Here is a 72,089-nt window from a genome sequence, read left to right on the forward strand (position 1 = left end):
CTAGATTTTAAATACTACCATAATGGATAAATAGGGCCCATAGAAGTAAAGGATTATTATTTCCAGGCTGTTCTGTTACCCCGACTACATTGCACACATGGATCTGAAGCTTGCGCAGCACGATACGCCATATTTGACATTGCTGATGTCACAAATATGGGACCACCTGTGCGTGATAATATATGTAATATCAGTCCGTGATTGTGAGTGCCATACATTTTAAAGTGCTTTTATCAAATGTGACTTTATATATTTTTCCATATTCAATTTAGTGAACAAATGCATTTGTGTACTTTTATACAGTCATGTAAACTGCATACTTGGCATTTCTAGCTGTGCTCAACACTAGGTAGCAAACGTTTAGTTTTTTATAGGCTCATTAAAGAGGATAAGTTAATTTCATGCATACAATTAGCACACCTTCCTTCCCATGAACATGTATTTTCTTTTCAATAAATATGTACAAACACACACTTCTGCGTCATCTTCGATAGAAAGTTCTCCTTGTTCCACGACCTTTGTTCCCAAACGTTTTCGGAGCGATCCAGACTTCAACTTCCTCTGGCTCCGGTAGTGCAGGCTTATTTTTTGAAGAAGATTTCAGGCCCCTCTTTCTTGGCAGCTTTTCTTGTTCCTGACTTTTAGCCGAAGACTGAAAAACAAAAGGCTGCTCAGAAAGCTTTGGCTTAGCACCTCTGCCAGTCCAATATTCTTCATTTAGCATGCCAATATTGCCCTTGTGTGATTTTCCTCCTGAAAGCTTTTGCGATGCTCTCCTTTCGTCAGGCACTTCGAAGCACCGCTCAGGTTTACCAGTAGGCCTCTTGATGTAACTCCCAGGCGCATAATCTACTTCCTGTTCCTTCTGCTTCGTCCGACGAATTTGTGCGGAGCTCTCAAGGAGTCCTTTCTTCTTCATTCTCACTTTTTCAGAAGATGGCCATCTTATCAACTGAGGAGGCCCAGCACCTTTGGAGTATTTCCACACTACCTTGTGCGGAGGAGCTGCTTTGTATGCCTTGCCATTGCTAATGTTCAATTTCCCTTGTGGGATGTTTTCTTCTAGAAAGTACTCTCCTTCATCAGTCTCATCACCATTGTCTTCACACTCGTTCTCAACAGTTTCTTCCACCACCCAACAGCCCTCAGAGTCCTCTGGCTCGGAAAGAGACATGTTCTTTCTGGGTTTCTTTTTCAGAGAGTAAAGTTTCCGCCGACTAACGTCTCTCAGTGAGACCCCCAATTTCCTACTTCTACCAGAAACTTCAACTTTTTGACTAGAGCCTTTCTTGTCATGGCTCGCGTTGTATTGGGTGCTGGCAGCATTGGTGTCCCTCTGGGTGCATTCACCATCTTCATTCAAGGAGCCACCACTTTTTAGGTCGAGGTACTATCCGGTTCGTCAGAACCGGAAGTAGCGAGATCTTATGTTTCTTAGAGGGGCTCTTCATCCCGCCTCTAATTTTGGCTCTCTCCCATTGGCTGGCTTCCTAAATGGAGGCCAGCCATTGGAGGAGAGAGCCGTCACTCCAAATAGGCTCCGTCCTTTTCGGATTTGGAGGTGTGTTCGGTGGTCGTTCCACTTTTTAGCCACGCCCACCGAACACACCCCCAAATCCGAAAAATGTGGAACCTTCCGTCGGCCATTATTTGGTTTCTCTTCCTATGAGGATGGTCTCGCTGTTCGTGGCTCCCGCTGTCCCCCCTCCCGCCCCCTCCCGTGCTTGTTTAGGTTGAGCAGCGTCTACGAGGACATGAGGTAAGCCTCTGCCCCCCGTTTGTGCCGTTCTTCGTGCCCCTGCCCGTCCCGTTTTTCTTGCCACAATCGTTTCACGTTGCCAACTTTTACAGTACTTTCGTGTTAATGTAGATGCCTGTGTTAATGTTTTACAGAGCCTGCCGTGTTAATGTAGTTCTGCCGTCCCCCGCTGGAGTGGCCAGTCTCATTCTTCTTTCAGATTGCTTCTCTTCCTATCCTGGCTTCCACAAAACCTACGAAGTGTGTGTGCTCCGAAAAAAATGCCTTATCAGCGAATCCAAAATGGTCAGGAAATATGTGCTGGTTGTGTTTCGTAAGTGCGTAACGCTTGCGGTGAGGAATGAAAGGGAAGTGTGGGGAGCGTTACATAATCTCCCGTTCAACTAGGGAAGCAGGGCTCCTTCTAATTCCTGGACCCCACGGGTAAAGCAGGCTCCACCCATCCCCTTGGACACCATATGCCGGCTGGGACTCTAATAATATAACTTCAGCCGGCACCTTATGGAAGTAATGGCTGTGCTGCACTTGTTTGCGTGAACCTAGCATGAGAGGGACGAAGCGCTGAGCGACGGGTGATCACTGTGAAGAGATTGTAGGAATGTGAGAAAAGCTCGGGCTGATACAGAGCAGATCACGGGTGGAGCGCGCGCCCAAACCCTAGCGGAGACGACCACTCAAGCAGGGCCTGCAACAAATCCAGGAGGAGTCATCTTCAGGGCTCCCACCAACAGCTCTAGGCGCTATAAAGAAATCGTTCATTCAACCAAAACCAGTGGATGCCAAATGCAGTCTCCTGCGGAGTGGGACTACCAACGACAGGAGACATACCCGCCGAGCAGGGATGCAGATAACACCGGAGAGTCACAACACACACAGGACAGCTTTCACCGACACCAGAGGAGAAAACATGTAGCACCGCGCTCCTGCCGACACAAGGAGCTACCACAGACCTCTTTGCTCAAAGGAACAAAAGGTGATAACTCACTCGGAGAGGGCTCCTGCTGACACAAGGGGAGGCACTACTGCGTTCACTGCAGGACTGCTGATAACACCAGGGGACCCCCACATTCATAACCGCGGGGAACCCCCCACATTCACACCAGGGCTCCTGCTGCACCAGTCAACAGCTCACTCAGCGCAGAAGGGGAGACATCAAGGCGTTCACTGCAGGACTGCTAACACCAGGGGACCCCATATTCAGAGAGGTGTAAAAAACAGGGGCAACGCATTCATTGCAGCGCTCCGGCTAACACCAAGAACCCCCACATTTATCCCAGGACTCGTTCTAGGACCAGGGGATCCCCACATTCGCCGAAGGGCTCCTGCTAACAATAAAGGACCCCACATGTCTCACAGTGCTCCTGTTAAACATTTGGGGCACCCACATTTTCCGCTGGGGGAGCCTTTTAACCCGAGAGTACCCCCAATCACAGAGCTCCGGCTAACACCAAGAGGCCGGGAAATTACTATAATTATCGCTGCTGCTGACCCGCAACTACATCCTGCTGCTGGGCGGCTCCCTGCAGGAGATGCGGCGTGTCCTGGGCGAGCTCAGCGGGCCCAGGCTGCTGCTGGCCGGGCTGCCCCTCTTCGCAGGCGCCAGGTCCGTGTTCCTGGCCCCAGGAGGCGTGAGCTGCGCAGAGTCCCTGCGCCCCAACAAGTACTTCTCGGTATCCCTGGAGGAGCAGCTGTGCTCGCCCTTCTACCTGCCTGGAGGAGCGGGCTTATGCTCCTGCGCCCTGTGCAAGTTCCCACTGCAGCACTTGATTCCCTCCGGCCTTGGCATTGCTACCTTTCAGACACGGTTTTCCAAGTGATGCCCTCTCTGCTCACTCTGACGACGAACTTGAACCATCCTCCTAAAACAGTTCCCATCTGTTGCGATCTCCCGCTTGGAAAATCGGAACCGACCTTTTACATAATGCATTGACAAAAGCGCTTCAACTACTCCTCAGGGTAGTAAGCGCTATATAAATGCAACTCCCCAAAAAGCTCTTTTGACTCCACGCCCTGATCCCAAACCAGTCGGAACGACCCATGTAAAAGGTGTATCTTATTTTGTGTTAAAAGGATCGTCGTACCAGCAAATTTGCCATCCTAATGCGCAAAACTTTTTTTCCTCTTAATTTCAAAGTGGCCGACCTCCGAAAAACCTATATCCCAAGACCCTATAACTGGAAATTGTTCCTGTTAACTGTCTTCCGTGCCATAGGGGTGCCTGTCTATACACCCCACATCTCCATATACTGCTGCAGTACATTCTCTGAGGGCACCAGTCTTGCCCGCACTCCTGTTAATGACTTTACAAAGCAGAAAGGGACGGGGAGATGTTTGGAGGAAGGCGAACTTACCAACCAACCGAGTGCTGGCTGGCTCACGGACTGGAATGCGTTACCCACAACACCATGTCTAACTTCATTCAGCGAGAAGAAATCAATTAAAATTAAAAGCTACATTTTTGCTAACAAACCCCGCAGAAACGACCGTTTATTATGTAAATCCACCCACCCGCTGCATACCCTACATAAGGTGGTGGTTATAAACGCCACAGCGCCTTCATGCTCTCCAGTGCAGGCTATTTTATTGTTTAGTGAAAACACTTTTAGTGCGCAGTCTGTTCACTAACATCCACATTTTCCTTACTTTCGGAATGAACGAATATTTACTTTCTTTTAGCAAATCACAGTATCGCCAGTAAAATCATGTAATTCAAGATGTGCCTTTGCATAAAATGTTCGCACTTAACAGCGCCAATGTGTTATGTGCTAGCATCTTTGCACCATCACGAACTTAATAGAACGACAGCTGGAAATGTACCACTTTATATTCAGTGTACACGAAGTTTGAATAGACATCCATAACCTCTAATAAACTATGCAGTTATATATATTATTGTTGGTGCCGCAGTTCAAGGATAAACATGTATTTAACACTATCCTGTCAAAGTTTAGAACGCCTTTATTGTGTATAACAACCGTCGCTGTTAGAGCTCAAGCGGTGTTGCTTAAGCGCCTTAAAGACGCTAAAAGATGCAGTCATTTGTGATATGACAGCTGTCCGTGATTCTTGATGTATTTATTCTGAACTTTAGTGGCCACTAGCTTTCGAGCACTTTACCTTTTCTTGTAAAATAATCCTTAACATTTTACTAATTGTATCTGCTTTTGTGTTCCATTTTTGGAACCGTCAATACTAATATTTGGTTCAAATGACATCTTGAAGTAAATGTCTTTGAACAGAGCATAAGTACACAAACCTAAAGCGAGCATTTCACTATCAAATAACTGCTAGAGTGAGTACTGATTTATACTGATTTTCTTACTTCAATGCGCTGTATTTTCAATTACTTTTTTGTTTAAATCGGTAAGGTTCCAGGAACGATTTTTTTCTTTTGTTTATTATGTCCTTCTTTACTTTTTTAGCAAATAAAAATATAAACATGTAACGTGTTTGTGTTTTCTTTTTTCCGCTTTCGATTTATTTTCTTCTGTAAACTAATCACTCCCAACGAGTCCGAACAAATGTATAAAGTACTGCTACTGTGTGATAAATAATATAACAGTTGGCTTTTCTAGGTTTCTGGGACATACATATTTGGGTAGTCCAGTAAAAGGTATCACACTTTGGAGTTTGTAAAAAGTTAGTTCTTTGAACAAGTATGCCCGCCAGTATTCAGTATCCTGTCTGTGCCCTCATGCCTCCTGTCTGTGCCCTCATGCCTCTTGTTGACTTCATTCCTCCTGTCTGTGCCCTCATGCCTCCTGTCTCTTCCCTCATCCTTGAAGCCTCATGTGTGGACACTCACGCCTGATGTCACTGCTGTCACTTGTTACCAGCCCCCCATGTGTTACCTGCACCCCCACCCACCATGTGTGCATCTAGTGTCTCCTGTCTGCATGTCTCGGTGCCCGGGTGCATCGGGACACATGGCACTGCTGCAGCAAGGAGCGGCGCCGATGCACTTCTTGGGCGGACCTGGCCCCCCGAGCGGAGGGTGTGTGTTGGTAGAGCCTGTTACCAGCCAGGACAGCCACGGTCTCCCTTTAATGGTGCCGCTCCCAGTTGCCAATAATGCCCTCTCCGCATCTTCCTGGGGTCTGAGGTGGCAGCATCGGCTGCCCGCGCATCTCCAAGATGACAATGACATCAGCGCTGTGACAGCCCCTCCCGGGGTCCCAGACGCGCCCCTCCCATGTCTCTCCCACCACACTCGCTGCCTTTACCAATGTTTCAGCAGTCACCTTTGTTTGGGAACATTTTTGGATTTTGATTCTTTCGGTTTGGGCCTCCCACGTTCTATTTTATCTGTGGTATAAGTTTATGTTCATTTGTCCTGACCTTTGACCTATGGTTTTACCCTTTAGGCTCCGAGCTTTGAATTTGACTTTGAACTTGTGCTTCTAACCAACCAATGCCATTTGCTTTCTGTTATCTGGTTCTGATTTGTGACAGGCGCCTGTGTTGTCCTAGTCGCGACCGCTCTGTGTGTGTGTGTGTGGGGGGCTCTGTGTGTGTGTGTGGGGCTCTGTGTATGGATCTGTGTCCGTGAATACACTACTACTCTCTAATGCTCACCTATTGCCATTGTAAATGACAATACCATTTATTTATGTTTTAAAAAAAAAAAATGAAAGAAAATGTCATGAGCAATGCCAATAGCTCTACCTTTAATAATGCCGAGACCATTGCATTGTAAATGCTTGTTATCTTCTCTTTTTCAGAGCTGTCAGTACTTTTTCGAAAGGAGTACATACTTTTTCGAAGCAAGTAAACATTCATATAGTAAGAAACAGGTCCATTATCCATAGAAGAAGTCACGCTCAGGACACTGGTCCGTTTCTGCTTTCGATCAGACAAACAGATAATATTAAAAAATGCCCCTTTTATGGCGGATTCTGAAATATGGGGATAGCCCCACTTTCAGAGGTTAAAAGGGGAAATAGGAGCCTCTGGGTATATTGAGGGTGGGCGCCCCATGCTTAGTGACTTGTATGAAGAGGCCTTTTTATAACATGTGAAGTGGACAGACAATTTGCAATAGACACAGGGTAGTTTCAGACTCTCAGTAAACTAAGTTACAAGGCAGATTCTCGGGATACCCCATGGAATCCACTATTACGATGACATCCTGAACTAGTCTCATGCAGGATGCGTGACTCGTATTGTGTATCTATATAACCCTGCTGTGGGACCGGGCATCTCATACACTGAACATTAATGACATTGGGAACAAGACGCTGCCTCACCAGCTGCTCACATTGACGGGGGAAATATACTTCCCGTCGATGAGAGTGTCTAGCAAAGCACAGTTGAAAGTGTTAGGGCTTATCTCACCCAGAATACGCTGCAAAAGGTATATTTGACAGGGAGACTGTCCGCACTGTCATCAGGAAGAAGCAAATATTGAACACACCTTGACTGGTGGCTGTGGACTATTGGATACAGGTGATTGCCGCCTCATGGGAGTGCCCACAAGAACGGTGACATGCACAATAACACGTTTCTACGAAGAAGGCAGAATGGTGGACTCCAGGACGCAGAACAACATATCCGGGAAGAATGACCTCCTGGCACAAGAAACGGGAGCCAGCAGTCGGCGAGAGAGCGAAGCAACACAGTTGCGCTGCTATGCGTACACCAACCAAATTTGAGCACTGATATACGAAATTAACATGAACAGCAAATGATGGAACACCTACACTTAAGCGCCGATTTACCTTTGTGAATCAGGACCTTAATGTGTCCAAAAAACAACATATTTTCCGGCCACACGGTGGCAGTAGATTCCACGAATCCGTCGTTTCCACTAACCGTGTAAATATGGCACAATCAGAACGAGTTAACTAAGATTGTTTCACTTTTTTTGTTGGTCATTTTATGGCGCCTTATGTCCTTTTAACGAGTATATGCCCATCTGGAAGCGTTGACGAAGTAGTGGTGGCCAAGAGTAATGCAAAAAAGGAAAGAGGTGGGGCGTTGAAGAGTGGGGGCAAGATGGAAAGAATGTGGCAGGAGCTCTGGTGAGTGGATGTGTTTAAACCTAAAACAGGAGCACTAAGTCCGTGGAGCTTACGTATATTGTGATTAGACAGGTTTCATATAACGCTAACTCGACCCGAAGGTATCGAAGCGTTTTACATTGAGCATCAGTTTACGCAATCATATTTTTTTAGACACTGAGGGGCAGATTTACACGCCCCTTGCAACACTTTTGCGCCGCCGTTGCATCACTTTTGTGACGTAGCTGCAGCGTAAACAATGCGGCCAATTTACAATGTGACGTATCTAGGGAGATGAGTCACGTTGTAAAGTCCTGTGTCACATTATACCTGCGTCAGGATAAACAGGGTGGGCGTTTCCACGCAAGAAAGCCTCGTAAAAGTGACGCAGTGAAATCTACTACATTTCACTTAGCCACTTCTAGGACGCCACTGCAATAAAACAGGACTGACGCAGTACAATAAGTATAGGCCTCAACATGCATTTCTGGAGTTGCGTCATGCTTGCGTCACGACTCCAGCAATGTGTGACTTTTGGGCCAAAAGATGCGTCAGAATTTCTGACACATCGGTCAATCCATGCGCCATGGTGTGCTATAATGTAAATATGGCGTATCCCTTCCTGGGGCAGATTTACAAGAAACTGGCGCATCTATAGAGATACGTCAGTTTCCCTGTGTCAGCCTGCGAATCCCTTGCGCCACCATGGATGTGCCGTATTTACAATACAGCACACCATGGCGCATGGATTGACGTATGCAAAATTCTGACGCATCTGTTTGCCCAAAAGTCACGCATTGCTGGAGTCGTGTTGCAAGCATGACGCAACTCCAGCAATGCATGTAGAGCCCTCTACTACTTTAAGCAGGTGTAAGGTTTTGACGCAGTGGTGTCCTAAAAGTGGCGCAGTGAAATATTGTAGATTCCATTGCGTCACTTTTACAAGGCTTTCCTGCGTGGGAACGCCCCCCCCTGCATACGTTATACCCGATGCAGGTATAATGTGACGCAGTGCTTTACAACGTGATGCATCTGCCTAGATGTGTCACGTTGTAAATTGGCTCCATTGTTTAGCTGCCGCTTCATCACAAAAGTGACGCAAGGGTGTTGCAAAAGTGTCGCATGGGGCTTGTAAATCTGTCCCTCAGTGATTTGCCCAGAATCACTGGATGTTGAGTCGAGGCAGAACTGGAAAGGAAAATTAGGTTGGTAAGTCGGCAGCTCTGGCCATAGCGCCACGACCTTGGCTATTTATCACCCTTCCTGCCTCCCCTTCACTGAGCTCTTTAAACTTTCACACCACATAACTGGTCGTTTCTTTGCAGACTCACGTCCGCTGAGGACTCCCTGGCACTGTGGCCTTCTGTTTACTGCACTAAAATCCACACACCGTGACTTTTTGTTTGACTATTCTGTTATTCAAATCACCTTCTTTTCTTTAATGGTAGTCTAGTCTCATGCTCACCGGCGCTGCCGCATATTTCAAGCAAATACGAATTAGCATTTGAAAAGTCACACAAGGAGACCGGTGTGCGTGTCTGTGTGTGGGTCAGGGTGGGGGCGAAGGGGCGCTCAGTAATTTAAGGCAAGGTAGGTGACTTTAATGACCTGAGGGGCGTAGTTTGGGGGCGCGCGGGTAGAGGGGGGTTGTTTGGCGGAAGGCGGATGAGTGGGGGTCGCCGAGCAGTGTTCTAACACCCTGGAGTGAAGCAGGAAGAGAGGCTCATTTGTAGGTGGTAGCTGCTTGGTCATTGTGGCTTTATAAACTTGTATTGACTCGGCTGCACGCGAGTCGCAGCTGTTTTCTGTGCTCTTTTCCGGTTGATTTACCGCCGGTCAAACCTGCGTCTGCAGTGGGCAGACAAGCAGGGCCCTTCGGTTTACTGGAGCCCGTCGATGGACAGTTTGAGTTGGATAAGGTATATTATGATTCTTATGTTTCTTATTTAAACCGCATGAAGCCATTGTTTTCACTCCCTATTAGTAAGGTTCACGTTGTCTTAGAAAATATTGAAAAAACGCAAGCGCAGACAAGTTCTTTTAGTTGTTTGGCTGCCTCATGCAATAAAAAATATGATCATTAAAAATTCATACGTATATTCATCAAATGCAAGATCTTTTGGCCAGCCCTCCCCTTGGTCTAGAGATTGCTTTACTTGTTTTGAGCCTCATGTAATACAAAATATGATAGTTCAAAATGCATAAATGTATTCCTCCAACACAAGGTCTTTTGCTCTGCCCTCTCCATCTGGCCCAGAGACTGCTTAATTTGTTTTGAGCCTCATGTAATAAAAATATGATAGTTCAAAATGCATACATATATTCATCTAATACAAGGTCTTTGAGGCAGCTCTCTCCCTCCACTGATCTGTTTGTCATTCTGAGTTTCCTTTTGCCTGCCATAGCCCTCACTATGAGGCAATGCATCAGCCCACTTACATCACATGTACACATCTGCCTAAAAAGAAGTCAGCTTCAGTGCCAGTACTTTACTTAGCTGATTTTTTTTATTTATAATTTTTTAGTCATCTGTCTGCAACAATCATCGGCGTATTTTTACTAGTCCCTTGAGACGCTAGTACATTACTGTTTCCTATATTAAAAGTGACGCAACGGCGGCTCAAGGGGCTTGTAAATAAGCCCCTAAATCTTCAAATTAATGTAGTTCAAAGGCAAAAGTACCTTTTCTTTGAACCAGTAAAAATCATATTTTACTGTGATGTGCATCAAAAGGAATATGGCATCCATACCTGTTCTGAGTACTCCAGCCTACTGTGAAACACCCATAATATTTTATTACAAATATATGCAATAGTACCTTTTGAAACCATAAATAACTACATTCTTTATTGCGAGGTTTACTTATGATCATCACATCTAGGCAGTGTCATGTTTTCTAATTTTTTTCTTTCTTTAGGTCTGGTCTAGAGACAGTTTTAGCTCTACAGGCAACCTCATGCTTTTCTAAAAAAGCATCTATGTATCTATCTATCTGGTGTGTGAATAAAATAAAAAGTTTTTTGAAAAGATCTACCTGCTGCTGTGCTGTGACTTCTGCCGAAAGTGAGTGGTGAGGAGAATCTGGGAAATATATATATATATATATATATATATATATATATATATATATATATATATATATACATATCATGGATTGTGACTCTTACACATTGTAACCTATATTGTCTTATGTAGCACATCCTATACATTGATTTACACACGTATGTTCTTTATTGTCAATGTGTAATGTGTATGTATGATCTAAAGCACTTACGCACTCTAGAATGAGATCAGTAGCGCTATAAAACAAACAAAAAAATGAGGGCTTTTTAAAATTGTTATTTGCGTACCTACTCATATAGACTAATACATATGACATTCCACAGTCCATGCATATCTCTTATATCGGGGGATTAAACAAAGTCAAAAGCTTGCCTCTTAATCATAGTTTCTCTTAAGCACTTGTGAAGCACATGCTGTGCCTTTGATTCCTTCCTTTGCATTGGCATGTAGGTGGGAGATTCAGATAGCTCCAGACAGGATCATACTGGAAGAAAAGCAGAACTAACAACCCCATATTAAGCCTTTGTCTTGGGCCCAGCTGGAGGTGAAAATAAAGTAAAAAGCCTAATCACTGCCTTCGTATTGGCTGTAGGCCGATGGGATTGAAAATGAAGCAAATCATACAAAAATGAATTGAACTGAAAAACCCCCCAATTAAAACATGTTATACTTCTAACTCAAACTCATCAAACCTCTGAAATGTGCCTGTTATGATCAGTAACGCACACAACAAACACATAGCATAACTCCTGCCACCTGCCATGGCACAATGTTGTTAATTTGATCGCTCTTTTGTTTCTGAGCCTTTGCCAAACGGATATTTTTGCGTGAGTTATTGTGCGTTTTCTACTTTTCCTCATAGTGTACCTGGGTTACGTGCAGGCGGTGGTTGAGATGTTAGATGTCTGACGCAGAGGAGACTTTCAGGTAGGGAGAGGTGAGGTACTGAGGAATGGAGGTGAGCTAAAGAGAAAGACGAGGTTGAGAAATAGTTCATTTAGATAGAGTAGAGAGTGGGCAAGGTGAAATGGAAACCTCAGTGCAGTGAGGAGTAAAGAGAGGAGTGAGATAGAGATACAGAGGTAGACAAGGAGAGTGGTGACATTATAAGAAAGAGGAAGAGACGGATTGGGCAGAGAGAAGCAGTTTAGAGAGGTGAGAGAGAAGGTAGGTTCTTAAATGTAGAGATAGGTAGAGGGAGTCAAGTAAAGACAGTAAGGTGAGAGAGAAGAGAGGATGTAAAATAAAGGGATAGGAATGAGACAGAAAGCTATGCATGGTAGAGACAGAGAGCTAGAGAGGTGAAACAGAGAGAGTCAGATCTGAGGACTATATAGAGAAGCCAGGTCGCGGGAAGGCAGGAACTTAGTGATTGGAGAGTAGGGAAAGAATATTTACAATAAGATAGAGGCAAAGAGAGATGTGAAATAGAGACGGGTGAGGTAGAAAGGATGGGCCGAGGTAGAGAGTTGAGGTAGACAGAGGTAGAGTGTGTTTATCGGGGTTGGGCATGAGAGAGAGAGGTAAAGAAGGGTGAAGTCAGGTACAAAGAGAGAGATGGTAGCAATAGATAGGTGAGGCGAGAGAAGAACAGATAAAAAGTTATAGTGATGATGTTGGGATATGGAGAGAGATATAGAGTCAAAAGTAGATAGAGGTAGAGATTGAGTAAGAGAGAGAAATATGAGAAAAAGGCAGCTATACATCACTTTAACAGGTGGGCCCGGCCAATTTCCCACTTTGTCCATACCTTAAAAGGGCTCTGCTGTCCTCCACAGCCAGGGCTAAGCATGGCAGGGACCAGGCCATAAGCTGAAGTCCTGCAAACATTTCCCTCAGTCACATAAACCCAGTAAACAAGTGAGTGCCTCGTGAGCAAATCAGAAGAGCCGACAGTCGCCACAGAGAGAGTGTTGTGTTATTGGAATTACTATTGTGACAATCTGCCATTGGTGCTTTCTGCATGCTGGCATGAGTCACAATCGCTGTACAGAGCCAATATGTCATATAACCAGCCCACACTTAGTCTGTTGTCTAGAGCGGGTGTCAGAGTTGCACATACTTCGTAGAGCGGTCCACACTGAACCAGGGAGGGTGCCCATTTGCTGGGACAATCAGTGACGTACGTACAGCGCAGAGCCGTCCATACTGAGCCGCAAGAGCATCCCTGGGTGTTCATGTGGTGAGCTCACAAGGAGTCCATTGTTAAAAGCTGGCGCCAGTGTGCAGAGCCAGAGGTGCACATGCTTGTGAGAGCAGTGTGTGCGGAGTATGACAGGAGGCCAACACACAGTCTTGCACATACTCACAGAATGGTCCCTATATATGGGTCGCAGAGGGTCACTGTGCAGAGACAGTGCGGCCTTCACCCAGCAGCCTTTCCATACTTGGGTGTAGGTCTATTAGTGTCAGTACAGTTGTGCAAAGACACTATTGTGTCTATCTGGTAAGGATGTCTACTGAGGTGGCAGTCTAATAGTGTTGGGTAACTGTAAAGACACTACTGCCTATAACCTGGTCGTGCTGTCTGTATTCAGGGGGTATTCTAGTTAGGGTGTCTGTATTGAGATTTATTTATTTATTTTAATTTTAAGAGTTTTATATAGCGTGAACAAGAACCTTGCGGGTATCAGAGCGCTTTACAAGAAGCATGTAGGGAACAGATACAGCTATAGTAGACAAATATATGATTGAGTCTAGTACACAGAACTAGCTAACAATAGATAAGCAATACATTACAAGTTTATATACCTAAGTTTTAGACAACATATTGTCACTAAGAATATAGTTCAAATCATGTTGAGAGAGGTTCAATACAGGGTAGTAGCTAAAAGTCCGGGTATAAAAATAGTTCATGTAAACTTAGACATGAGGATCGCTTTCACTTCACTTCACTTCACTTCACTGAAAAAGGCAGTAGAGGGGTTCTGTCTCGTTTCTGGTGGTAAGGCATTCCAGATCCTGGAGGCCATTCCTGAGATGGATCAGTTATATGTTTTTTCTTGGCAGATCTTTGTGGTTGCAAAAGAAGATTCCTGGAGCTCCATGTGGATTTGTTACCTCACAAGAGTGTCAGTTTTTGTGTTAGATAAATTAGGGTATTGTGGTGTAGGCTCTTGTGCGTCAAACATGCGTTTTTCAGATGTATTCTCGCTTCGAAGGGCAGCCAGTTTAGAGCTCTAAGGTCCGGAGTGATATGACAGTTTTTTTGAAGCCTGTGATCAGCCTAGCCGCTTATTGATTGTGGCTCTTAGCGGGGCCGTCATTGATCTTGGAAGGCCGCAAAGGGCGACACACCCATATTCTACTCTTGGGATAACTAAGGCTTGCACTGCTTGTTTGAAGTCATATGCGGGCACAATGGGTTTCAGTTTTCTCAAGGTGTTTATTTGAAAGTTTGCTCCTTTTGTAGAGGCACTGATGTGTTTCTGCATGTTAAGGTTTCTGTCAAGCGTTATTCCCAGTGATTTCACTGAGTCAACAATGAGATGACAACCTAGTGTTAGGATCACTGTATAGTGACTTTACTGTATATACCTGGCTGGGCTATCCATATATCTATAAATAACAGCCTAGTGGTTTTACGGTCACAGGGTAGGGAAAATACTGAATCTACCTGGTTGGTGACACTGTTGCCCATAACAGGTATGAATGGCTTTCTTGGCTTTGCTGTCTTGTAGTGTTATGATGAATGTGCAGAGACACTGCTATCTACACATGGCCTGCTGCCTAAATCAAGGTGACAATTTAGTGGTGTTATGGTTACTGTGTAGAGACACTTGTCTCTCCCTGGTCAGGCCCTCTATATAGAGGAGACAGTCTAGTAGTGTTAGGGCCAATGTGTAGAGACTCTACTGTCTATACCTGGTTGGGACGTCAATATCAGGGGGGAGAGTCTAGTAGTGTTATGGTAAATTTGTAGATATGCTCCTGCATCTACCCTGTCGAGTCGGGAAACATCACTTACAACGAACCTTTACAACGCACTACCATTACAACGCAGTCATTACAATGCAAACTATTACAACGCATCGCGCTGGGGGTCGCTCTAGGATAGGGAATAGGTTAATTTACTATCCAATAACCTTCCCTAGTGTCCACGGGGACTGGAGTTGGAATAGTAAATTAAACTATTCACTATCCAACACCCAAAAGCGCTATGCGTTGTAATGGTATGCGATGTAAAAACCGCGTTGTAAAGGCATGCGATGTAAAAGCATGTGTTGTAACGTCATACATCCGTCGAGTCATCTGTCTCATATCAAGAGTCTAGTAGTGTTATGGTATATTTGTTGATACACTACTTTGTATACCTGGTCAGTCTGCCAGCATCAATTGGATGGTCCAGTAGTGTTATGGTAAGTTTGTAGTCACACTACTCTTACACCTGGTCGGGCTGTCTGTATTAAGGTGAAAGTCCATTAGTGTTATGGTAAATGTGTGGAGACACTACTGCTTATGACCGGTTGAGCTTTTTATACTGAGGTGGCCATTCAGTAGTGTTAAGTTCACGATGTAAAGCTGCTAATGGATGTGGGCGCAGTGATGCCTATCCTGGGCTGGCCGTCCAGTGTGAGGGTCACTGCAGGCATTGTGCAGTCCAGAGAGGGCTGTCACACTGAATCCACTGTTCTGTGGAAGAGTCACTGGACTAAGGCAGCACTATAGTAGTGTTATGGAGAAGCATCTGTGAATAAGCATTCCTCATTAGGGTGTTTCTCGACCCCTCACTGATTGCACTCAAGGGGTTATTTAAGCAGAGAGGTTGTGGCTCGATTCGCCCCTGTTCTCTCCTACGTTCCAACTTTCACGTTATCGTGGTGTGGATTGGAGGAAGGTCCTGTAGTGGGAGGCTATGTTGTATGAGGGACCTCTACGTCTGAACTCATGGGCTGTGCCTGAGCATGTCACTGCCTGCCTCCTTCTGGGGAGGTGCCCATCTTGTGCCAGCTGACTGTAGGTGAAGTCCTACTTCCAAAGGCATGGAATCCTGGCCCATCTAGGTGTACAATGTCACTACTTCCAAAGGCATGGAATCCTGGCCCATCCAGGTGTACAATGTCACTACTTCCAAAGGCATGGAATCCTGACCATCAAAGTGTACAATGTCAATACTTCCAAAGGCAGGGAATCCTGGTCATCAAAGTGTACAATGTCAATACTTCCAAGGGCATGGAATCCTGGGCATCTACGTGCACAGTGTCACTACTTCCAAAAGCATGGAATCCTGGCCCACTTAGGTGTATAATGTCACTGATGAAAGAGGAAGCTGTTGCAGCTGCTCAGTCACAGAAGGTCGCAGGGGCACACATTGATTGTGCACCTTTGCCTTTCACACTAGCCTAGATCTTAGGAATAAGGAGAAACTGCAGCCATTCCATGTCCCTGGTGGTGGTGCATCAGTTGTGATCCAGGAACAAGGTAAAGATACTTCTTTATACAAAAGATTCGAGGAGCGACTGGCACTTGCTGAGGACACCGGCATTCAAGAAGTCACTGCCCAGGCACCGGGGGTCTTAGCAGTGCTTACCAGAAAAAATCCTTTCTGAAAATCTTGTTGCCTATTACCGATGCACTTCCTAATTACTTAATGAAGGTGTCACAAAACGGTAGCTGACTGCAAGCCACGAGACACTTTTGGGCTACTTGCAAAGAGACATAGGAGACTGCTTTTGGATTTACTTTATGGCAAGTGCGCCTTAGGTATTGGTGCGGCAATGGAAACTCCAGTGCTTTCCTGTCCAGCTGCCTCCATTCCACTGGCCCTTGGTCCCCTGACAGAAAAGCCGTCTCTGAAAGTCAAGTTAGACAGACACAAATCTGCAAGACGGCTACGAGCTGTCAAAACAAATACCGAAACTCAAGGGGTTGCACTCTAAAGGCAATCTCGGTGTAGAGTGTCTGGCCTCGGGCCCGAGAGTCAGACGAAACTATTGAAAATGGAGCTCGACAGGAAATGTTTTCCTTCTTTCAGAAAACCTACTAACATCCTGCTTCAGCCAAAATTCATAACTTCACAGGCCTGTGACTAAGATACCTTAACATAAAAGAAGCTTAAATTAGCCGCAATATTAATAGGGAAAAAATGTTCTTTCAGCATCACTCTCCTGCAACTCTCGAAACAGAAACAAATAAGAGTGAGGTGCTCATGATCCCTCAGGGCCTGCTGCCTATGGTGTCCATGAGAAGGATTGAAGCCGCGGTGAGAAGTGCCCGCATGCTGCCTTGCAGATAAAATGAGTCCAGTTATGGAGGCCATTAAAGGAGCAACACATTTTTAGGTTGCCATCCAGAAAATCCTGATTTATAAAAGGTAGCACATTCTCTTCTTATTAGAAGGGCATCAGCAGAAGCCTCACAGTCCTCTTCACCTTCTCTAGCCACAAAAAACACCCAAGTTCCTAAGATAGTGTGTGGAGGGCTGCAGAAGGTTCTCAACATTTTATCCTCTTCAGTTTCTTTAACAAAGGAAACACATGCCTTCAGATCAGTCATCACCTGATCCTTTTACGTCATAGGTCACTTCATATAGGAGGTGGGCATCGAAGAGAGATCTGGTTGACTCCTTTAAAGTAGTGTCAACATTGACTTTGCGGAGAACTTGCTCTTGGGTGTCTCTTAAATATAAAAAAGAAGTAGATGCGGTGCTGAAGCAGAATAGTCTACACTAATAAAGAGACGCCCAAATTGATCATTTAAATCAGACCATATATAATATATATTGAAAAATCACAAGGCCTGTTCGAAATGACCTAATTTTTATCATGGTACCCCCATTTTCCTATCTGGTTTTGCTAGTTTTAAGTCGCTGTATGCTATTCTCAGGGCTTAATTTGAGGTGGTGGTTGTCTGTGAGGGCACAGTCCCTTATATTTGGAGAACAGCACTTATTTTATCAGATATTTAAGGAATGCCAGAGAGGGAAAAACACACAGATCGAAAGACGGAAGAAGAAAAAGATGACACAACCATCTTAAGCAGAAAGCAGAATCCTTCAAGTGTGATAAAAAGGAGCTGGGAGTCTCTGGTATTGGATTAAAGACTATCAGCATTGGTGTTTGGTGCGGTGAATTAATTGCATGTCTTCTGAGCAGAGGTCTGGACACCAACACTCTTTCTTTCACAAATTAAGCACTGGCTATTCTACTGCTAAACAATAGTATAAAATGTATGCTTCACCCATAAAACATGCACTTTGGACTGGAATCACACAGGTGGCTTTCCTTTAAGGTCATGGTAGATGGCACAAAAAGGCACCAATGGCAATGGAGTTATATGCTGCCTTTGGTCTGTAAGATGTATTTACTCCACCCACATAATTAACAAACGTCTGACTGCCAGCAGCACCACTTTATTCTGGCTGGGCTGCAGTTTGAAAGCAGTGAAGTCACACATGGAAACGAAAGTGCCTTTCCCATTTTAGGAAAACAATTTTTAAATGTGAATAAGTTATCCCTAAATGATGCCTTACAAGCCCACGAGTCTCGGTGTCAACCTGCATATCTGAAATAGTGTTCCCCTGCAGGGACTGAATGTTCAAAAGCTGTTTTATTGTGTAGGTTCAGTTTCATTCTCCGAAAACGGCCTAGGAATAATAAAATCTTTCATTTATATTGTCTCATGTGAAAATGCTAGCAAATGATTCAGTTATTTTCCACTTAGTTTCAGACATCTATTTTCATGCTGAAAAAAGATTTTTGGCAACGTGAGTGGAAAAGCAACTCTAAAGAGTGTACATTATGCTGCCTGAGGTAAAACATGCTTAGAACCAGTTTTGCCACTAATCTCATTTTCAGAGGCCTACTACACATTCCTGTCTATATTAACAACCTTGCTCTCCAGAATGCAATGGTTTGGCCTATGGACATTGTCAACAACTAGGCACTTGTCAGGGATTTCCCATCTGAAAGGGGAAAGGCACAGTTGGCAGAACAAAGGCCAACCTTCCCATTGTGACTGGGAGATGCCAAATGGCCTGCCAGGATCGGCTCCAGTCCATTCCCAGGTCTGTACTAAACTTCCTAGCTCCAGGCACAGCATGGAGAAAAACATTTCTTGGCCTTGACAGACGGTGGAGACTTATCTAAGTAGAGTTGCACTTTAGGGACAGCCAGAGGACCTTCTGATGCAAGAAGGGATTAGCCATTTTGAATTTAGGGCATCATTGAAGTTTTATTGTAAAGCGAAGGGGAAGTCCTGCAAAAGGAGGTGGACATAGGGTGTAAAGTAAACAGGATTGAATAGGAAAACCTTTAGGAAAACATTTATAATCACTGGCTAGGGCACTGGATAAGACTGGCATCCCATCCGATGTACTCAGAACATTTCTGGACACTGTGAAACAACAATGAAAGAAAGAAGACCATGCTGGAAGAAAAGGACTGAAGGATTATGAACATTTGCTGGTACCCGGGGACTGGAACTGTTCTCCAAGAGTCAATTGGTTGATCTCAAAAGAAGAGGGACTCCTAACTCAAAGAAGGCCCAGCTGACAACAGAGGACTGGACCCTGCACGAGCCCTAGCTGGAAAGAGGCCTGGTGCCTAGAAGCATGACCCAAGAGCTGCAAAAGTGATCAGGAGCAACTTTTCAAATGGTTGGAGGGTATTAGCCATTTCCCCCACTTCTATAGGACTGAGCCTGGGTGCTGAGGCATACTCAAGAAGATTGCACCATAGGTGAGCAAGAAAACCAAGTTCGTCTTACATTTTTGCCATGCTGAAAAATGATTCTGCTGCAGCTCGTAGTAAAGATATTCAGACTCACAGACCTTATAGTTACCAACCTTACCCTGCTGGAGGATTTTGAGAACCAAAAAAGTGACTACGTCTGAAGATGAAAACTTAGTATGGTCCAATGCAGTAAATCTATACCAGCATCGAAGCTACCTCGACTGCTATGAAATGCAGGTTTGTCCTCTCTGAGAATTTGGCACCAAAACCAGTAGCTTCAATGGGAGCTCGGTGGTGACATATCTGACTTTGAGAGATACATGCTGGCTTCGGAATAGAATCTGGTCAGGCTCGAAGACACTAACAAAAGTAGACGAAAAGCCTTAATAGAGTTTGACAGAGTACAAAATCATAGCGGATTTCCCATCCACCGTATGTACTGTGCCGTTGACTATAATGCACTTGGAGTACGGCAGATTGGACACCCACCATATTTCTGACAGAGTTGCCTGTATTCCTAATTCTAAATAAGGCCCTAAGTCAGAAAGTAAAATGTTTGGGACAACCGGCTTGGCATAACTAAACTTCTTTCCATCATGGCCAACCTCAATTTCCCTTTTCAATCACAAACTGAGACTTAAATTGCCGCTTTACTTTTTGCATATTGAATTTTCTCTTTTTTTTAAAAGTGTTTGAGAATTTTATTACATTGTTTCTCTACTTTAAAATTGTTGATACTGCTTGAACCTCACAAGCATTTTTCTGCGCTATTGACTGCTGCTTGTGTCTTAGCTACCAAGGGTTGAGCAGAGTTTCACTGAGGCTTGTATTGAGTGTAGATCTAATTAAGTTAATAAGGGCTCACTCTTCCCATATTAACAACCCACTTACTGACAAAGCTAAACTGTGATATTGTATTGTAAGAAATCCTCATGTTGGAACATTGCAATGACTGCTAGTTATGGACAAAAAGTCCATATGTAAAGGCGCTAGTCACATTAACAGGAAGTGACACCCTGAAGACATTCTATGTTGAAATACATATGAGCAGAAAAACAGAAGCTTCAAATTGTATCATTAAAATTATACCATATCCAAATTTCTTGATAAACCACTAAGCTAAGAAGAAAATCAGGTAAATTAAAAGTGAGTCAACTTTGATTGAAAAATTAAGAAGAGAGATGAAAACAAGGTTAGCTCTGAGATAATCACACCATCTATAACACTAGGATAGAAAAAGGAACAATAATCACTTTTTCAAGCAAAATCTAAAGTTCTCAGACATAGAACAGTGCAACCAGCACACTCACATCATGCTGGCAATCACCCGAACAGCGTTTTATAGTCAGGTAAGTTATGAAGGAGTGACCTGCGTCTAGTCTGACTATAATATAGTAATGTAACGTCATACATATCTCTCCTGACCCTCACTAATACTACAACATTCAGCAGTTGTGTAGCCAATTATTGTCTAAACAAGCTGCATAATAATCCCCCATACTGCTTGGCTCTCTTACACTCATATAAGATACAACAGCTACAGGTCATGTCTATCACCCAGTACTGTATCAGACCACAGCAACAACTCAGCTGTTATCATCTGAGCAAGCATGGAATAGCTGAAGAGATGTGCCACGTCTCGCTAACCACAGCAGGACTCTAATTTAGTCCATCACTGCAGACCCCACTAATCGCTGTGACCGTTTCTTAACATCCCGCAAAGACAATCATATAAGTGATGAGTGTAGCTATGTCCTCCCATCAGATCGCATGACCACCTCTCCCTCCACCCTATGCCTGCTCAGGACCATAAACATAAGCAAAAGGAATCTCAAAATGAACAGCCCTTTGCAGTAACCAGCTTAGTGGACCGTGATCATAAGAAGTACCACAAACGGACCTGTAGAGTTGATCAAAGCTGCCAGCCTATTGACAACCATAGACCGAGTGCCTATCTCCCACACTTCGTCACCATACTGCTAAGCGCTGCAGCCCATCACAGTCATAACATTGTAACTGCTCCTTAGTGGTCATCACTAAGGAGCAGTTACCTGCGTGGGTTTTCATGGCCTTGTAGATATGGTGTAAGACAACGCAGCGCAAGTCGCTGCGTTGCCTCACGCTGAGTGAAGCAGGCGTGCCTTGGGAGTTGCAGCGAGTGTTCCACCTCAACACCCATGGTTTTTGACACATTTCCTGATTTACAACATAGCGTAAATCTGGGACTGCGTCAAAACCGTGCGCATCCCCAGGGCAGGCGCACCGGTTGTTTTTGTGAAAGAAGGTGTCCCTTCCTGCACAAACACAACCCGATTTCAAAGCATGCACCATTGCATCATGGTGCAAGGGTGCCTGCATTAGCACGTCTGCCATCTGCACGCCAGCGCAGGGAAAGAGGACAGGAATGCGCTGTGTTTCATAGATGCGGTGCATTCCTGCTTGACGCAGGGCACCACCGCAAGAAACCTTGCGATACTGTCTTGCACCAAAATGTTGTAAATGAGGCCCTAAATGTGAGTGGGTGCTCTGCACATGTTCAGGTGCTGATACATTGAAAAGTACGATTCAGAGATGCCATTCTATAACCAGGGTCCAGCTCGAAAATAGCTGTTGGACTAGGGTGACCAGACGTCCCGGATTTGCCCGGACAGTTCTGGTTTTCCCATGAATGTCCCGACACTTTTTACCAAAACAAAGAAATGTGCCGATTTTGAGAGGATCGGGTGAAAGCGCACATATATACGATTGTGCTGTGTAGTCTTACGTTCATACCGGCCCTGTCATAAAACCAAGGACAAGATGTTTGAAAGAGTCTTATACTGTGTTGCCTGACTTTATTCAGGCAGCCCAGCAGGATTAAATGGGAGGTGAATCAGCCCCTGCAGAGCACCCAAGGCCAGAATTATATAGCTCCCCTTGCAACATGCCCTAACTTGGCTGAGAAAGTCTTTAATTTTCATGCTACAGAGGTGTGTGTGCATACACCTCTGTAGCATGAAAATTAAAGACTTGCTCTGCCATGCTGTGGTATGTTCCATAGGTCCATATGGGTGTCATATATTATATATACACACACACACACACATATATCCGCAAAGCCATTGACAGAGATAGAAGACTAAATGTTGACATTACACTGACCAGTGCCAACCTTTTAGTCCTATGTCTATGTCAATGGCTGTCCCGTTTTTTTGTTTTGAATATCTGGTCACCCTATGTTGGACCCCGGGTACCTCTGGGTGCTGCTCCATTCCAGCACTGCAGATAAGGAAACTGAAGGAAGGTTTGGGGAGAGGAGCTGATTTGCCCATCATTCCACAATGCAGGCTAGTCAGTGCTGAAATCCAGATCTTTTTGTTCTGAAGGCCACATCGTAGCGGCTCATTTAGAGTGTGAAGGAGCAAAATCCCCCACATCCGAAGAGCGACCTCCGGTGGCAGATCGTTCTCCCACCTTTCCGCCAAGACCTGGATCACCCTCTCCATCCCCCTACGGCAGACCCAAGACCTGCTGACCTTCAGAAGATTCCTAAAGTCCTGGCTTTTCGAGCAGTAGCAGCATCCCCCATCTCCCCACTCCCCCCCCCAGCGCCTTGAGACCCTCAAGTAGTGCGCTCTACAAATGGTCTGATTTATTGATTGATTGAGAATCTCGGTTGTCAATCTGCGGTGCTCCTACCACACCTGATACGAGGTTACCTGCTCAGGTGAAGAAATGTGTTTGCATCGTCAGAGACTCCAGGGTCCATGCCAGTGTGTACCACTGACCTGCAGGCCTGCCCGCCAAAGTGCTGCCGGGCCATAATTAGGGCCATCCCACCAAACTGACGTCAGGAGTGACTGTCACTCACAAGTTCCATCTTGTATTAGAAAGAATGACATTTACTTTGTTGTATTCAGCGATGGAAATGGGGAACCAGGGTCAATGACCGCCCCTCTCTCCAAGACCCAGCCGTTTAATACTGACCATATTCCATTGGTGATTCAACATTGTGGGAGCGCAGGCACTTTGAGGCGGTGCCTTGACACATACAACAATACCACTCATCTGAACAGCACTCTTTACCAATCCTGAGACGTCATTTATATTCCCAATTGGGTGTATGTTTTGAGGCACGTGACCCAATGTCTCAGACTTTTTCTTGTGATTTCTGAAGTTAATGTAACAACATGAAGAAAGAAGTCTTGTTTTCTTCCCGATAGAAACCCATTGGTTGGCTTCGGCCTAGGCCTGGACAGAAAGACACTTCCCACAGTTCTCAGCCGCACAAAGCCTGCATCTGTAGCCTGCTCCTAGGGAAGCGCCATTCACATCCCGCCAGTCCAGTAAAATGCATGACTTCATACTCCCCAGAACTCCAGAAAACACTTTAAAATTTGAAGTATTTTGCTCTTTACCCAGGGAACTTCAAAATGCATTGTGAGATAGCTTGATCTTAGGCTAATGACCGATCAAACTGTTTTTAGGGATGCAAAATGTGTAATGTTTAAAGAAATATTTTCTTTGTAGCCTCTTACTCTGTTAAGTATGATATATTTACTTTTACCACCAGGGCATCTTCATGGTAGCAGCATCCATTGCAGCCTGATCCGAAATCAAGGGCCAGGCCTCCTCATACCAGTTTTTTTTTTACCTTTTAGCTGATAGTGCCTTTCTTTTCATTTTTTTTTGGTGGGAGTGCAGATCTTATTTTAGAAGTAACATGACTTTCTATATCCCTTAGCTGGGTCACTGATGCTGCCTCAAGCAGGGCCGAGAATGAGTTCTCACAAGAAACCATTGACCACCGGGGTGCAAGTAGAGTCGGGCGCTAGTCGTGGCACTGCTTTACAAGACCCTCTTTCCTTGCACCCCATCCTCCCTTCAGGAGGAGTCTCCCAGCCCACCCAGGCGTATGCAGTTTTTCCAAGGATAGAAAAGTTGTATTTATTGCAAGACAGTCCCTCTGATAGCTACAAGGCTGTATTTAAGGTGTAGTTTTGAGATCTTCAGCACCAGAGGGAAGCCTTAGAGCAAGGCAAGGGCAGGGAGTTTGTCTGGCATCTTCCAGTGCTGGTTGGTTTGAACTGGTTAGACGCTCACCCAGCTCGGTCTTATGTCCACGTGAGCCTGTGGTGCTGGAGCCCCCCAAGAAGATAATGCCAAGTATGGAGCAAATTTCTTCACCGAACCCTCCATCCGGTAATGGCATATCCTCGCCTAACTCTCCTTTCGCTCATTAGAAGCTTAAAAGCAATAGGGGGGGAGGGAGAGAGGTTACCAGCACAGAAATAAAGCATCTCAGAGGCCCTGTTAACTTTTGTAACTTTTGCCAAGACAAAAATAGACTGTGAGGATGGTGTGGGAGTGGCGTTGCTAGATACAACTGCTTTTAGACACACATCTGCTAGTTAAAGCTCATATTGCCACCTTATGTTATGTATTTATACATAAAGACCTCCTTTTCCATAGGTGTCTCTGGCAGGGTAGTTGGCAATATCTTTGATGAGCCTTGAAGTCCCAGTTTCTACTGAGCGCTCTCTCTGGCTGCTCCTCACTTGGGTTCAGGAATCCATCCATCCTCTGAGACCACCTTCTGCTCCGGCGGTCTTTGGTCTCAAAATTACAAGTCAAGCCTTTCAGAAGAATTCCACAAGATGGCTGTATTTATGTGCTGCACACCACCCCAAAACATGCCAGTAAAACATGGAAAAGCAGAGAAAGACACTGTTGCTTTAAAAAAGCGTCTCACATATGCAGGTGAGTAATCAGTTGTGTGTTATACGCAACTTGACAAGAGGGTTCCTAGCGCCTTGTTGGGTCTTCAATGAGCACCTGACTGCTGCATTTACTGTGGATGGTTTGACTAAATGAGAAGTCAGGTTAAAAATGCTATAAAGTGTAACATATAGGAGTAGACGGAATTGGTGAGGCTGATGCTAGATTCGTAGTCACATTACTTTATCAAAAGCTCCCAATTTCATCTTTTAGCATTACTGAAACCCCTTCTTGGTCAGGCTCCATTTTGGGTGAAAACCACAACAGACCCTGCACTGAGTCACATGAATGAGTCGGGACAGTCTAGATCGGCTGGTGCTTTCAAAGAGTCCTCGACAAAGGAACATGTGTGTCAGCATGATATTAAATGTTTAAGTCAAAAATTCAATTAATAGAAAAGCATGGGCTCCTAAAAGCAGTGCATAGTCTATCCTGGAGTTTTGGTCCTGAACAGCAATGACTAATCTGCAGGTCTTTGTGATTAAAAGTAAAGGTGCAGTCGGAATTAAAGTATTCTCTGAGGAACAGGACAAACCTTGGTCTTGCAAAAACATAAATTAAAAACATGCTCCAAAGCATTCACACATTATCATAAGATGCCCCTATGTACAAGTGTTTATTTGTGAGCTCCTGTTACAGTCGTCGTAGGATGCCCTGGCATGTTTTAGATCCTGCCATATGAATTTTTGCCAATATGAGTGCATTAGGAGTTATGCATATTTCAGAATCTCACCATCTAAATAAAATTATCAGGTATTTTGAAGTCCGAAGGCCCATCAAATCTGGCTATTACCCGTCAAGGTGATTAAAGACAAGAGCACGGAGCCCCTGTTCAATCAGTGGGGTTTGAAATAGGGTAACATTTAATAATCCCAACATCTAATGAGCAGCCTACACATGCCAGTACTGACCAAGGTTACAACTCGTCCAGTCATTCAAGTGGCCAGAGACTCCGCCAAAGGAAGGTTTAAACACCTGAAAAGTGGGATGTACGGAACCGCCTGAGTCATACTGACACACTTTTTCATTCTTTTGCACTCTCTTGCTGCCACACAAAAAAGACTCTGGTGCACAATAGCAATTTTTCCTCACACAGAACTCCTGCACACAACAGAATCATTTGATGAGTGTCTCTTGTTCAGCCAGAAGAGAGAAACAGCAGAACTCTCGTGTAGGCGAGGCAGCTCCTGGGTGAAAGGCAGCTTATTTAAAAGTATATGCTCATGCGCATGCCTTAGTGGGAACAATGAGGAGCTCCAACCAGTGCTGTAAAGACAACATTCTTCACTCCATTTTTGTGCTTCTATTTTCAGCCTGATATTTTTCGTGGAAAGTCTTTGGTTTTTGGAAACCCTTGGAGTTACTGGGGTGACAATTCTCTGAGGTTGATTCACTGTGGCCACCTTACCTAACATTGATCTCCCTCCTGAATCAGCCCCCTTTGTGGTAGTCCTGGTGGGGGATCCCTCATTGGCCCAGGAGAGGCAGGAGTCATATGTTGATCTTAAAAATAAGTGCACCTTCTGGCTTAATAAGTATCGACCACTGCCAATTAATATACATGCAGAAATTTTGTTTGCCAGGAGGGTGAATTGGTTAGGAAGGAGTTGTAAGTCAGTGGCGGGGGATTGTGTCATTATTAACTTCAGAGACTGGAGGTGTGTTAATCACATCTGCGTCCCCTGGGATACAAGCACTCCCCCTATCTTATTTTTATGCCCCCCCGTTTCCATTGAGAGGGATACTTTTTCACTGGGAGAGGCACCTAACCCTTGCCCCTTGGGGAACATAAGGCTGTTCAATAGATTTGATGCTTTGTCGGGGCTGGGGGATTGCGACTGACATTATGTGTCCCAAAGTCCCGTTTTGAATAGTATAGCCTCAGGAATTGGGGAAGATGTAGAAAGGAGGGCAGGGCAAGTGACCGCCCAGGGAAGTAGGAATGAAGGGAATAGTGGCTGCAGGCAAAACAACATATGTCTCGGTAATGTAGAGGTGGTTAAAAGAGAGTGTTCATTACCAAAGCAGAATATTGCATACCAAGCCCGTAGTGTATCTCCTGTGTCGGGAGATTTTGCTTTTAGATCTGATGGGTCATTATGCCAGACATCTTTTATTTCATGGAATGTGGCGGGTTTGGGGCCTAAACTTAATTCACCCGCTTGGATGGAATTTATTGACAAATTTGATATTTGTCTTTTACAGGAGACTTGGGCGGTTGAACCTGTGTTTAAAGTGGGTTATTTGAATTTTGTTGTCCCTGCGCTTAAAAAGCAACCAGGACTTCCTATGGGTGGACTAGTGGTATGGGTTAGGCAGAGCCTTAAGTGTTATACCCAACTACTCCCTGTGACAAATAGTGATATTCTTGCTGTTAGGTTTAGCTTTCCATCGAACTTAAAAATTGATATTTTTAATGTTCATGCCAGGGGCCTACCAGGTGGTAGGAAATCCGATGTTGTAACAGCTCTGGAAACATTGCTACAGGCCACCCCCATTAATGTATTGCCATTAATAGCAGGAGATTTTAATACCACTTTCGAGCCATTTGTTCTCGATGATATGCACTTAACAGAGGATGAGGATTGTAGGTGGGGAGTCCCTCAACTGGACATTAAACCTATAAGAAAATGGACAGAGGCTGCAAGTCAGTTGAAGGGCCTCTGCATGGGGAACCAGTTGAGGGCTGCTAATGGGCGAACATTGTCGGACAGGACGGGTAAGGAAACTTGTGATAATGGTGTTAGGGCAAGTAATATTGATTAGTTACTTGTTCCCCTCAAGTTGTGATATACTCTTCTCGATATGGAGGTAATGGCCCGCATCGAGAGTGACCACAACCCCCTGACCGCGGTGTTCAACCTGGGTTTACGTAAAGTGGACGAAATGTCCAGGGGATCTATTCCGCCTGACTTAGTAATAACAAATGATGAGCGCCACCTTAAGTGGTGTCAAGTTGTAGAGCATCAGAATATCATGATAGATATTGAGTTAGGTTTGGAAGGTGTGCTAGCAACTATGGAGGTGGTTATAACGCATGGGTCCTTGTATAAACCTTTTATGGACGCCCATGATAATTTCTTCACCAAATTGAAAACTTACTTCTGTAATCCTAGTAAAGGTAACAGAGCCCAAACTCGAAAAGTGGAGAGTTGGTATGATGGCTCATGCCGTCAAGCTAGGGGGGAGCTGGGCCAAGCATAAAAACTAAAGATTTTAGCGAAATGAAGGTGGCTCGAGCAAATTATAGGCATAAACAGTCTCTTGCAAAAAAAGCATGGGAAGAGAGTAGGTGGCAGGACCTTAAAGTGGCATGCGAGTCCAAGAATCCAAACATTTTCTGGAATCTTTTTAAATGGGACAGGGGTGGGCATCGGGAGAGCCCTCAAAATAATGTTGCTCAAAGCACATGGGTAGATTACTTTAAGCCGCAATACGCTAGTAGTGAAGCTGGCAATAGCGAAGGGACTTAAGTCCATATTTTTTACAATGAGGCCACCTTCACCGTAAGAGAAGTAGATAGGGCGTTAGATTTAGTGACTGAGGGACGAGCCCCAGGTATGGATTGTGTCCCCGCTGACCTATTCCTAAATGATAAAAATAGATGACGGTTATATATTATGTACCTAGCAAATGCCATAGCTCAAGGGATGGAAATTCCACACTCGTGGAAAGGTGCTGAAATAGTGCCTGTTGATAAAAAAAGGGGACAAGTCGTCAGCAGGCAATTATAGGCCTATTAGCCTGATTGACTCCATCCAAAAAATCATGGGCCAGCTGGTATTGGGGAAAATCCAGACCTGGATGGATGATGATAACATCTTGAGTCACCTCCAGGCTGGCTTTAGACCCAAGACCAGTACTATAGGTCAGGTCTTCCGGTTTATTATCCTATATTGGCGCACTGTGGTTCTGGAGAAAGGTACCCTATATGCCGTTTTTGTTGATCTAATGGCGGCTTTTGACCTGGTTCCCCGTAACAAATTGTGGCGAGTCCTGGAGGAGCTAGGGATGGCCCCTGAGTTGTTGCGCTTGTTTGTTCACTTACATAAGGACACATTCGCTTGGGTTCGGTGGGGACGCCAGGGAGAGGTTACGGAACCCTTCCCTGTTGAGCGGGGAGTGAGGCAAGGTTGCGTTATGGCGCATACCTTGTTCTCGCTCTTTGTGAACGGGGTGGTGGATTTCCTCTCCTTGGTCCCGACCGACGTCCTTGCGATGTCTGGTAAGCGAGTCCCGATCCTCATGTTTGCGGACGACACCTTGATAATCTCAAAAACGCCAAGTGGGCTTCAATGTGCCTTAAGGCGCTTTGAAGTTTTTTGCTCGGACCGGGGCCTTGAAATAAATACAGCGACAACAAAGTTTATGGTCCTTACTGACCGTAAGCCCCTTGGGTCTGCTAAACCTTTTAGAGGGAAGATATATATGAATAAATCCTCGCTAGAGCGGGTTGACGCCTTTACCTATCTGGGGGTTACCCTCCAGAGAGATCTGGGATGGACTAGCCAATTAGACCTAGCAGTGCTAAAACATCACCAGCAGGCAGGTATTCTTCTCAAAAGGTTTAACTCCTCAGTATCAAAACCCATTAGCTCATTATTAGAGATATACGGAAGGAAGGTGCTAAGTTCAGCCCTTTAAGGAGCAGAACTTTGGGGGTTTGAAAATGTAAGAAATTTGACGCTAGCGGAAAATGAATTTTTGAGAAAAGCCACTAGCGTTCCGCTAAGCACCCCGTTGACACCACTAATGTGGGATCTTGGAAAAAATTCTGTCCAAGATCTTGCTTCCCTACGTCCGCGACTTTATTGGCGTAGGATATGGACCACAGAAGAATTACAGCACTATGCGGGGGGTCTAAAGGAAACAATTGCCAAAGATTCCTCCCACAAAATACACTGGCTGAAGGCCATTAGGTCCTTGTTAATCAGCCTTTGAATGGGGGAATTCTGGGACGACCCTGCAAATGCTGTATTCCCCTCAAAAAAAATTCTGAAGGCAAAGTACTGGAAGATGGTTAATTTAAAAGTATGCATAAAGGGTCTTTCTTTACATCTAACAGGTCTTTTCCTGGAATTTAAGGCTCAACCGAAGCTGGAATTATATTGGATGCCATAGAGAAGCAGTATGACCGTAAACTCTATTTCCAACTTAGAGTAGGCTCCCTTCCAACAAGGTAATTTACAGCCAAATAGGCAGGTGAAAACGACAATGATAAATGCCCTAGGTGCACGGACAAACAAGAGTCTATAAGTCATCTTCTCTTTTTTTGTCCCCTTTATGTTGCTCCTAGATCGATGTGGGTGAAACCTATTTGTAAAATGATTGGCACCCGCAGAGATGAAGAGGCATTAAGAAATCTATGTACAGACCCCAGACCCCCAATTGCTATAGCTGTGGCGAAGTTTTTTAAATGGGCATGGGTTATTCGGGCAAAACAATTACGGCAGTAAAATGATAATCTAATATCTATCTACCTATTTTAGCTGTAAATATAGGGGATGTATCAGTTAACTGAGCTTTGTGTAATATCACCCTGGACTGTATATATGATGAGTTTTATGGATTTTATGAATTGAAGTATATATGATATTCGACAAAAGTCCATTATAGTTTAATCTCTTTTTAAATATTTATTGTATACATTTTAATGGTATTTAATATTTTGGGAAATGTGTATTTTATGTTCTGCTTTTATGACTTAATTGTCGAATAAAGTTTATGAAATTGATTCACTGTGGCAAGCACATGAAAATTCTAGTGGTAGTTGGTGCGCCTAGCGCAAGGCCAGGACCCCTAATGGGAGAGTAGACTGTAGCAGCTCAGAGGAAGTTGCACTGATCCAGGATTATCAGCATGAACTGACTATTCAAACTAGTTTCTCTCTTTGTCCTATTTTTATCGAGATTTTGAATTTCATTTCTGAAAGCTAAATTAGATTGCAAATATCTCACTTCCCTTTATGTGCAAGGCCTACATAAAAAATGGGGGGCAGATTTACAAGCCCCTTGCGCCTCTTTTACGCCGCTGTTGCATCACTTTTGTGACGCAGCAGCGGCACAAAGCCAGCGCCATGCTGCGGGGTATTTACAATGTGACGCATATGGGAGATGCGTCACATTGTAAAGCCCTGCGCCAAATGTAGGCTTCTGGCGCAGGGGTAGGCGTTCTGGCGCAGGAACGCCTCCTAAAATTGGCTGAGTGAAATCTACAAGATTTCACTCAGTCACTTTTAAGGCCATGCTGCGTCAAAACCCTGCGCCTGCTTATAGCAGGCGTAAGGATTGACGCAGCATGTTAGGGATAGGGCACCCCCGAGCCTTGCTAGAGCTGCGTCGCGCTTGCAACATAACTCCAGCAATGCGCCGCCTTTCCGATGGGGAATGCGACATGCATCTGCCCATCGGTGCGCCACGGTGCGCCGCATTGTAAATGCAGCGCATCAGTGCTGGCGCACGGGTGGGCAGATGCATCGCAACTCTTCTGGCGCATCCCTGCTGATTAGCACAGATGCGCCAGAAGTAGTAAATCTGCCCCTGGGAGCCTTTGTGGTGCCAATTGTCAGATTTACTGTTCAAAATGTAATACATTGACTGCAACTCCTTAGGCAACTGACTTCTATGCTACAAAACCTTTCATTTCTTTACTCTTAGCCTCACGCTTTCATGTTATACAATACTACATTTTCTTCTGTCAAGCCCCAGAGCACACTAAAGAATTTAGATTGCCTTACATATTTTAAACATTGTTCTCCATTTGCTCTAAATTATTGAGCTTGAATTCAGAATCTTCTATGTTATGAGTCGAGATACTATAGTCACAAAAGTAAATTTGGAATTTTGGGTGACTGTGGATCCTATTATCAGTAAATTCATTATGTAAAATCGTTATACTTAGTTATTTATATTGTCAGCTCGAGGCAATCAATTGTTATTGTAACTGTACTTTAGGACTAGGCCCCAACAGAGAAGAGATTTGAGTTGCTCTTGTATTTGCATTGATTAGTTTATAGGAGTCATGTAATTTGAACATCATTCTGTCATATTGTTAAGGGATCTCTTTTGGACCATTTTGAGCTTTTGACCTCATACAAATTTATTTCCACTGTCACCTCATTAAAAGTAGGCTCACCGTTAGATTATCTGTCTCCTTTCTATTAGAAAGCGGCAATTGAGGTCATGTCCTCCGACCCCAATTATTGGAATTCTGCAATAGTTTCCTAATTAATGGACATGTTCTATAGGCCTGGAAAAAGGCGCTGACAGTGCTTTTGCTAAAAGAAAAAAAAATAATAATGCTGACCCTTCGCTTCTTACTAATTTCCATCCCATATTCTGCTGTCATTTGCTGTCAAGCTCCTGGAGAAACATGTCAAGCAACTCCTATCTGAGTGTCTGGTAAACCATCAAATCCTTGTCTCTGGGGCTTTGCCCACCACACAGCATTGAGAGGCCCTTCTAGTCAGGGTGGATGACCTTTGTATGCCGGCGTGCGAGGCTGAGCCTTCAGCCCTCGGGTTATTAGATCTGTCTGCTGCATTCGATATGGTATATCATACCATCCTTCTCACCAGACTGTGCGAGATTCGTATCGATCAGCGATACTCAAAGTACGGCCCGGGGGCCGCTTGCGGCCCTCTTGACCATTACATGCGGCACGCCTGGTAAACAGCAGTACGGGCTACTGCTAAGTTGCTGAACACTAACATTCAGGAAAAAAAGTTAAATAAACAGGCAAGCATTTATTAACCTGCAAATAAATGCTTGCCCGTTTATTTAACATTTTTTAGACCTCTTTACATGCCGAATGCACCCCACATAGAAAGAGGAAAAATCGAGGAGAAATAAAGATATTTCTTCTCATTACACCTCTCCGGGAGGCGTGGCATTCTGACACTTTTCCATGATTACCAGTGTTGGTAAATCATGGAATGAGAAAAAAATCAATGGGCGGATGCATGGGACACCCACGCTCCACCCATGGAACGCCTCCCTGGGGCACAGTAATGCAGCAAAGTGATTTGTGCTGCGTTATGTTACTCTAGATTTATCAAGCCACGCAGGGCAATGCGAGGTGGCCTTGTGTGACTTGATCAATCTTACTTAGTAGTTGCGTCACACTTGCGCCCCATTGCAGTGCAAAGGGCGACGCACATGCTTGATAAATATGCCCCCCCCCTGTGTTTATTATAAAGCTGTTGGTGCTATCGCCATATGCTCCTATTGTATATTAATGGCATTACCTGATAGCTTGAGGGCTTGTCTGTGCAATGAATGTTTCTCTGCAGCTGGAGGTGCACTTAATCTCATAAATAATTTTAATATTTCACAGTGTACTTTAAGTATACAGTACTCTGACTAGCTAAACTGTGATTCAGTAAATCAAATAATGTTGTTCATTAAAAAGGTAGTTTGGAATAGCTACTCTGGTTTCTGAAATAAGGCAAACAGTGTTCAGACGTATTGTGCTATACATATTGAAACAATGTGGCAGTAAAAAATCAAATGCAGCCATACTTGAACCAGCTTGTAGAGCACATATTGTGCAGGTTTATTTTGATTTAAGAGGTGCCCGTCTACACTTGAGAAAGGTAATAGTTATCTGATCTGTGTTAGGCGGAGATGAAGGTATGTGTAAAGGCTGTAACCTGGGGATGGAAGGTAGCATAATACCTGTATTGTAAACCCATTTCCCCACTTTGTGACATCCACATGCTGACTAACAGATGTTTATTGTTCCTCAATTTAATTTCTCAACTCCAGAAGGATGTAACGCCAAATGGAACAACCAGGATTTGAACCTGTTACCATGAGGAAAAACACAGATCCACTGAGTGGATGAAGTAATCCACTGTACTACCTAATTGTGTGCCCTGCTGCTTTCCTCTAAAAAATGTAAACGCCCATTTTTCTTAGATTTAATGTATACACTGCAAGAGAGGCATCAGATTTGATATATGTCCCTCCGTCTGCTGTTAATTGCTAGTGCGTTTTAAACATTTTAAATGTTTTCTATAATTATAAAATATGGATCAGAATATTAATGTATGTGATGATTATATCTATAGACTGCTAGCTAAAATCAATAACAAAAAATGAAATCTGAAAAAATTGAACCTCTATGGTCCTTCTTTTCATGATCCACAGTCAGGGCCACTGGAATTATGCGCTTGTGCCTCCATGACATTTTTGGCATAATTATAGATTTGCCTCCTTTTCCACAAAATCTTTCATCTGCTGCATAATCTGCACATTTTAGCAAGTTGTTTTTAGTTCAAATTGTTCAAAAGTTACTAAAAATGCAGCGACACCTGCTGTTGCACAGTGGAAAGGAAGGCCCTTTGCAAAGGTTGACTGGCCATCTTTTTGATGTTTATTGCTATATTTGGGGTGCCAAACTTGTACTTATGGGTTGCAAGCAATGCCCAGACAGAGTTAACACGCGTAAAATGACAAAATAATGAGGTATTGCTATCACAAAATGTTCTGCATCACACTGTATAGTTTACCTTTTCTTGCCACATAGTTTGCTCAGCGTGTCGCATAATTTGACTCTGCTGCATGATTCCAATGGCTCTGCCCAGAGTGGGCACCTTTTGTGTACAGGTATTGAGCTCTGCGGGCCTGTGGAATGATAACATCTGGGGGATGTGTGCTGTGCACGTTGCCTTTAGAAATGTGTATGTCCTGGTACACCTCACCTACCTAGTACAATAAACAGTCCTGACTTGTAACAAGAGCCTAGATAGAAAGAGAAATTATTTCTATTGGCAATATTTTATGACAGGTGCAATTTAAATAGCTGTTCTGTTTTTTCCAATGTTAGGCCTTCCGGCATTTCATTTTAAAACGTTTATGGTTAAAATAAACAGGGGAAGAAATGAAAGCGGGTTTAAATAAAAGAAGCTCTGGGCTTGGTATTGTATTTTCCCTTCGGTGAAAACTGCGGAGCCTCTCTCTACGAAGAGAAATGGCAACAGTATCCACAGACACTCGACTTTTTCTGACATTTGTTTTTTTTTAACTGTTTTTATTTTGCTTTTAAACATCAGCCAAAACACCGGTAGGTAAGCATTGTGCATAACAAGTTCAATGCTAATACAGTCTATAATTACATTCCGGAATACAGTGACTATGTTAGAGATATCCATCCTCTATGTCCGCTCCCTTCTCCCCCTACCAAAATTGTCCTTCCCCACCAACATATTCCCAATGGGTGTGAAAATCCATCTATTACGTGCTATTTTTGACTAGTGCGCTGTGCATTATCCAGCCCGGATCCTTTGTCCCTAAATTGTGGTATCTCAAGCCATGGTTGCCATATATTTTTCTGACATTTGGGATCCTTCTGCAAACAATAACTGCAAGATAATCAGCTCACGTTGTTCATAAATAGCGTTGTTCTCTAATGTGACCACACCGTGGCGCCATCGATTCAAGCAAACATGAATGAAACCAAAAATGCATCGTTTTTCGATCGTGACTAAAAAGAACTCCATTCTAGCCGCCCAAGTGCTCCACGCTAGTGTTCAGAATACAGATGATAAAGTAGTCCCTTTCGTTGAACATGGGAAGACTGCGAAGTAGGGGCGAGCGTATAAAAGGCAACAGTGGGATAATGCGCCGACTGCACACCTCTCTGTTTAATCTGCCGGCCTCCGTTAAGAATTACAACGGTGCCAGCTGAATCTTGCCTCCATTCCGAGTTTGACCAAACGAGCATTTATTACATTCAGCAAAGGTAACATTTATTTCTGAAAGCACCCGACTATGCTACCCTAGAATTAAGTGATACACAAAAACAAGTTATTGTCCGTATTGAGACACTTTTCTATGTTGTTTCAAGTCAGTTCAGGTCAGTTGCATTAAACAGAACTGAGACTGACGCCTGGGTTTTTACTGTCCCGGAAGCCTAAGGTGAAACATTGTACCCTGTAATCTGAGGTAAACCGTGTACCCTATGGGAGGGGTCAGTGTGTTCCTTTTACTCGTGGCTAATTGAAGTCTACCATTCTGTTGCCACTGCGTTTTCTGTACATTACCCTAAACCGCAAAGGACACCCAGAATTCAAAATCACTACATGACCATAAACATAAATGGTGGGTTTGTGATATTAAAACGCTGGTAAAACATCTGATCCATCCTGTGCTACAGAAATTGCAGATTTCGAAAACAATGTTTTGAATTCATATGGACTAAAGCATACCAGAAACAGAGTACACTAGGTGCAACAAAGCTTCCAGCACTTCACAAATGTTAACTGGTCACCTTTCTTCTGCTGGTTCCTGTTATTAGGCAGTATAAGGCTGAGACTTTGCCCACCTAGTGTCAACATCTGGGAGAAGGCAGGGCCTTTGTAAGGTGCAGGACACAAAACCCTGGCCATGTACATGCAATTCAAACAGGGAGGAAAGAATGATTCTTTCTTTGATATCAAAATGTTTTGTTTCAGAATTCCTGCAAATTCATGTTTAGGTCACAATATTCGCAAACCTACAGTTATTTTAAAAAGGCAATTTTGGGCCCTAATAACAAAACTAACTCTAGAAATCTGCAACAACCATTGGTTCTCAGGCCCTCTTCGGGGAATGTCATGTGGCTGTTTTTAAGGTCACCCCTTCCACCTGTACAGAGATCTCGAAAGCAAAGAAATTCCTAGAGGATGAATGGGCCCACTCTGCTCCATGGGGAGAAAAAAAATGACCTTGTGGAGGAAGCCTTCTGCTAAACCTCTACCAATTGTGGGGGTGAAATGTTCTCCTTCCCACCCAGGAATCAGAAGTACGCCAGCCGGGTGCTGAAATAAATCTCTGACCATTTCCAAGGTCCAGACATGTCGAATCAAAGCTTGGGCATAAACCCAAAACCCGCGTTTGTAGGCATTTCTAAACTTCCACCGTAAACTCTCCCTTGGAATTCTTCTTATTACCCTCTTATTACCCATGGAGTGGAATTTACAAGTGAGTTTAGAAGAACCCCACATTGCTTGCAAGTGTTTTAAAGCTTTAAGGCATGAATTTTAAAGTACCTCCTTGTTCCACATTTACAAAATAAACAGAAAATCTATGATACTTTTCTGCAGGAATGTGTCTTGTTAGAAAGAGGACTCCAAATGCGTTATCGACTGAACAAATGCAACATTGTATATGTTTTACACAAAATAGGGCAGTGTTAATAAACTAGTCTTCCTGTCTTCCTATTCAACCATATTCGACAACTGGCCTCCTTTAGAGTTTGGCAGGGCGGGAATAACTCTGTAAATCAGTGGCGCTTCTGGTTAACTCGTGGTTAATTTACATCATTTAAAGTCGGGGGAAGCACTGTTTTTTTGCATCGGCAGAACCTCCGCTGGCTCCGCCAGGGTAAATTGCTGACCAGGCAGCATGTCCGCCAAGGTGCAGCCAAATCACAATGACGGTCTTCCCACCATTTTGAGGACAGATGACCGCCACTTATTGCCCCTGCCCACATCTGCTAAGTATTTCACTGCATGACAGGGAAAATGTAGAATGGCACACACACACAAGGAGAAAGCTCTCTGTGTGTTAGGCCACTTTTTTGTATATAGAATACAAACTCCTGCTTTTTGGAGTTTATAGTCTCAATACAAAAGTTTGCTGAGCAGACACTAAGTGTAGCACCAGGTCAGCAAACCTTCAGTGCTGGGGAGGGAACCACCACTGAGATGATTCCCTGTTGGAGAAGCCAGATAGTAACAGACTTGCACAGGAACACAAAGACGCTAATTCCCAACACCCCTCCAGGAACCAACTGCTCACAGATAACGAATGCTAAAGTGCATTAAGTCCCTAGGGGTGAAAGGGGATAGGAGAAAGAAGAGAAAGCCTAAACAGTGGTTCTTCTCCAGGAAGGGTTCTTCTTTTCTTCTGTTTAGTTTTCTATTTCCTAAAATCCCCCTGCGATGTATAGGAACTGTAAGGAAATGGAACAGAACATAAATTATCCTACTCTAACTTAATTTTCTAATTCTCTATTATTTTTCTCATTAAACCTCTACATACCTAATCTGCTTTTAGGCTATTGTTCCTCTTCTATGCTGTATAACACTTATTTTCTTCTTGTCAACAGTTTACTTTTGTCTTGCTAATCATTCATTACACTCTTAGCATATAATAAGAGATGAATTGCTTTTCTTTTCCTTCCTGGGGAAGTACTTGATTGTTAGAACGATTTGCTGATGAAGAAACGACTGTTCTTTCAGGTAAGTGTTCTTTTGGTGGTCTTCAACCTAAATTCTTGTTTTTTCCTGCTTCTCATTTATTTCTTACTCGGTGGCTTGATACACAAAAATATACAGGTAAGTATTGATTATTTGTGGTGCTTGAACTCCTTATTCTTCCTTGGAACACGCTCTTTCCTACAAATTTTCTACATACTCTGTCTCTGCTCAAGCGCTATGACTTATCTCTCTCGTTATAATTTGAGTTCTGTGAATATTAAATTGAGACAAACTCTAATTTTCTGAGACACTACCTTGGTTTGTCAAGTTTACAACCAGTTCTCAGGAGAGAACCAGTGACACAACTCGCTATGGTTTGTTTCCTAAGATTATGTTCGGAGCGTGACGACCGACTCTACTGAGATCTGAGAGACAATACTCTCTTGCTCCAAAATCCATGCTCAGTAAAGATAGCGTTATCTGGAATGGTAGATAGTTAATGACAGGCATATTACTGAAGGAACTAAACGCCGAAAACCAGACGCTCCTACCTTAACTATCTGACACTACGGAGGACTTGAATCAGGCTGCTTCCTCATGAATTTAGTCAGGTGAAGTGCACGTTTGTTAGTCAGCCTGCGCTTCACATTCCATCCGTGTTTGCAAGGGAACAACTAGTCCGCTGTGACGAACCAGCAGCGTAAATATGCACCATGTTGCATCATATTTACAAAGTGACGCATCTAGGTAGATGCATCACTTTGTTGGCACTGGTGGTGTTCACAGGTGAGGTGGAGTCTGGCGTAGTAGGGGCGGTCGTGGTGTTGAAGCTTTCATCGATGTCAGCGATCTTGCGGTGGAAGAAGATGGCTAGTGAGTCACCCAGTTCTTGTGAGGGCAGGATGTCGTTGGCGTTGGCGCTGGGGTTGGAGAGTTCCTTTACGATGCTGAAGAGCTCTTTGCTGTTGTGTGCGTTGTTATCCAAGCGGTCTTTGAAGGAGGATCTCTTGGCTAATCTGATGAGGTGGTGGTGTCTGCGGGTGGCGTCCTTGTGGGCTGCGTGGTTGTCCCGTGTGCGTTCGTGGACCTATGTCTTCTCCAGTTTCCGGCATGCGCGTTTAGAGGTCTGGAGCTCGACGGTGAACCAGGTGGCTCACTTGTTGGTGTGTTACTTATCTTCGTCACGAAATAAGTTCCCTAGGAATCAGACCCAAAACTAGCTTAATAAAAGCCATTATGAAGTACCTGCACCCAAGTCAAAGGAAGATCTAAGATCAATCTTAGGGCTTGCATAGTTTTATATGAAATTTGTGGAAAAGTTATCTGAGAAGACTCATGTCATGAGGTCTCTTCTCAACAACAAAGTGCAGTTCTCATGGTGTTCGGCGTGCCAATTGTCCTTTGATGAAATAAAAAAAGCCATTACTCAAGATCCTGACCTTCAAGGTATTGATCCTTTTGCTGATACCATCGTAACCACTGATGCCAGTAGCAAAGGTCTGGGTGCTGTCTTAACTCAACAGGATGGCAATAATAAAGAAGCGGTCATTGCTTTTGCTTCTCGTTCGCTTACTCCTGCCGAGGAACGTTACTCAGTAATCAAACGCGAAACACTAGCATGTATTTGGGCCCTAGAATACTTCAGGAAATGTTTGTGGGGTAGGACATTTAGTTATACAATGTGATCATAAACCTCTTACAAAACTTTTAACTACAGAAGGTTTGGCCAATGCTACAGCCAGAATTGCTAGACTCTCTATGCGGCTGCAAGATTTTTTATATGATATACAGTATGAACGAGGTGTTAAAAATGTCACGGCTGATTTCTTAAGTCGTATGTCTCTACTTTTAACTGAATTGGACAGAAACACTTGGAATGATTTTTCAGTTGCTTCAGTAACCTTTGACACACCCCAGAGTAGTTTTAATAAAGAAGAATGGTCCAAAACAGAGAAAGAAGAACACATTTTACTTGAATTGGAGCAATTGATTGTAAGTGGGTGGAGTGCAATGGATAAAAAATCAATCACTGATGATCTCAGAGGTTTTTGGGAAGTACGAGGTGAACTCAGTTTGCGTGATTCCTTAATCTTACGTGGTGACAAAATCATCCCGCCTAAAAGTTTAAGAACGAAAATTCTTGATCTTTGTCATGAAGGACATTCCAGCATCACACGTACCAAGTTACGTTTGAAAGAGCTTCATTGGTGGCCCAAAATATACATGGATGTGGAACGGTGTTTCAGAATGTGTGTCAAGTGTGAGGTCTCTGACAAAACCCTTAAAACATTTAACCCGCCGTTAGCTTCTCCCTCCTGTCCAGACCTACCCTGGGAAGTGTTTGCGGTGGATTTTATGGGTCCCATTGTGTGGCAAGATGGTTCACAAAAATATATTTTAGTTCTGGTGCACAATTTTTACAGATGGTTGGAAGTAAGTGTGGTAAGTATAATTAACACCAAGACTGTTATCACATTCCTGGATAACATTTCATTTTTATTAGAGAAGGGTTTCCTAGAGTTATCCTTTCTGATAATGGTGTACAATTCAAATCACTTGAAATTAAAAATTACTTGGCTGCCTCTGGCATCCAACAGAGGTTTACTGCACTATATCACCCCAGTGGCAATGGCATTGTTGAGAGAGTCAATCACAGTATCAAGTGAATTCTCCAATTAGCCAATAAAGGAAGTTTATCCTGGGATGAGGAGTTAAAAAAATTGCTCTGGGCTTTTAGGAGTACTACTCATTCCTCTGTTGGCAAAAGCCCTTTTCCCTTATGAGAGGCAGGATTCCTCATTCCAAAATCAATCCAGGTTCGTTGAATAAGAATGGTATGGTTCACTTTGATCTATCCAAAGTGAAAGAATGTATTAAGCTATCCCAAATGAAAACCAAAATTTACTATGATGAAAAACATGGTGTCAACCCTGCCAGTTTGTGTGAAGGTCAATGGGTTTGTGTAAAACGTTCAAAGAATGTCTCCAAAGGGGAAAGCAAGTTCAGTGAACCCAAACGTGTTGTGAAAGTCATGAACAACACTGCCTGGTTGTACAATGGTGAAGTATGGCATTTCAGTTGTCTTGCACCAGTTTCATCTGACCTTTATGGTAAAATGGAGAATATTTAGAAGGAAAAAAAACATTTTTGCTGGTTGGAATCTATTGACACCACTCCTCAAGTGGGCTATTCGCGTCCCCCCTGTTCTGACCCTTCGAGTGTCACCTCTCAAGGTATTCCTCCCATTCAACCTGCTTTGTTGGATAAGAACCCACAATGTATTCCTGATATTAATGCACCAATTTGTACTGACAAAGTTATTACAACTTCTAGTGGTAGAGTTGTTAAGAAACCCAAATCTGTAGAAATGTTTGATTGTCATTAAGTTAATTTCATTTATGTTTTTTTCTTTTTTCATTATTTTGTTTTTCCTTTAGGAGGGGTGTGTAGTGTAGTACTTATATGGTAAGTTGTGTTCCATGATTAGAATTGCATTAAGTCATAGTTAGAACTGTGTATCCTTATCTAGAATCCAGAATTGCATGATGTGGTTAGTATTCTGTTTGTATGTCATTCCTACTAGGAGACTGTTCATACTGGTTGTGCCTGTTACCAGGGGGCTGGAATTAAAGGAATCTACTTGAAATCGTTCTTACTGCTTCCTGTCCTATGCGAAAATACTACAGTCACTGTTACAAAATGTGACACATACTTTACCTTTAATCACATAATATGTTGCATTATGTTTAGGGTCGGACTGGCCGTAGCGGGCACCGGGCATTTCCCAGTGGGCCACTAGGTGGGGCCGGTTTTGGGCACCTGTGGGGCCGTTGTTGTGTACCCGGGGGGCGGCAATATCGGCCCCCTGTAACAAAATCGGCCAAAATCGGCCCTCGCAAACTGTTCGGCTGCACCCCCCTCACCCCAAGGGGGGACGGCCACACAGTTTGCCAGGGCCGGTTTCCATTCTCAGTGCGGCCCTGATTATGTTGTAATTGCAATGTGTACAGGGCTTCAGATCTCTGGAGAGCATACTGGAGCATGGGTAGTATGTTATATCCTGATTCATGGTTGGATTTGAGCTGCAGAAGAGCAAAACACAGGAATGCACCAGATTATAGGAAATAGTTTTTACAGTCTGCTAATTTGTGAAAGAGGACAGTCCCCAGGCATACACTGGATTCAGGAAGCCACGGCAAGCGATCTGTAGAGTCCACTCAGAGGTGACAGAAGAGCACTGCCAGTCAATGGATACAGGCAACATTGTGAAGGATCTAAAGAGCAATCACAGAGGTGTTTCGCACTGGCATGCACAGCAGAAAATGTAGTTAGAAGGACTACCCAGGAGCAACAGACCAACAACCCTAGGCATGCTCTGTTTATAGGGAAGCAAGGTCACAACTAGTGGTGGGCGATAAATTTCGCTTTGCCAGTGGAGTTCGCAGATCTTTGCCCACTCCGCGTTATGCTTGTAATGCAGTTGTTTAGACAAAACTCTGTGAACTCTGCCGGCAAAGTGCTCTCTGCGTGGCAAAGTTTTTTCTCATGCACAGCATGCCAGAGGTAAGTGTTGTATTCTCTGCACTTATGTTTTATGTATCCCTTTAAGTCCAACATTCCATTTTCCCTGATGTCATTTACTCCTTTGTTCTGTCCTGTCAGTTAGCTCCTGCTTTCTGATGGGAACACCAGCTTTTCTCTATGGTGCTTAATAAATAAGAGTTAAGCCTTACATCTGCCTGCTGACTTCATTTACAACACATGGCGATGATGAACAGAAGGAGCTAAACAACCATAGAGGGAGAAGACCTCCACTGGTGAAAAGAACCACGCGAATTTTTTTTGAAGAAACAGAGAAAAGAACTTTGAAGAACCATACTAACAGAGACAAATTGCTATCCCAGGAAACATTTGAGCCTGAAGCCTGCATCAATTTACGTTTTCATTACTGAAATGAAGCCTGCAAGTTTCCTAACTGACCGGTGAGTTGGAGAGATTGTCGTGTGCCTGCTTGTGACTTTCCTTAACGTTAATCTAAAAGGCTACACCCAGCCAAAGAACCGCCACGTTTGTGAAAGCAGCACTCTTAAAAGAAAGAGAAACTCCTTAGATTTAATCGGGATGTAAACGCGACTTCTTGAGCAGAAACTGAACGATTTGTGCAAAAGAAAAACGGAATGACTTGTGTGCATACTATGTGACCCAATTTTTGACTTTCGTTGTACCCAACCTGTTGATCCCAACAGGGTTGCATCTTTCAAATCGACGCACGAGCACACCAGCACATCGAGTGGAGATACGCGTTGCATCTTTCAAACAGGCACACGAGCACACTCCTCGAGAAACGCTCACCGTTCGATGTTCAACCATTGTCTTTCTTCCACTGAGCCGCGTCAACAAGGGAGCAGGAAGTGATGTGCCTGCAGTGACGCGACTCGAACGGCAACGTGCCAGCAGTGACGCGACCACGCAGCGTCCATCTTGGATTACCGCGTATCCTAGCAACGGATATCGCAAGGTGAGATTGTTCGGTGAAACAATTTACCGAATAGTTAGATAACCCCAAGCAGTTTACCCAGTAGTTAGAACTGGTTAAAGCAAGACGGACATCAGGCAGAGGGAACGAGGCGTGCGTGCCCCATCAACGGAAAAAATAAAGGGTGAGAGCATCATTTAAAGATCGTTTTTTTAACGAGACTGTAAGCAGTGCACAGCGAAAAAAAAAGAATAACGAAGCACTCTTTTAGTATATGTTAGGAGGTGACATTTTTTTATCCAGTTTGACCACCTCTCCATAAAAAAAAAAATGGAGAATCTAAATATTATTGCACCTCCTTTGTTCCTACAAGCCACAGGAGATCCACCCATTGAGTGGGATGAATGGATAGATGTTTTTGAGAACTACATCGAGGCGCTAGATGGGAAAGATTTTAGTGCAGTTAGGAAGAAAGCCCTCTTGTTAAGTGCTTTGGGCAAGGAGGGTCAGCATTCTTTTAAATATCTTCCTGTGGCAGTCAACCAAGATGGTAGGGCGATAACTAATGTATACACAGAAGCTAAAGCTCGGATGAAAAAACAATATGCAAAAGAAGTAAATATTGTGATGGCGCGGCACAAATTTTACACCCAACCTCAAAGGAATGAAGAGTCTGTGGACCAGTTTGTAGCTAGGCTACGTGAGTTGTCGATAAAATGTTGTTTTGGTGAAATAAGAGATGAAATGATAAGAGACCAGCTAATAGTACAGTGTCGAAACAAAAAGATGCAGGAAAAATTGTGGGCAGCAAAAAACCCAACTCTACAAATGGCCATTGATATAGCAAAAGTAGTTGAGGAATCGAATGCATGCATGAAGGAAATGGAAAAGAAAGATAACGCAAAAGGCAATGCTCAAGGCAATGATGTTTCATGTGTTGATCATGATGAAGTTGCTGTTGTGAACAAGAGGAGTGTGGACCTAGGAGGAGGTAGTCAGAAAAGATTTAACAATACATTTTCAGGTAATGACAGGAACAGATTCCAAGGAAGAATGTGCAGTAGATGTGGGAGTACTTTTCACAACTCGGACTTTAGGAGATGCTTTGCGATAGACAAAATGTGTAGGAAATGTGGGCGGAAAGGACACTTTTCAAAAATGTGTAGAAGTACAAACGTTGACACGGTTGCTGTTGTTGAAAACAAGGATGAAGTAAAAGACTCCATTAGTGTTGAAGGTGCAAACAAAATATTATGTTTAGGTGGAGACGGTGCGAATGAGGGTGAACCTGGTAGGAGATTCAGACCAAAAGCATTGTTTCTTATTGATAAAATCGAGGTTCAACTAATGGTTGACCCTGGGTCTTTATGGACCATAATTCCCAAGGATATGTTCCTGGCAAATTGGAAGGATGCGCACTTGTCTGCTAGTGACATTAATGCCTGTGGTTTTCAGGGTGAAAGCATAGATGTGATTGGGTTCATGGTGTGTGCAATAACATTCAAGGATCGTTCAACTGAAGGGAAGGTGTATGTAGCTAAGTCTGGTCCTGCAATTTTAGGATGGGGGCAACAGTATGACCTTGGGATAATAATAAATCCCAGAGCAACACAACAAGTGATGGTGGTAGACAGCATAACCACTGATTCGATAGTGGAAGGGATGAATGGTTTGTTTGAGGAACATATAGGAGAGTTAAGGGGCTATGTGCATAAGATCGTGTTGAGGGACGATGCCATACCTATGCAACACAAGGTCAGAAAGGTTCCATTCATTGCACGTGAGGAAGTGAAGAAGATGTTAGAGGAAATGCTAGTCCAGGGTGTAATAGAGCAGATCGAAACATCACCTTGGATTTCCCCTGTAGTTATTACAACCAAATCTGATGGAAAATTTCGTTTTTGTGTGGACCTTCGCACTCTGAACCAAAACATTGTGGTGGACAACTTTCCCTTACCGAACATCAATGAGTTGGTTCTGTCATTAAAAGGGGGGAAGTACTTTTCCAAGTTAGACCTTCGTAGCGCCTATCACCAAATAAGACTACACCAAGACTCCAAAGCACTTACGGCGTTCATAACAACCGAAGGAATATATCAATTCACACGAATGCCTTTTGGTCTCGCCTCTGCTGCTGGAGTATTCCAAAGGATGATGGGTGTTGTACTAAAAGGTGTACACAATGTTGTGTATTTTCAGGACGATGTTCTGATATTTGGAGCGACCATTGAAGAGCACAATGTGATCCTGAAAACCGTTTTAGAAAGGATGGAACAGGCAGGTTTGACTCTAAAGAAAGAGAAATGCAAATTTGCAGTGGAGGAGGTTGAATACCTGGGGTATACATTGTCTGTGGATGGAGTAAAACCTAAAAGAGACTTATTAGACTCCATTAGAAATGCACCTTCTCCGTGCGATAAGGATCAGTTGAGGTCTTTTCTCGGCCTCATCGAGTACTATGCCAAGTTTGTAAGGGATTTTGCAGAGAAAACCGAGAAGATCAAAGTGCTGTTAAGGAGTGGATGTAAGTTTGTATGGGGTGTGGAACAAGATGAGTGCTTCAAAAGAATCAAGGTGGAAATTTGTGAGGCGGGCATTTTGACACCGTTTGATACCAACCGTAAGTCAGTCCTGACAGTAGATGCAAGTGCTGTAGGTGTTGGTGCGGTCCTTGCTCAAGTACACGATTCTGGTCTCAAAACTGTTGCGTTTGCCTCAAGGACACTCACTACAGCTGAAAGGAACTACTCTATAATCGAGCGTGAGGCTTTGGCTGCGGCATGGGGTTGCGAGTATTATAGAATGTACCTGTGGGGGTTCAGATTCACATTATTGACAGATCACAAACCCCTGGTTAAAATACTTTCGCCTGGTGGCGCTGGCAAAGGCTCTGCCAGGTTAGCTAGACTCGCTGCCAGGATCCAGGAGTATTTGTACACTATAGAATACATTCCCGGTTGGAAGAATGGCCAAGCGGATGGACTCTCTAGACTTCCACTACCTTGGGAGAGGGTAGACAAGTTAGGAGTTGAATCTCTCAATTCAGAGGGTTCTGTTGCCGCTGTAGAAGAAGTTGTTGATATGTGCGCTGGGGCAATCAGTAGAAGTTTGTGGAATTCTTCAATGGCCAAAGATGTGGTGTTGTGTGAAGTCAAAGATTTAATAGCGAAGGGACCAAGGAGAGAGAGTTGTCTATCTCCTGCACTTCGTCCTTATTTGAAGGTTCTGGACCAATTGTCTATCTTGGACAATGAGGGATTCATGATTTTAATGGATGACAAATTCATTCCTCCACAAGATGTGCGATTTACTTTGTTTAAGCTGGGTCATGAGGGTCATTTGGGACAGTCCCTTACCAAGAGGAGAATTAGGGACAATTTTTGGTGGCCCGGGATGGACTCAGAAATCTCACAGTGGGTGGAGAGATGTACGGAGTGTTTGGAAAGTGAAAAGAGACTTAAGGTGGGTAGTCATACTGGTTGTGGCTCAATAGCTGATCCCAAGTGCCCGTGGCACACCATATGTCTCGACTTCATTGGCCCTTTTCACCAGTTGAATCAGGATATGAGGTTTGGGTTGGTGGTAGTTGACGTCTCTTCCAAGTGGTTAGTAGTCAAATTCATGAGGGAGATCACCACGAGCAGCACTATAGCCATGTTGGGTGAGATCTTTAGAGAGGAAGGTTTCCCCACAAGGATCATTACTGACAATGGGACACAACTCACCTCCCTGGAAATGGCTAATTTCTTGGGAAAGAGTGGCATTATTCACTCTAGGACCTCACTTTACAACCCCCAGGGAAATGGCATAGTGGAGAGGGCCAACCGAATGGTTAAAGGTGCCATTCAAATGGCAGTTTCTTCCCGCATGGATGTGAAGAGTTTAGTTAATGACCTGGTGTGGGCCTACAGGACTACAGAAAATGGGGTGACTGGTTTAGTCCCGTTTTCTGTCATGAGGGGACGTCCTGCGGGTACTAAACTAGTGGCTGCTTGGATGAAAGAACTCATGAACGCTGATCCTCCTGCTGGTCATGGTGAGCCTGACACTGTTTGCGAATCAGATGGCGCGTGTAAATTCGCTGTGAATGATTGGGTTAAGGTCAAACCAGGTCGTGTGGGTGTTGGACTGACGAAGTTCAGGGGCCCATTTAAGATCAAGTCTGTGCACAAGAGGTTTGTTACCTTATTTAACGGGGAGAGTTGGAACTTGAGGCGTGTGGCTCTGTATAAGAAAGCCGAGCGAGAACCGGTGGGGATCAGAGAGCCCAGAGGACAGGCCAATGAGATTAGCGCAAGTAGAATGCAGAGAGTGAGAAGACCTCCAGTTCATCTACGTGACTTTGTTTGCAAGTAAGGTCTCTCTCTGCAACGAAGGGCATGGTCTTATAATGTTTTTGTTTGACCTACTTTCGTTTTTTTTTTATGGTTTCTCCATATGAAGGGAAGAGGATATGTTGTATTCTCTGCACTTATGTTTTATGTATCCCTTTAAGTCCAACATTCCATTTTCCCTGATGTCATTTACTCCTTTGTTCTGTCCTGTCAGTTAGCTCCTGCTTTCTGATGGGAACACCAGCTTTTCTCTATGGTGCTTAATAAATAAGAGTTAAGCCTTACATCTGCCTGCTGACTTCATTTACAACAGTAAGTTGTCAAACGCAAATGAGAATTGGTGTCTTGGGCGCTTGGACGGCACCCAACGAGATTTTCCGAACGTGGGTGGTCGCAACCGTTCTCAGTGAGAAAGCTGCTACTCAAGTACAAAATCTACTCCAGTGGCAGCAAAGAAGCAACAGCTTCTAGTGCCCCACATGGTGCTGTTCTCTCTGATTTTGCAGCATGGAACAAGCTCCCAGGTGCTAAAAATCAGCACAATGTGCCTATTCTGCCCGCTCACAGAACTCTGTGGAATCTCGCAGAGTTTTCATGTAACTCCGGAGAATTCTGCGGAGTGAAACTCCGCGAGTTCCGCCCACCCCTAGTCATAATCTGTTATGAAGGCCCACCATATTACACTATGCAACCTGTACATAAAGGAAACAAATAGGTGTAAAAATTCTTTTTTTTAAATGTTTTTATTGGTATTTCAAGAGAAAAAATACATCAAAAAAGCTTTTGTCAGTAATCATAAACAAAACAGACCAAACCTCTACTGCATTCATCGTCCAAACGAAAATACAACAGTAATATACATTTGATGCTTGTGCACAGTCGTCGTATCAATAAAGGTGACAATTGAGTGGAATAGTAGATTACAAAGTGCTTTTTAGTCGACAGCATGGCTACTTAGGTAGTCCGTTAAATACATCCAGTAGTCCTTAGGTCTAGACCTAGAAGGCAGTTCTTCCTCAAATGTTCTTAGCGTGTCCTGGCAGTACGCCATGTCTCTCAACCACTGTTTGATCGACGGTGTATTCTTACTGTCTCAACACATAGAGACTCTGCGCTTGGCCAAGAGCAGGGCCACCACTCAGAACTTACGCTTTGCAGCCTTTACACCCATTAGTAGCCCCAGTAGGCACACACGAATAGTACAGTAAATGACCAAGCCCACCATTTCAGACAGCGTAGAAAGGACAACCCCCCAGTACTCATGTATTTTTGCACAGTGCCATGCTAAGTGAATGAAGTCAGCTTGGTCAAAGCCACATCTTTTACATCTTGCCTCTGCACGCAACCCATATTTGTGTAATTGCATAGGTGTGTAGTATACTTGGTGCAAATATTTAAAATGTATGATCCGCAAATTGCCATTGGATGTGAGCATTTTAGTCAGTGCGCAGGCAGTCTCCCAGTCTAATTCCGTGAGCGGAGATTCCAGCACCATATTCCATCTCTCCTGTGCTTTGGTAGCCTTGCAATCAATTTCAGCTTGTGACATCGTATAGAGCCGTGATACCAAGTGAGTGGTGTTGTGTGACGTCAGGATGAGTTGCAGTGTGTTCAGTGATGGTGGTTCCTCTGGGAAGTCAGGGTATAAAAAGGTGTAAAAATTCTTATATCAAGAAGGCTATGGCGCCAGTCCAGCATCTCTAGACACATTCAGCCCTTTATCACTTTAGAGTGCCAGTAAGATTTCAGTGTTTGTGTGCTACAGGAAGTGCTGTATAGATTCCATCCAGGTGTGAAGTAGGAGCAAACCACTGGGGTGCACTGGATACAGTCATCTATGGTAAATATGTGCTAGCCCTCCAGAGTACATCCAGGAAAGAAGAGGGAGCAAGATGCTGGGGTGCACGGATACAGTTGTATATGATAAATGCATGTGAGCCCCCCAGAGTCCACCTAGGGGCGTAGTTGGGGCAGCCTGCCGGCGTACACTGGATACAGTCCCCCATGATAATGCATGCCAGTTCTGCATAGTCCATTTAGGAGTGAGGGTGGAGAAGCCCGCCAGGGCGCACTGGATACAGTTGTCTATGCTAAATGCAAGAGAGCCGTTCCAGAGTCCACCCAGGAGGTTGGAACAACACAGCCAGGGTGCACTGGACACAGTCCCACGGGGCAGGTGCCCGGTGGAATCAAACTGAGTGACCAGGTGGCAACCACATAGTAGCTATTCGGAGCACCTGGGAGTAACAGAGCAGGCAGTGAGGTTACTTGTGAGGTAACACTGTGTAATTTCAGGGACCCTCCTAAACATAGAACCCTCTGAGCAAAGGGACCTGTCCGCGTTTTAGCTATACCATCACTATGGACTCCATAGTATAGGGAAAAACACAAACCGGTGGATGAAGTAAAATGATGGAAAACAGATGTTTTACGTAGTTTAATGGCGGCGTGTACGGACAGCAGCAGCAAAGAAATAAAGAAAGGTCATGTTTCCTTAGGAGGTCGTGGCCGGGGGCCTCATGTGGCCAATGTTCACGTGAGAGAAATGAGGAGAGGCCTCCATTCCAATCAGTGTGTAAACGGTGGTCGCTGGGGCTCGCGGGAAGCTACTTTTAGCCTGGTTCGGCCCTGGCAGCAGGGAGGGTGGGATCAGAACTCAGATGACATACGTCATCGCTCTTCCTGGTATCAGACGTCGCTTGTCATACCGGCGAAGTCTGGCATCAAACAGGCTGCTTACGACACATGAAATGAGGCCACATTATTGATGCTGACATCAGAGCGGGTAACACAGCATTGCAGGCTGCTTCTGAACTGTGCCAGGGCTGGGCACTCCTCCTGTCCCCATGTGCAGCTATTTGGAAGGCTTGTAACTTTTAGCACATCACGTAAGATGAAGCTACTGGGCGTGCAGCGACCTGCCTTGGAATTTGTTTACAACCTCTTTAACGTACGGTTTGTGTGGAAGGTAGAGGCGGGTATTAGGCTTAACAGAAACTCTTCTTGACCCTGTCCTGTCGGCGTTACTACCTCATCCAGAGACAAACCACATTCTTGTGCGCATACTTGGTGAATGGTGAAACTTTTGTGTTACAGGAACCAGTGCTTGATGGCAGTGCTGCCGCTTCAACTAAGGTCTTGGGGTCATTCCGCTTCCGGGTCATTGGTGGTGCAGCTCCGCTTCAGAACTTCATAATAAAGATACCCAACCAACGCTGACCTCGTGGTACGATGGCACCGGGCCAGAATAGCTTCGTGGCGCTATGAACCTTCCATACTGGGGCCTAACTACAATCAGCACTCTACCAACCAGGCACTCCATAAATGGAGCGCTTCGTCGCCTCGTCTAGCATACGAAGCGCTATATAGTTTCTGTAGTACAATGTTACAAGGCAAGTTCTTCGTTCTTCTGAGGCCCACATTCTACGGCTCGATGCAAGCTCCACATACTTCAGGCCACGCCAGAGGCGCCAGGTTTCCAGGCCTTTGGAGCCTGAGCGCTCTAATAATCTATACCTGGAGCTCCTTTCACATTGTTTACCCATGTCAGACCTGGCTGGGGGAGAAAGCATTGTGAGCACGGGAGGGGCTGAGGCAGTGGTACAGTGGAGAGGATGTGGCCTAAGGGCCAGAGCTGCCGACTTTTGAGCTGGAGAACCAGGCCCGACGCAGTGCTTAATTTGTAAAATATTGAGGGGCATATTTATGAGTTCTGGCGCATCTCTGCAAATCAGCAGGGATGCGCCAGAACAAATGCGTCACGCAAAACTACCCTTGCGTCACGGCGGATGCATCGCATTTACAATGCGGCGCGCCGTGGCGCAAGGGTAGGCAGATGCGTGACGCATCTTGTGACGTAAGGGCGGCGCATCGCTGGAGTCGCGTCGCAAGCGCACGCGACTCCAGCAATGCTCGGGTGTGCCCTATACTTAACGTGCTGCGTCAGTCCTTACGCCTGCTTCAAGCAGGCGTAAGGAATTGACGTAGCAGCGTCGCATAAGTGCCTACGTGAAATCTTGTAGATTTCACGCAGGCAGTTTTGCAAGGCGCACCTGCCCCGGAACGCCAACCCTGCGCCGGAACGCCCACATGTGGCGCAGGGCTTTATAACGTGACGCATCTGCCTAGCCTGTAGAAATGACCTCTGCTGGTGCCTCACATCTTTGCACGCTGGTGGGCTCGGTTTGCGGCGCTTCTAGATGTCCGCAGCCGCTCCTTTCAGCACCAAGACCATGCATGGACCGGGAGCCGAGTCGGCTAGCGGCCGCCAGGGCACGCCCCGCCCCTGTAGCTAAAGACTGTGGAGTCCATCACTGCAGACAGCTGCTCTGACTACCATGATGATGTACTGGAGACAGGAGTCAGTTACCAGTCATAGAGGGCAGGCTGCCGCAGTGAAAGAGTTGATGCTGGCTCTCTTCTTTGCAGATAGTACTGTACTACTTTGCATCTAATATGCAGCTATAGAGTTAAGTTGCTGTGAGAAGGAATGGCGTGGCACTCAAACTGTCTTCAGTGCCGTGACTCGGTCTTTGGGTATTCAGCACCAGCTCTCACCATGACTGGCATAGCCGCCAACAAACCTCCAAAAGCAGAAGGGCACTCAGGGCAGCACATGTCAAGAAGGTCATGGCTGTTCTTACTGTAATTCTTCTGGCTGCAGCAGCAATTCCTGGTGGCACGAGCAAGAGTGCTCGTACACCGTCCAGTGCCAGCCACAACAGAGGCCTGAAGGGCTGGCAAACCATGATTTCCAGGGGAAGCTGCAGCAGCAGGCCAGAGAAGAGTGCATGGTTTAAGGTGGCAATGCCCATTCTAATCGAAATGGGTCGCAAACAGCACCACTTGTGCGGTCAGGGGCAGCAGCAGTTAAGAAAATTGTGAATCCAGCCTGAGACTGCCGCCTGGACATTCAACACGAATGTGCGCTCTGTTTGAAAAACATCGAAAGCCGCCCTCAATCCATGTGAGCTGGGCGCGGGCCGTGCAGCGCAAATCCTGTCTCCGCCTCGCCCTCCAGGGAAGAATGCACCCAGTACTGAATGCACCGGAACCACTTGTCCCAGAGGCTGAGGTCGGCCCTCAAGACTGATTTGTGTGTTTTTATAATATCCGGTGCCATTTCGAAAACAAAGTGTCAAAAGACACAGTTCAAATCTACTGTGAGCTCCGAGGCAGGGAAATGAATTGCACAGGGAATGCAGCAGCAGCGCTATTCTTTTTTAATTATGTGCAGGCGGCAGTGCTTCATTCGCATTCAATTTGTAGATATGAATGCGTTACTAATGCATTTTAGTGCAGTGATACCAGCACTAACATGCATTAGTGTAATCCCTGATGGGTGGTACTTGATAGGGCTAACTAGTGCCCAGGGAGGGAAAATTGATTCTAATATGCACGAAAATACCCGGATGGTTTTAGCAACTATACCCAAATCGTAAGTTGAAACAAAAAGGAGAAGGGGAGAGAAATGGGGAGAATTATGAATTAGAAAGACAATTAGTGTCTTAAAGACGAGAACCCTCACTCACCCGAGGGTGAAATGCTTCATCATTGGGATCCCTCTTGCACACTGTGGCCGCAAGGTACACAGTGTGGGCTACAACTCTCCCTCCGGAGAGGAGCGTGAGGCATTTTATTTCATTCAATGTTAAGATGAGTGAGGGGCAGAGTGCAAAAAATGAATACAAAATAGTGAGTTAAAACTATCTCCACAACAAAACTTTAACAGTTGTCCTAGGCGGATAGAGATAAAAACAGTGTGAAAATAGGGGCATGGATGTTCCCTATATGTCAGGTCAACATGTTTCTAACTTGATGACTAAAAGTTTGTGGCATTCGTCAGGACCAACATATTGTCACTCTGCTACAACGTGAAAAATTATAAAATTACCATACTTAATATTTATGGAGAGTCAAGGAAACAGCTGCAGTCTGGTCCGTTATCTGTGAATAAAAACCATTCACTAATAAACCTGCTCAATATGCACAATAGCCACAAAACCCATACACCTAGTGTTAGTAAAAAACAGTGCGATAACCATATCACTGCACACGTGTGAGATGGAATTATCTCACCTCACCACTTTCTGAAAGATCATCTACTTCTTCCTTCTCAGGTCCTAAATGCTATAAGAAAGCTATCGTCGAAACTAAAACCACCTACTTTTCATCAAAAATTTTAGCAGTGGAGAATCAACCACGAGAAATTTTTTCAATAGTTAAGGAGTTAGCCTTCTCTGATAGGAGTACATCTAAACCCCTCCCCACTCAAGCCTTATGCGACTCATTAAATTCTTATTTTATAGATAAAGTACTTAATATTAAAAGTAACATTCCCCCTCCTTCCGCCTCTTATGTTGACCCCTGTCCACCAGCCCTGCCGCTTAGCTTAATATCAATTCCCCCTATCACGGAAACCGGGTTCCGGGAAATTTTGCTAAAGGTTAAGTCAGGATCACCAGCGGACACCTGCCCGGCTCGTATCCTGCAGCAAATTTTCACGGTCTGCACACAGCCCCCGATCATCTTCCTAAATAGTTCCCTCTTACAGGGAATTGTGACCCCAGCCCTTAAAGTAGCTACCATTGTGCCCATCCTGAAAAAACCAGGGGCCGACTCAGCTATTTCTTCTAACTATCGGCCCATCTCGTTGTTGCCGTACTTGGCCAAGGTGCTTGAGCGGCACGTGGCCGCGGTGCTTAGCAACCATGTTGAGGCTACGGGAGGCTTGGCATCCTGTCAGGCTGGCTTCCGCCCCAGACACTCTACTGAGTCTGTGGTGGTGTCGGTCCTAAACACACTCAGGGAGAGTCGGGACCAAAATAAACATCAAGCCCTGGTGCTCCTCGATCTTTCCGCCACTTTCGATACGGTGGACCATTCCATCTTGCTTTCACGTATCGGAGTGGCGGGAATCGGGGGGTCAGCACTAGTGTGGCTCTCGTCCTTCCTGCGGGATCGCACTCAGGCGGTCCAGCTGGGAGAGTTCAAGGCACACCCTTTGTAGGTCACTTGTGGTGTCCCCCAAGGTTCCTCTCTTTCTCCATTATTGTTTAATCTTTATATCTATCCTCTTATCTTTGCACTTCAGCAGCTGGAGGTTGCTGTGTTTAATTATGCAGATGACCTCCAGCTGGTCTTTGACCTCTCTTCTTCCCCTCACGCTATCTCCAATTTTCAGTCTATTATGATTTTTATCAGGGACTGGATGAGTCACAATCATCTGAAGCTCAATCCGGATAAAACCGAGTTGGTGCTTACGGGTGGCTCCTCCAGTCCCTGGAACTCTGCATTTTGGCCCCTCACTCTTGGTTCCTCCCCCCTTCCTTCTTCTACGGTAAAAACATTGGGCATAAACATTAACAACCAGCTCACTCTTCACTCACAGGTTGGTGCTGTTGTTTCTTCTTGTTTTCTTATGCTTAGAACTATTCGTATTGTTTCCCGTTTCTTTTCCCCTCTGGCACTTAAACTCATAATGTCTGCCTTGGTCATCTCCCGGCTGGACTATGCCAATGCCCTTTACAACGGCATTCCGGCATATAGCCTACGCAAACTCCAGCTTGTGCAGAACCAAGCAGCCCGGATGGTTTATGGCCTTCCCCGGTTCCATCACTCTACACCTCTGTTGAAGGAACTGCACTGGTTGCCTGTTCGGCAACGTTCGCTTTTCAAGATGGGGTGCATGGTATTTCAGGCACGACAGGGAACGGCCCCGGCCTTTATTTCCTCCCTTCTAACCAACTATGTTCCCGTCAGACATCTCCGTTCGTCTGATCGGTCCCTATTGCTAGTCCCTCGTTTCAGCAGGAAAAAATGGGGAGGTTCCAACTTTTCCTTCCTAGCCCCGGTATTCTGGAACTCTCTGCCTGACCACCTTCGAGCTTTAAAACAATACCCCCTTTTTCGCAAGGGCCTGAAAACTTTTTTGTTCGCTCAGGCTTTTCCCCTCTAAATGGCCCAGTCCTGTCTTATTGTTAGCCGCCAAAGCGCCAAGAAACCGTAATGGTGTATGATGCGCTATATAAATTTTTTAAATTCAAATTCAAATTCAAATGCACATTTCACAGGAATCTGGAATGTAGCGATCAAAATAATAAAACGAAACAATACAACACAAATTCTTTAGCACTTCAATTATTAACATCGGCATTTTCCATGACATAGTCATGGTGTTTAATTCACTTCATTGAATGTTCCTGATAGGAACACTTAAAGTCTAAGTCACCCAAGTTTATTATTTATCCTTATGGGGGACTCAAAGATTATCCAGCCAAATTGTTCTATTTAGGGTGTCACATCTGCCAGCCGGCGGAATATAAGCCTCACTGTATCTGTCAGATACCCTCAAAACAGTAGCACTAGAGTTACATTAGCTATACTCCATTTGTGATATGCGCGGCTAATAGTAAAGGCAACAATGCTTTTCTTAAATGTTATTAAAGCTGCAAATCGGATCTTACTGACTTTTCTGGAGCCTACGACTGCTGCATCCAGGCCAGAAGGGAACCCACCAAGCTTTGTAGACACTTAAATACCATGCCTTGCCGGCATCTCGTATCACAGAAGTATCCTAATCATATCCAGTTCACAAAGAGACACGTAATTACTGCAATAACTTGAGCCCCTTACGGTTCATAGACCGTATAGTTTGACGGGAATTGGACGTAACCCCAATTAATGTATCCAAAATTTGCCAATAAAGTATACATTTATAGAGACATTATATTTTGCAACTGTCATTATAGTAGTTGTCTCATCATGTGAACGGAACTACAAGGGTATTGGGAATTGTAGTTGTAAATGAAGGTTTGATCGCTAGAACGACAGTCACGCTGGGTAATGTAGTTTGCGGCCAAAACCAATCCCTAAATAACGTGTTTAGAAATCAGAAAAACAATGGCCAAAACGAATACCTGTCTCACGTATTTAACACAAATTATTTGATTCCCAACTGTCTGTGATATGCATGGGTGTACAAACCACATTAACAGTAATAGTGTAAACACGTCCGTGTTATCTATTACGCCAATTATGTTATGTAATCAATATTACACACCATGTATTGTGCTAAACTAGAAGTGTAATCAAATTCTATAATGAACACCACAGTATATCCTCATTCAGTCCTATCTCATGACTTTTAGTGTGGAATACCCATCTCTGTTCATGCTTAAACAGTACCTTGTCAAGGTGCCCCATGCTGGTATCATATCTAGGTTTATCCACAATGACCCATGAAAAATCATCTTCCGAATGGCCCATATCTAAGTAGTGTCTAGTCATGCGTGTGTTAGATTTCTTGCCTCTATAAGCACTATGGTGTTCGACCATTCTATGTTTAACTTTACGTGTAGTCATTCCAATATATATTAGTGAGCATGGGCAAGTGATCATATAAATTACCCCGCTCGTATTATACTTTGGTATGTGTCCTGAGTTTCCAAGGTGTTTTTAAGCCCATATCCAATTGATTCATATGTTTGGTAAAAGGGAACACAGAACAACATCCACACGGGGAAATGATCTGTGACTGGCGAGGCCCCCATAAAGTGTTCTGCATGGCCCCTTGTTGTGGTAGTCTCGGTCTGGTATGAACTAGTAGGTCTAGCAAATTACTACTTCTTTTCAAAGCAAATAAAGGCTTCTCCAATGTTAGGGAACCTGTATTCAAAATATGCCAGGATTTTGTAACGGCCCTTTTGATATTGTCAGTCAAGTCGCTGTAAGTAGTCACACAAACCATTCCCTTAATTGTTGGTTTATCATAAGATTCAAGCAACGCTTCACGGTGGTTATTACGTGCTCTTTTCTTCTGCTCTATATACCAAATGAGTGGGATAATTTCTTGCAAGTAATTCTTCACTCAAATTCTTGGCATGTTCTTTGTATCTAGCAACCTCGCTACAATTCCTACGTAGTCTTAAAAACTGACCTATAGGAAGATTCTTCAATAAGGCACATGGGTGGAAGATATGATAACTAAGCAGTGAATTCCTAGCCATTGGCTTTTGGTATAGTTCTGTGTGGATTTTACCAATCTTATGATTAACCAGAAAATAAGAGAATAGTTTGTGTGACTACTTACAGCGACTTGACTGTCAATATCAAAAGGGCCGTTACAAAATCCTGGCATATTTTGATTACAGGTTCCCTATTATTGGAGAAGCCTTTATTTGCTTTGAAAAGAAGTAGTAATCTGCGAGACCTACTAGTTCATACCAGACCGAGACTACCACAACAAGTGGCCGTACAGAACACTTTATGGGGGGCCTCACCAGTCACAGGTCATTTCCCGTGTGGATGTTGTTCTGTGATCCCTTATACCAAACATATGAATCAATTGGATTTGGGCTTAAAAACACCTTGTCAACTCAGGACACATACCAATTGTAATACGAGTGGGGTAATTCATATGATCACTTGCCCATGCTCACTAATATATATTGGAATGACTACACGTAAAGGTAAACATAGAATGGTCGAACACCGTAGTGCTTATAGATGCAAGAAATCCAACACACGCATGACTAGACACTACTTGGAGATGGGCCATTCCAAAGATGATTTTTCATGGGCCATTGTGGATAAACCTACATATGATACCAGCATGGGGCCCCTTGACAAGGTACTGTTTAGGCGTGAACAGAGATGGGTATTCAGCACTAAAAGTCATGAGATAGGACTGAATGAGGATATACCGTGGTGTTCATTATAGAATTTGATTACACTTCTAGTTTAGCACAATACATGGTGTGTAATATTGATTATATAACATAATTGGCGTAATAGATAACACGGAAGTGTTTAAACTATTACTGTTAATGTGGTTTGTACACCCATGTATATAACAGACAGTTGGGAATCAAATAATTAGTGTTATATACATGAGACAGGTATTAGTTTTGTCCATTGTTCTCCTGATTTCTAAATACGTTATTTAGGGATTGGTTTTGAACGCAAACCACACTTCCCAGCGTGACTGTAGTTCTAGCGATCAAACCTTCATTTAGAACTACAATTCTCAATACCCTTGTAGTTCCGTTCACATGATGAGACAACTACTATAATGACAGATTCTAAATATAATGTCTCTATAAATTTATACTTTATTGGCAAATTGTGGATACATTCATTGAGGTTAGGTCCCGATTCCCGTCAAATTGTATGGTCTATGAACCGGAAGGAGCCCGAGTTATTGCCCTAATGATGTGTCTCTTTGTGAACCGGATATGATTAGGATACTTCCGTGATACAAGATGCCGGCAAGGCATGGTAATTAAGTGTCTGCAAAGCCTGGCGGGTTCCCTTCTGGCCTGGATGCAGCATTCGTAGGCTCCAGGAAATTCGGTAAGACCCGCGTTGCAGCTTTAATAACATTGAAGAAAAGCATTATTGCCTTTACTATTAGCCGCGCATATCACAAATGGAGTATAGCTAATGTAACCCTAGCGCTACTGTTTCGAGGGTATCTGACAGATACAGTGCGGCTTATATTCCGCCGGCTGGCCGATGTGACACCTTAAATAGAACGATTTGGCTGGATAGTCTTTGAGTCCCCCATCATGATAAATAACAGACTTGGGTGACTTAGACTTTAAGTCTGCCTATCAGGAAAATTCAATGAAGTGAATTAAACATCACGACTATGTAATGGAAAATGCAGATGTGAATAATTGAAGTGCTAAAGAATTTGTGTTGTATTGTTTCGTTTTATTATTTTGATCGCTACATTCCAGATTCCTGTGACATGTGCATTTAGGACCTGAGAAGGAAGGAGTAGATGATCTTTCAGAAAGTGGTGAGGTGATATAATTCCATCTCACACGTGTGCGGTGATATGGTTATCGCACTGGTTTTTACTAACACTGCGTGTATGGGTTTTGTGGATATTTTGGATACTGAGCAGGTTTATTAGTTAATAGTTTTTATTCACAGATAATGGACCAGACTGCAGCTGGTTCCTTGACTCTCCATATATATTAAGTATGGTAATTTTATAATTTTTCATGTTGTAGCAGAGTGACAATATGTTGGTCCTGACGAATGCCTCAAACTTTTAGTCATCAAGGCAGAAACATGTTGACCTGACATATAGGGAACATCAATGCCCCTATTTTCACTATGTTTTTATCTCTATCCGCCTAGGACAACTATGAAAGTTTTGTGTCCTTTGTGGAGATAGTTTTAACTCACTATTTTTGATTCATTTTTTGCACTCTGCCCCTCACTCATCTTAACATTGAATGAAATAAAACACCTCACGCTCCTCTCCGGAGGGAGAGTTGTAGCCCACACTGTGTATCTTGCGGCCACAGTGTGCAAGAGGGAACCCAATGATGAAGCATGTCACCCTCAGGTGAGTGATGGTTCTCGTCTTTAAGACAATAATTGTCCTTCTAACTCATAATTCTCCCCATTTCTCTCCCCTTCTCCTTTTTGTTTCAACTTACGATTTGGGTATAGTTGCTAAAACCATCCGGGTATTTTCGCGCGTATTTCAGTTTAGGAGTGGTGCCTTGGATGGTAACAATTTCTCCTTGTTTGACCTTGTAGTGAGTTTATATTTAAAGGGAAAATTCACTCAACAGCCCTGGCCTAGGGAAATATGTGCCGGTGCTGAGCACCGGAAAGCATTGGCACAAATTAAGCACTGTGCACGAGTCTCGGCGTCGGCTCAACATCCTGTGATTCTGGTCAAATCTCTTAATCTCCCCGTGCCTACTAAAAAATGAATGTGTACTCCAGGGGCGTAACACAGGCCCCCACAGCCCCCGTTGTGTTGGAGGCCCCGAGCTGGAAGGGGCCCCCTCAGCACAGTACTCATGCCTGAGCGCTCTGGATTAAATACGGAGCGGGGGCCCCTCTGTTTATCTTCTTTATGCCAGTGGTGTACTTGTGTAATGAGACTGGTGCTCATGTAAAGCACTCCAATCCCTAGGCTCCAACCTGGAAATCGGGCATGCCGCAAATATGGCGGTTTGTGCCGGTTCCCGGATGCTTTTCCTGGGGGGCAGAGCTAGTTGATGGCCGATGACGCAGCCAGCGCCCGCCCCCTGGGAACGACAACTGGACAGTTTTAGGATGCCTCAGAAGCATTCAAGTGCTTCCGGGGCTGGTGCGCCGGGCGGGTCCTGGATCCTGCCAGGGGTACACAGACAAAATATCGAAAATAAAATATCGGAAAGACAAAATATCGAAGTTAAAATATCGAAGGTAAAAAATATTGGGAAGCAAATATATCGGATACAAAAATATCGTAATAGGTAAGTAATTAGAAATATCGAAAAAAATAATATCGTATGAGTAAATATCGACAATACAAAATATCGTGTAGTAATGGAAAAAATAAATAGTGTAGGAAAAAATATAATAATTGTAAATAAAAATTTGATAAAAAGGTCTATATTAAAAAATGACAATATATTTAATATAAAATTATTTTTAAAAAACATATATAGTTTTAGGAGCGGGTTATTGGGTTTATAGGGGATAAGGGTGGGAAGTAATTTAAAAATAAATAATAAATTAATATATATTTGTAAAAAACTTTTTATTAATAATTAATTGGTAAATAATTAATATTAATTAGTTAATTAATTAATATAATTTAGTACATTATTTTATATAATAATTAATTGGTAATTAATGAATATTAATTAGTTCATTAATTAATATAATATCGTACATAATAGTACAAAATTAATAATTGGTAATTAATTATTATTAATTAGTAAATTAATTAATATAATTTTGGACATAATTTTAAATAATAAATATTGGTAATTAAATAATAATAATTAATTGGTAATTAATTAATATTAACTAGTTAATTAATTAATATAATTTTGTATATATTTTTAAATAATAAATAATTGTTAATTAATTATTATTAATTAGTTAATTAATTAATATAATTTTTTACATATTTTTAAATAATAATTAATTGGTAATTAATTAATATAAATTAGTTAATTATATTAATTAGCTTCATTTAGTTTAATATATATTTTTTACTTATTGTAAATTAATTTGGAAAAAATAATATTAATAATTAAATTTATTTCTTTACAGCTAATGTGCTAATATATTAACTTTATTGTTATTGTTAATTAATAATTATTTTGTAATTACATAATAATAATTATTTTTGGGTAAAGGAGTATTGTTAGAGTTCAGGGTCAGTTTTCAGTTCTTGGTTAAAGGGGTATTTTTAGGGTTCATGGTCAGTTTTCAGTTTTTGGGTAAAGGGGTATTTCTTGGGTTCAGGGTTAGTTTACAGTTTTTGGGTAAAGGTGTAGTTTTTGGGTTCAGGGTCAGTTTTCAGTTTTTGGGTAAAGGGGTATTTCTTGGGTTCAGGGTCAGTTTTCAGTTTTTGGGTAAAGGGGTATTTCTTGGGTTCAGGGTCAGTTTTCAGTTTTTGGGTAAAGGGGTATTTTTAGGGTTCAGGGTCAGTTTTCAGTTTTTGGGTAAAGGGGTATTTCTTGGGTTCAGGGTCAGTTTTCAGTTTTTGGGTAAAGGGGTATTTTTAGGGTTCAGGGTCAGTTTTCAGTTTTTGGGTAAAGGGGTATTTTTTGGGTTCTGGGTCAGTTTTTAGTTTTTGGGTAAAGGGGGATTTTTAGGGGTCAGGGTCCGTTTTCAGTTTTTGGGTAAAGGGGTATTTTTTGGGTTCAGGGTCAGTTTTCAGTTTTTGGGTTAAGGGGTATTTTTAGGGTTCAGGGTCAGTTTTGGGTTTTTGGGTAAAGGGGTATTTTTAGGGTTCAGGGTCAGTTTTCAGTTTTTGGGTAAAGGGGTATTTTTAGGGTTCTGGGTCAGTTTTGGGTTTTTGGGTAAAGGGGTATTTTTAGGGTTCAGGGTCAGTTTTGGGTTTTTGGGTAAAGGGGTATTTTTAGGGTTCAGGGTCAGTTTTCAGTTTTTGGGTAAAGGGGTATTTTTAGGGTTCAGGGTCAGTTTTGGGTTTTTGGGTAAAGGGGTATTTTTTGGGTTCAGGGTCAGTTTTCAGTTTTTGGGTAAAGGGGTATTTTTAGGGTTCAGGGTCAGTTTTGGGTTTTTGGGTAAAGGGGTATTTTTAGGGTTCAGGGTCAGTTTTCAGTTTTTGGGTAAAGGGGTATTTTTAGGGTTCAGGGTCAGTTTTGGGTTTTTGGGTAAAGGGGTATTTTTTGAGTTCAGGGTCAGTTTTAATTTAATGTACACTGGATTTGGTATAGTAATTATTAAATTATTAGAGACCAACATATACTCACATTTAATATACAGTGCAAAATTTCTGATAAGATTGTTACATTATAGTAAGATAATGATACAAATAGTTCAACATGATTGTAGAAACATTATTTTTATTTATGTTTCACAAATAAAATGTTATTTCATTACAAAATTCTTTTTATTACATTTGGTTTTATAAACATATTTTATAAACACAATGATAAGCAACTATACAGAAGCATTATTATTTTCATACTTTTTGTACAAAAATGAATATTATTTATTATCTCTTTTACATATTGTAATTTCATAAAGAAATGTAGAAATAACAAAAGTATTTTTTACACTTTATTTCAATACATAAAATATTTATTATGTAAGTCACATATTTTTAACACTTTTTCTATTATTATAATTTTTGACAATTTTATTTATTTATTTATTTTATTTACTGACTTATACCGCGCTAGGAACTCGACTCCCTGAGGAGTATCTCCGCGCCTTTGGTAACATCAATGAGCAGAGACCCTATCCAAAGTATAACAGATTCCCTATCAGGATTAATGATTGAACAGGAAAGTTTTTAATTTTTTCCTAAAAGGAAAATGTTCCTTACAGGTTCTGATGTCATGAGGGAGATTATTCCAGAGCTTTGGACCAGCAACTGACAAGGCTCTACCCCCTTGTCGGGATTTCCAGAACCTAGGGACACAAAGCAGTTCTTGGTCCCCCGATCTCAAAGACCTTGAAGGGACATAGGGAATGAACCTCCTGGTTAGGTAGTCAGGGCCTTTACCAGTAAGGCATTTGTGAATGGTGCAGCATATTTTAAACGACACCCTCTGTTTCACAGTGAGCCAATGAAGTTTACTTAGTAATGGGATTGAGGGAGTACGGGCTGGGGCATTACAGACAAGTCGTGCAGCAGTATTCTGCACGACCTGTAATCTGGCAATAACCCCCTCATTGGCTGCTAACAGCAGACCATTACAGTAATCCAGTCTGCTCAGCACGAGCGACTGAATTAGTGTTTTCCTGGTGGAATCGGGTAAGAGGGGAAATACCCGTCGTAGAAGGCCAATGACATGGAAACAGGAGCTTACTACTTGATTAGCGTGATGTTTAAGGGCAAGCTCCTGATCCAACTTAACTCCTAGATCTTTCACTACCACTTTGGGAGTAGGGACTGGGCCGAGATCTTGAGGCCACCAGTCAGGAGTCCATAGCCGTTTGGCTTCCCCAAAAAGCATCACCTCAGTCTTAGAGACGTTGCACTGAAGGAAATTAGCTGCCATCCAATGTGCCACCTCTTTCATTCCCTGTGCAAAGGAGTTACGCACCTCAGGGGTCATGATTTTGAACGGGAAGAGGAGTTGGGTATCGTCTGCATACGATACAGGAATAAACCCATGCGATCTCATGATGTTCGCTAGGGGTGCCACATAGATGTTAAAAAGCGTTGGGCTCAAGCACGAGCCCTGTGGCACCCCCTTTGAGATCTCAACCTCCTCTGACTGATAAGGACCCAGTATGACTCTCTGAGTGCGATTGGTGAAGAAGCTCCTTAGCCAGGCCAACGCCTTGCCACCCAGACCGATATCGGTGAGCCTGGAGGTCATGATGTCATGTGACACCGTGTCAAACGCCGCTGACAAATCTAAAAGCACCAGGACAACGGAAAAACCCCTATCCTGGAGCATACGAAGATCGTCAGCGACGGACAGCAAGGCGGTCTCAGTGCTGTGCCGGGGTCTAAACCCCGACTGGGATGGATCGAGCCCCCCTACACTTTCGATGTATTTGGATAAGTGTCGGTTGACAGATTTCTCAGTGAGCTTCCCCAAGAAAGGGAGAAGGGAGATGGGTCTCAGGTTTGTTAGGTCTGACCACGGATTAGAGTTGTTCTTTCGTAGAGGTCTGACCAAAGCACGCTTCCAATCAAGGGGAACTTCCCCTGTATTCAGAAAAAGATTGATCACCTGCCGAATTCCAGTCCCCAGCTCATCACTCAAAAGTGCCATCACCCGTGCTGGGATGATGTCAGACGGACAGCCACTCTTTGTCTGAGTGATTAGGATGGTTAACTCCTCCATTGATACCGGTGGAAATTCTGCAAGTTCATTTATCTTATTTTCTGCTGAGCTGGAGATAGGCTGAGACATGCCCTCAACAGAGCCCATATTGTCACCAGTGGATTTTGAGGCTAGAATCTTAGCATAAATGCCATCAATTTTTTTGACAAAGAACTGTGAAATATTATTACACAGTTCCTGGGACTCAGTCCCATCCAATTCGCAGGCTAAGGGCTTGGTGAATGTTTGAAGAATTTGGTAGAGAACTTTGGAGTTATTACCGGCTGCTGATAATTGGGCTGCGATATAATGTTTCCGCGCAGCCCGAATAGCCTTATGGTAACATTTTAAGGAAGTTTTGTGATTTTCTTTGTCTTCTACTTTGTGTGTAGCTCTCCAACGTTTCTCTAACTTTCTCGTAATGAGTTTTAGCTGTCTAAGATCGTCTGTATACCACACTTCTTGTTTAGGGGCCGGTCGCACTTGTCGCACAATGTAGTTATATTTCTAGACATTGTTAATATAAATATTATTCTTTTCATAATATGTATTTATTACATTCATTTACATATTTGTTAATCAAATCATTGTAGGATTAAAGTAAATATTTCTTTACAATAATAGAAACTTAATGTTCATTTTTGCATATTTAGTGAAGTATATATATTATATTTTATACTTGGGACTATTTTATTGCATTTGGGTGCTTTATTTTGTAACCGGGTTAGGTCGTTTTGGGTTATTTGGAAGAAGGGCTGATCGCGGTTGGGAGACACTTCACGTCGCTTCAGGTAAGGTTTATTTTATATGTATTTTAATGATGTTTTGAGATTAGTGACCTTATATTTTGTGTTGTTGAATGTGAGGGAGGTATGTTTTAGATTTCGAAAACAGATAATTACTTATGGTATATACACGTAGTGTTAGTTAGTTAACTCATTATATATAGAGTGAATTTTAGTCTTTTACGGTATATCTACAAGTGAAATAATCTATTTTAATCTGTTTGTACCTAATTACTAGCTAATTAATGTGGGTGGGAATGTCTGTTTTCTATGTTTTTGTCATAGGTGTACGCTACATCGGAAGTTCCGTTTTTTTTTAAAGGAAGTGTTTGTTTGTTTAATTCAACACTGCTTTACAAACACTTCTTTACATTTTTCGGTTTTGCTGGTGCGATTCTTTCTATTTTTCAATTTTTTCGGGTTTTTTATGCTTATTCGATGGCTCTGGATAACGTGGATGTCTTAATTTTGGAACAGTTGTATTTTTACATTTTTTTTGGGTTAATTTGGCACTACCTGGATTACTTTGGTGGACAAGGAGGTCATTGGATTGACAACATGATTGGTAAGTCCTTGCTTTCTTATTTTGTGTGGGTGGGTAATGTTATTTTTATTATGGAATAGTTTTTTACTTGTTATTTAGTTTTAATGTGTGCATATATTATAATAATATCTCTATATATTGCATACATTAAATACTTTAGAAGCTCACGTTACATATTTTTCCATACTTAGGTGATACTTTTAGTGTTTTATAACATTTTGGGAATTAATTAGAGTAGTGTTTTGGCAATGAAATTTAGGTATTCTATGCCTTTTGTACTAGGGTAAAGTTTAACTTGTTCTTCCAGGTACTTGTGCATTTGTTTATTTTGCTTTGATGTTTTAGGGACAAGTTCAGTTACAGATTGGTCCATTCTAAATTCCTGGTAGCTCTATTCTTTCTGTAGGCATTTAATGAAATGTTCTAGAGTAGGTTTGGTTCTGCCAGTTGATTGTCCAAATGCATTGTGCCAACCTTCCACTGCATTGTTAGTTTTTGAATCTCCGTTAAGGGTACTTCTGTAAACGTTCCACCAGGGTATGAGGAATTTGGGATTTCGTCTGTGGCCAGATCTGTGGAGTCTGCCTACCCAGGTGTCTTCAAAGTAGTCCAGAAATGGACTTAATTTAGCTTCATTTTGTTTGTAGAAGGGGCTGTCTATAAGAATGTTGTAGTGTTCAGCTACGTCTGTTTCAGGTACATAAGCAAGTGCAATGAGTTTTTTAATTTGGAAAGCAAAAGATGAGTTTGTAGCATATTCGACACTTAGGGTAGTTTTTTGAAGGTGTCTCCATAAACACTGGTTTAAATGATAATAGCAGCCTTGAATGCAGGTATGGGGGTGGATTTTTATGATAGTTGAGAGCATTGCTTGCTCAAAATCAAGAATGATACTTTCAGGAGAAAAATCATTAGTTTTTTGTTTAATTATATTTATTAACTCCATATATGTGGAATTATTTTTGTTTGGTAATAGTGCATATAGCAAAGGTATGTTGCAGTTGTGGTAGAGGCCATGTATTGTGTATAATTGGAAAAATGGTTTGGGACAGATGTTAAATGTTCCATCCATCATCCAATATTGGCTTTGCTGCAGTTTAACTAAATTCATACTGGTACCAAAAATTATAAGCCTTTTGTCATTGTTTTCGTTGTCGTAAACTATAAATGGTTGTTTATTTAAAGTTATTATTTGGTTAGCAGTTAAATTTATATCCTGATATGTTCTGGGAGATGGTGTTGTAGAAGTAGTAGCTTTTTTAGTTCGTGCTATAGTTCTTTTTAAGGAGAGGATATTTGGCATTTGAGTTGTGGCAGTTTTGGGGATTTTAGGAATGGCTTCTTTTAAAATGACATTTGTTTGCTTTTGGGAACCTGTACTAGCTTCTTTTATATTTTCCAAAGCTGTTCTAACTTCTATTTCAGTAACATTAGGTGGATGATTGTGTTCCCTAGTATACAGTACTGTAGCTTCTTTAGTTGTTGCTCTGCCATAGCACTTGTTAGAATAATATTTACAACATTTCCAATTAACTTGCATGCCATATTGCTTTTCTTGTGTATAAGTGTAACCCATGTAGCAAAGTAATAGTTTTCCTTTCTGGCTGGTCACAAATTCGGCTCCTTCGGTCATTTTGTACTTTGTATATCTATAAAATGTATATATAATAGTTAATGTCAAATTAAATGTGATAAATAATCTATGTTAGTGATAAGTAGGAATGTTTATACTTACGTGTTTTTGAATTTACAGCAAAATTAGGAGCTGCTTGCTTCTTTAGTTGGGGATAATTGTTTGTGATGTTGTTGTAGCTGTTATGAAAAACATGAAAGTAGTATATTATTAATTAATGTTTCGGTACATTTGCAATGTTAGAGCTCATTTCTACTACAAAAGTGTATCTTCATGATTCACATTGTGAAGATACTTACATATTTTTTTAGGTTGGTCTTTGCCAGTATAGTTGTTTCTTCAGCTTCTGGAGAGTAGTTTGTAGTGTTATCTTAAATAAAAAAGGAACATATGTATTAGAATAATCACCATGTTGGTATGTTTTTTAATAGATTATCTGGTAATTATGTTCTTTAATATACTTACTTTGTGATTATTATCTGTATTATTCAGAATGTGGAGTTCTGTATTATGTCTGTATATCTATTCGTTGTGTTTGCTCTGTAAATAAACAATATATAATAGAACATAATTAGAACAGTTCTAAAAGTTAGTATTGTTTTTCCACATTTATTTCAGTTGCATAATACTTACGTAGTAAAATGTATTGGAGAAATAGTACTGATGTTCTTAGTTCATTAGTAGTGCAGTTTTCAGTAGTAGAATCTACAGAAAAAAAGAAATATGTGGGGCAAAAGTCATTATTTCTGTGTGTTTAGATTTATGTGCACATAATGAATCAATGTGAAATTACTTACATAGTTATTAGAATCTGTATTCCTAGGGTTTGTTCATAGTTATTTTGAGTAGAATATTCAGTACTCGTTGTATCTAAAAAAAATAGTTTCATATAATTATTTAGCATGTTAAGTAGTATGAATAGCAAAGGGGCACTGGGTATTTAGCAGGTAAGTAAGTAGTATTAGCAAATAATGCACTTTCTATTTTATTTACTTACTTAGAAGATGTGATAGTAGGTTGATAGTCTGGTTCTTCTAGTTGTTGTGCAGCAATTCGGATAGAGATGAATCTCCTTCAGTGACTTTTGGCAAGTAGTTTGTGCTTAGATTTTAATTGTTTATATAGGGGAGTGTCAGTAGTAATTACTTTGCTATTGGTTTATTTAAAAAATTAGGTTTGTGATTGGTTAGTTAGTATATTTGAATTTCAGTTGTGATTACTTTGTAATAGAAGTGAAAAACAAAAACAAATTATAAAATTATACAAAGTAGTATAGAATATTTTTATATGTGTAGGTGATATAATTATACCAATAGGATATTTTTGACAAATTAATAGTGTGTCTATAGTATTAATTTAAGTATTGTGTGTTTATTTAGATGTGAACACATATAAAACGTTAATTAATTATGCAAACAGATGCATATAAAAAGTCGATATAGCTGATAATCCGATATTGAAGTGCACAATATTTTTGATGTCGATATTATAGTTAATGTCATTCTTTTTTGTAGATAGCGATATTTTTGTTTTCCGATGTTAATGTAGTCGATATAAAAGTAAACGATGTTTTTGTATATCGATATTAAAAAATCGATATTTGTGTATATATCTAGTTAAGTATAGGAACCCGATATTTTTGATTTCGATATTTTTGCTCTGATATTTTTGTACGTCGATATTGTGAATCTCGATATTTTGTCAGACATTCCCTGCCAGGACGTGCATAAACAGATTTAGGGATCTTCCCTTTAAAAGGAGTGCAGAGCGGCGGCACAGTCTCTTCCTCACCACTCCGCATACCTCACGCAACTCCGTCCACGCAACAGAGTCAATTTCATTATGTCTTCTTTTTTACTCCCAGGTCAGCAACAAGGTGGACCTGCTGTGGTCGATCGTTGGCAGAGCCACAAAGGACAAGGTTTTTTTCAGTTGACAACAACAGCCGGGAGCCGTGCAGGATAGAGTGCATATTCATCTGCCCCACATGATTGGATTTGTGGGAGTGGCTCTGGCTGTTGGAGCTGTCAGTCAACCGATAGTGGTGATCTGGGGTCTGGAATGAGGTAAGGGGCTACTGTATCGCCCTAAAAGGCCATCAGATAGCGTTTTTGGACCATGTTTTTTCTGTCAGGAATTGCTTTTAGGCCTGCATCTCTATTGGTGTTGGTGCAGGGGTACTTTATTTCGGCCTGGGAGGCCAGTGGCTACTATTGTTGAGTGTCCATACATTTTGGTGTGCATACATTTAGTGGTTGTGAGGCCAGCACCCAGCAGCTGTATTTTTGTGTACCCCTAGTTGTATGGGTGGGAGACTGGTGTAGGTGCTGGTTGCATGGTGGGCTGTAATTAGTATACTCTGTACTGATGTTTTGGTAATGGCGCCTAAAGTGAAGAGGGGTCAGGTGCCCGCTCGAATAGAGGAGTGGATGGAGACGATGATGCGTACGATGACAGATATGGGGTAGTCTTTGTCGAAGTCACAGAGAAAAGTATATGGGCAAGAGGAGGCAGAGGAAAGGCCTAGACGTGCGGGGGTGCCTGTGCCCCCAGGGATGCCGGATCGAGGGATCCCAGGGCCTGCCGCCCCAGCAGGATGATCCCAGCCCAAGAAGGGAAATGGGGTAGCTCCATCAGGGGTCACTCCATCCAGGAAGTGCTGGGGGCCCTAGTCAACCGGGCACGGCTGTGCCAGCAAGGGGTCTCAGTTTAGAGGAATCAGCCAGTTGTACTCCCCTGGAGGCCCGTCAATTAGTATGCCTGGGCAACCAGACTTGGTGGCCAGTTTAGTGGTGGTGCTGCCGTGGTTAGCTGAGGAAGGGACAGTGATCTCTTAGGCAGGCAGTGGGGTTTTACTAGCCGAAGGGGATGCAGTAGAGAGGGGCCAGGAAACTGGTAGCACAAGGGGCAGGGGCAAAACAGGTGGGGTCGCAGACAGTAGTAGTGGGCCCATCGGCAACAGGTGTTGCGGCTAACAGCGGGGCAGGACAAAGTGGCGCAGTGACCAACAAGGGTGGCCCTGCCCTTCCAAAAGCTGGCACATCAACGGAAAAAGAGCGCGGCAAGAAGCAGGACGGTACGGCACCAGGTATGGTGCAAGTGCTACCAAGTTTAGGCTTGGGAGAGCTGCGATCATACAGAGAGCATTTAGGGAGACACATCTCCCATGAGGTGAAAGAAAAATCTGGAAGGGGGAATGTGTGAAAATGTTTTCTTTGTTAGTTGATAAGAATGAGAAGGAGGAATCGAATAAGATTAGAGAGTGGGCTCATCTAAGGGATTGGGGCAATTGGCCCCACAGGAAGAAGATTGACGAAACTCTGGTAAATTGGATAAAGGCATTCTCCAATTATCATGCTATACTGGTAGGCGTATCCCTGGGCTAGGTGCACAGTTGGCATGCTGTCAAAATAGGATCACCTGTGCGCATGATGATTACAGGGGAGTGGGATGGAAGGAATCTGACAAAGAATTCAGGAGGGCGACAATCAGCTTGCAAAGATACAGTAACATAGGGATCCCACGGACTCTCTTATAGTCTAAAGGGCGCTGAAAGGGTGGCAGCGTCTGTAGGGTTCCCAGTCGGATGTCCGGCACCCGATTAG

The 72,089-nt window shown here is 43.1% G+C and overlaps 1 protein-coding gene across 1 annotated transcript; it reads right to left on the reverse strand.

Moving 5' to 3' along the window:
• Positions 1–480: 480 nt before the first annotated feature.
• Positions 481–42,214, reverse strand: LOC144823001 (uncharacterized). Its single transcript, XM_078681106.1, has 3 exons — positions 42,151–42,214; positions 6,467–6,654; positions 481–1,381 (listed from the first exon to the last, which is right to left on the reverse strand). The coding sequence occupies exons 1-3, from the start codon at positions 42,212–42,214 to the stop codon at positions 482–484; spliced, it is 1,152 nt and encodes a 383-aa protein (XP_078537232.1). The 3' UTR covers position 481.
• Between the last annotated feature and the right edge of the window lie 29,875 nt (positions 42,215–72,089).

This window comes from Lissotriton helveticus, chromosome 3_1, assembly GCF_964261635.1.
Source record: "Lissotriton helveticus chromosome 3_1, aLisHel1.1, whole genome shotgun sequence".
NCBI lineage: Eukaryota > Metazoa > Chordata > Amphibia > Caudata > Salamandridae > Lissotriton > Lissotriton helveticus.

Excerpts from the sequence above, each read along its gene's own strand:
- LOC144823001 (XM_078681106.1), bottom strand. The coding sequence starts at position 42,214 with ATGCCCGGTGCCCGCTACGGCCAGTCCGACCCTAAACATAATGCAACA. Across the intron at positions 6,655-42,150 it reads AACATATTATGTGATTAAAG|AATCCGCCATAAAAGGGGCA; the intron begins GTAAAGTATGTG and ends CCCATATTTCAG. Across the intron at positions 1,382-6,466 it reads ACAGCTCTGAAAAAGAGAAG|CTAAAAAGTGGTGGCTCCTT; the intron begins ATAACAAGCATT and ends TAGTACCTCGAC.